Raw genomic sequence first — 72,089 nt, forward strand, 5'->3', positions numbered from 1 at the left:
CATAGGAGCTGTACAATAGCACAAAAACAAATAGCGAAAAGAAACTCAACAATGATCCCACCTAAAGAAGTTTATAGTCTAAAATTTAAGACTAAAGATAGTAGACTGAAGGAAAGATGAAATCATGAAACCAGCTGTCAAGCCACTGTCATAGTATTGTTCACAGAAACCACAGAAATTAAAATGATTGAAGGGGTTAATGGTAGGGCTTTTCAGGTGTTAACAGGTTGCTGTTTCTAAGTAGGAGGCTTCAAATAAGAGACAGCACAAAAATCTTTGATTGAAAAAATAGTATATTACCAATGAGGGTTGGTACCGTAGCCTTGCCAAAGAAAGGGTCAACATCTCATTAAGTATGAGAAATGATAGGCATGGGAAGAGGCCATGAAAGACATGGGGTTTGAAAACAGGAAGCAATTGAGATGATAGTGTGTTCAGTGAAATAGCTGACTTGTCACATGGAAATAGAAAGACAATCTTTGTAGGAGGCTTGTGAAGGTATATGAGAAGGCATTTATCAAGTTACTGATGAGTGGAAAAAAAAGAAGCTGCAGTGGGTGACAAAATAGATAAGAGTTTTATGTGTGTGGATAGAAAGCTGTAATTTTACGTTTTCAGGAAATATCCAGAAGATTTAAATTCTGAACATATGAGTATTTAGAGAGGGAGCTGAGTCAAAGATGATTCATTGGTTACTGACCTGAGTGACTAAAAGGATGGTGACTCACAAAGTTGGGGAAGGTATACAGAAGGGAGGAGAGCAGAACAACTTTAACTGTATTGAATTGAAACTGATGTCTCAAGGAACGGTAAATAAAATAGACTGTTGGCTCAGAGGGGTAATGATCTTACAGGGATGCAGAACGTGGAGTCATCAGACTAGACTGGAGAGAGTGACAGGGTTTGTGTTTGTGGGTAGAGTTGTCCAGGTGTGAGGAGGGGGGGCCCTGACCCAGTCTGGTGGTGCCACTGATGGGCAGCACCGGTCCGAGGGCTGGAGTGCATGTCAAGAGTCTCCTCTGGAGGATATGCTCAAAAGAGCACATCTTACAGAAGATGTAAAGAACAGAGAGGGTTGATCATGGCAGCTAAAGAAATAAAAATGATTGAAACCAAGAGAGTAATGGTATAAGGCGACTGACAGGTTGATGAGCAACAGTGGAATGCAGTATTGAATCTGAGTTTAGCACAAGAGTTTATACGTTGCCTTAATGAGGAATGCAAAGGAAAGAAAACTGAACTGGACAGGAAACAATAAACAAAGAAGCCATTGTTTTTTAAATTTTTGCATATGTCCTGTCTGGACAGGCCCAAGAGCTATCGCACGAGCTATCTCCTGTTTGGTCTGCTCAAAGGCTCAGGGCCCCACTCATAATAGTTCTTTTGGGTCACTCAATAGAGAGGGCTCACAAGCTCACTGTCACCTGGAATATGCATTGTCAAGAATCCCACAAGGCCTAGGAAAACTTGTGTTTCTTTCTTGTGTCCTGGTTTTGGCTGGGACAGAGTTAACTCTCTTCTTAGTAGCTGGTACAGTGCTGTGTTTTGGATTTAGTGTGAGAATACTGTTGAGAACATGCTGATGTTTTAGTTGTTGCTAAGTAGCGCTTATCCTAAAAGTTAAGGATTTTTCAGTTTTCCATGCTCTGCCAGCAAGCAGGTGTACAAGAAGCTGGGAGGGAGCACAGCTGGGACAGCTGACCCGAACCAGCCAAAGGGGTATTCCATACCATGGAACGTCATGCCCAGTATATAAACAGGGGGGAGTTGTCCGGGAGGGGCAGATCGCTGCTCAGGCATCGGTCAGCAGGTGGTGAGCAATTGCATTGTGCATCACTTGTCTTTTCTTGGGTCTAATTTCTCTCTTTTTTTTTGTTATATTCCTTTTCATTACTATTATTATTATATTTTTATTAAGTTATATAGTTATTAAACTGTTCTTATCTCAACCCATGAGTTTTACTTTTTTTCCCGATCCTCCTCCCCATCCCACTGGGAGGGGGAAGGGAAGAGCGGCTGTGTGGTGCTTAGTTGCTGGCTGGGGTTAAACCACGACAGCATACATCGCAAGCATTACACTATGAGTTCTTCCTAAGTCATGCTTATCTTCTTTAGGGGTAGATTCTGTAAGCCTGCTTCAAAGTGAGTAGCACTTTATTCCATAAATAATTGTTCAAGGGAAATATGTGCAGCACAAAAAATGCTTCAGAGACAGTAAGGGCAGAAGGATGTAGATTTTAAGATATTTAGGTCTTAGCCCTGTGAGAAGATTTTGTATTAATGAAACCAAAGACATCTCTGCAGAGTCTCAATGAGTTCAGAACATTCACAGCATGTTTGGAAGCTTCTCCCTTACAGAAATTCTGTTTATCTACTTTTGAGGACTTTTTTTATAAGGAAGTCTCATTGGCCATCCATGACAAGGGAGCTCAGTGAATTTAAAGGATTTAAAAAGAAAGTCATAATCAAAGAATCATAGAATCATTTAGGTTGGAAAAGACCTTTAAGATCATTGAGTCCAACTGTTAATCTAACACTGCCAAGTCCACCACTAAACCATGTCCCTCAGCGCCACATCTACACATCTTTTAAATACCTCCAGGAATGGTGACTCAACCACTTCCCTGGGCAGCCTGTTCCAATGCTTGACAACCCTTTCGATGAAGAATTTTTTCCTAATATCCAATCTAAACCTCCCCTGGCACAACTTGAGGCCGTTTCCTCTCATCCTATCACTTGTTACTTGGGAGAAGAGACCGACACCCACCTCGCTACAACCTCTTTTCGGGTAGTTGTAGAGAGCAATAAGGTCTCCCCTGAGCCTCCTTTTTTCCAGACTAAATGACCCCAGTTCCCTCAGCCGCTCCTCATAAGACTTGTTCTCTAGACCCTTCACCAGCTTCGTTGCTCTTCTTTGGACATGCTCCAGCACCTCAATGTCTTTCTTGTAGTGAGGGGCCCAAAACTGAACACAGGATTCGAGGTGTGGCCTCACCAGTGCCAAGTACAGGGGGACAATCACTTCCCTAGTCCTGCTGGCCACACTATTTCTGATACAAGCCAGGATGCTATTGGCCTTCTTGGCTACCTGGGCACACTGCCGGCTCATATTCAGCTGGCTGCCGACCAACACCCCCAGGTCCTTTTCCGCCGGGCAGCTTTCCAGCCACTCTTCCCCAAGCCTGTAGTGTTGCATGGGGTTGTTGTGACCCAAGTGCAGGACCCGGCACTTAGCCTTGTTGAATCTCATACAATTGGCCTCGGCCTATCGATCCAGCCTGTCCAGATCCCTCTGTAGAGCCTTCCTTCCCTCAAGCAGATCAACACTCCCACCCAACTTGGTGTCATCTGCAAACTTCCTGAGGGTGCACTCGATCCCCTCATCCAGGTCATTGATAAAGATATTAAACAAAACTGGCCCCAATGCTGAGCCCCGGGGAACACCACTTGTGACCGGCCGCCAACTGGATTCAACTCCATTCACCACAGCTCTTTGGGCCCAGCCATCCAGCCAGTTTTTTATCCAGCAAAGAGTGCACCTGTCCAAGCCATGAGCAGCCAGTTTCTCCAGGAGAATGCTGTGGGAAATGGTGTCAAAGGCTTTACTAAAGTCCAGGTAAACAACATCCACAGCCTTTCCCTCGTCCACGAAGCGAGTCACCTTGTCATAGAAGGAGATCAGGTTAGTCGAACAGGACCTGCCTTTCATAAACCCATGCTGACTGGGCCTGATCACCTGGTGGTCCTGTACACGCTGTGTGATGGCACTCAAGATGATTTGCTCCATAACCTTCCCCAGCACTGAGGTCAGACTGACAGGCCTGTAGTTCCCCAGATCCTCCTTCCAGCCCTTCTTGTAGATGGGCGTCACATTTGCTAACATTGCAACTGGGACCTCCCCGGTTAGCCAGGACTGCTGATCAATGATTGAAAGTGGCTTGGTGAGCACTTCCGCCAGGTCCCTCAGTACCCTTGGGTGGATCCCATCTGGCCCCATAGACTTGTGTGTGTCTAAGTGGTGTAGCAGGTCGCTAACCATTTCCCCTTGGATGATGGGGGCTTCATTCTGCTCCCCATCCCTGTCTTCCAGCTCAGGGGGCTGGGTACCCCAAGAACAACTGGTCTTACTTTTAAAGACTCAGGCAAAGAAAGCATTAAGTACCTCAGCCTTTTCCTCATCCTTTGTCACTATGTTTCCCCCCGCATCCAATAAAGGATGGAGAGTCTCCTTAGCCCTCCTTTTGTTGCTAATGTATTTATAGAAACATTTTTTATTGTCTTTTATGGCAGTAGCCAGATTAATTTCTAGTTGGGCTTTGGCCCTTCTAATTTTCTCCCTGCATATCCTCACGACATCCTTGTAGTCCTCCTGAGTGGCCTGCCCCTTCTTCCAAAGGTCATAAACTCTCTTTTTTTTTTTCCTGAGTTCCAGTCTTCTTCCCCGCTAGCTCGTCTTTCAGCACATGGGGACAGCCTGCTCCTGCACCTTTAAGATTTCCTACTTGAAGAATGTCCAGCCTTCCTGGACTCCTTTGCCCTTCAGGACTGCCTCCCAAGGGACTCTGTCAACCAGGCCCCTAAACAGGCCAAAGTCTGCCCTCCAGAAGTCCAAGGTAGCAGTTCTGCTGACCCCTCTCCTTACTTCTTGTCGTGGTTTAACCCCAGCCGGCAACTAAGCACCACGCAGCCGCTCGCTCACTCCCCCCACCCAGTGGGATGGGGGAGAGAATCGAAAAAAAAAAAAAAACCCCAAACCAAAAAACCAAAAACCATAAAAACTCATGAGTTGAGATAAAGACAGTTTAAGAGGACAGAAAAGAAGGAAAATAATGATAATGATAATAATAATAATAATATGACAATAATAATACTAAAGAAATTAGAATATACAAAACAAGTGATGCACAATGCAATTGCTCACCACTCACCAACCGATGCCCAGTTGGTTCCTGACCAGTGATCCGCCCCTCCCAGCCAACTCCCCCCAGTTTATATACTGGGCATGATGTCATATGGTATGGAATATCCCTTTGGCCAGTTTGGGTCAGCTGTCCTGGCGGTGTCCCCTCCCAAGTTCTTGTGCCCCTCCAGCCTTCTTGCTGGCTGGGCATGAGAAGCTGAAAAATCCTTGACTTAGTATAAACACTACTTAGCAACAACTCAAAACATCAGTGTGTTATCAACATTCTGATACTAAATCCAAAACACTGCACTATACCAGCTACTAGGAAGAAAATTAACTCTATCCCAGCTGAAACCAGGACAGTTCTCCAAGAATCGAAAACTCTATCATTTCGTGATCACTATGCCCAAGACGGCCTCCAACCATCACATCACCCACAAGTCCTTCTCTGTTCGCAAACAACAGTTCCAGTGGGGCGCCTTCCCTAGTTGGCTCCCTCACCAACTGTGTCAGGAAGTTATCTATCTTCCACACACTCCAGGAACCTCCTAGACTGTTTCCTCTCCGCTGTATTGTAATTCCAGCAGACATCTGGTAAGTTGAAGTCCCCCATGAGAACAAGGGCTAGCGATCGTGAGACTTCTCCCAGCTGCTTATAGAAGATTTCATCTGCGTCTGCATCCTGGTTGGGTGGTCTATAACAGACTCCCACCATGATATCTGCCTTGTTGGCTTTTCCCCTGATTCTTACCCATAAACACTAGACCCTTTCATCACCATCGTCAAGCTCTAGACAGTCAAAACACTCCCTAACATACAGGGCTACCCCACCGCCTCTCCTTCCTTGCCTATCCCTTCTGAAGAGTTTATAGCCATCCATTGCAGCACTCCAGTTGTGCGAGTCATCCCACCGTGTTTCCGTGATGGCAACTATATCATAGTTTTCCTGCTGCACAACAGCTTCTAACTCCTTTTGTTTGTTGCCCATGCTGCATGCATTGGTGTAGATGCTATTGATCCCGCCACCTTTTTTTGGGGGAGAAGTCCTAATTCCTATGTGACCGTTCTCAGGCGCTTCCATGGTTTCTAACACATCAATAACCCTTGCTTCTTTGCTGCCACATGGATCTCCATCCCCTACCTCCACTGAGATGGCAGACTGAAGGACCTCGCTAGCACACCGTCCCTCAAACATTGGCGTGCCGCCCCCAGGCTTATCTCTAGTGAGCCTGGTTTTATCCCTTTCCCCTTTCAAATCTAGTTTAAAGCTCTTTCAATGAGCCCTGCTAACTCCTGCGCAACGATCCTTTTCCCCCTTTGAGAAAGGTGTACCCCATCTGTCACCAGCAGGCCTGGTGCCGTGTAGACCGACCCATGATCAAAAACCCCAAAACTCTGCTGAAGCCTCTTGATTGCCCTTGGACTTCTTGTTGCAACTTCATCACTGCCTACATGAAAAATCAATAATGGATAATAATCCAAGGGCTGTACCAGGGTAGAAAGTTTTCTCTTCACATCTTTGACGCAGGCCCCAGGGAGGCAGCAGACTTCCCTAAGAAGTCCAGTCTGCATATTGGGCCTTCTGTTCCCTTCAGAAGGGAACCTCGTAAGTTACTCACATTTATCTTGTAGAAATGTTTTGATCTAAATTTTATCTTGCAGACATTTCTGAGATACAGAAATAACATATTCAAGATGGAGATAACTGACTTAGGATTTCCCCCATTCCCAACTGGTGTTTGGAACAAAATACTCCTCTATGAAAAGGGCTTAGATAAAGTCATGATGAGATCCTCAGCCATAGTTTGCGGTGGATATGGCAGTGCTGCATGGCAGGTATACTCTGTAGTCGTGCTGTGGCTCTGCTGTGGTGCTAGGCCAGGGTGTGGGAGCTATTTGAGAGTGCCTCATCTCTGGTTCTATCTGTGTGTTGGGGTTTCCTTCCACAGGGAGCCAGTGCATGCTGGAGGAAGCTGCAAACTGCAATCTCATTCTGACATGCAGTTGGGACGCGGTCTTAATTCATATCTAAAGATCAGGACTGCAGGGTGCATCTGCCTTGCATTATCAATACAACCAGGAACAGTAAGGTTAGCTGGTAGAACAACAGGGGAGGAATTTGCAGCTGTGATGCTGTACTCATCTTCTAAACTGTTTTTTAGGGGGATTCCACTATCATGGTGGTATCCTTATGATCACAGATACTGCAAAGATGAATTCAACAGAGCTATCAAACTTATTTCTATGTTGTCACTTGTTTGCTTCATTCAGACTTTTTGTACCATGGCCATCTATTTTTTATTAACTATGCGGCTCAACACTTTAATTTGGTTTTGGTTCATGCATAATGATTTAAATGGTGGCTATTTTATGTTACTTGCCTCTTTCTTCATGAGACCTAAAGAGAAGTTTTAGAATCAGTTGATTTGGATGAGAGATTTTGAATCCTTATTTCTAAAGTTTCAGAACTGCTAAACTGACTAATTAAAAAGGAACAAAAGAATTTTGATTACAAGGCTGTGCCAGAAACAGCACCCAAAATGAATGTTTTGTGTGAAAGCATGCCTGGCAGTTTAAGCCTGGAGTCACAATAATTGTAACACAATACTATTCATGTGACAGCTTTACAGAGAGGCTATTATGCATGGCTGGCTGGCTGGCATCAGATCCTCCCAGAGCCAATGCTCAAACTAAGCTTGGTAGCCCAAAGAGTGAATACACTGGAAGCAGTTGCATATTAAAAAGGAAGAAGACGATGTGTGTGTGTGTGTGTGTGTGTGTGCACCAAGGTCCAGTTAAGTTCTACCTACAAAATGACATAACAGGTTTGTGTATTTTTTTTTTTAATAAGTTGCTGTCAAGAATCAGCGAATAATAGATAATGTAGAATTGGGAACAGACATGATGAAAATAAGACAGAATATGTCAAGAGACCAAGTAGGTCTTTCAGTTCCTTTGTTCCCCACTATAAGATTGTTTCCTACAGTGTGATTTTGAGCCTATGTAAATGAGTTATAGTTTTCTCTAAAGTGTTTACAAAATTTTGGACCACATTTGCCTGTCAACATGTGTTAGGATCGCCAGAACTTATGCACAAATTGATTTCATGTGTGTTTGTGGGGAGCATTTGTGTGGTGACTTAAAAACCCTCTTCAAAGGAGCTCGCAGCTCTCGCAAGAGCAGCTGACAAGACCTGGGCAGGGCCAGGAGCAACCGCGGCCAAGCCCCCACACCTATAAAAGAAGCCCCTAGGGAGCTCTAATGACCAGGAGTGCTGCGAACAGGACGGGCAGTCAGGGTGTGGCACGTCAGTTCGCACGGAAGGGCATGCAGGAAGGGCACTGTAGCTTTGCCGGCTCGATCAGGGAGCAATGGTATCCACCCATCAGAAGGCTATGTCTGCAACTGATGCAGCTTCCCAGACAGAGCTCTGGTGGGAACATGCTGCTACCCAGGTGTCAGGCTGCAGGGTGTGCCCTACTCCTATACCAGTACCGGACAGCTGTAGGGAGTACACCTGTGGGAAGTGCATCCAGGTAGAGGAACCGTGCAGAGCTCCGTGAGGAGGTGAGTAGGTTGAGGAGTATCAGGGAGTCTGAGAAGGAGATTGACTACTGGAACTGCACCCTACCATCCCTGGGACAGACCTGTCAGGCAAACAGGACACATGATACAGAGGATTCCCCTATCCTCTCTCCACCTGGCAGAACGCAGTGACTTAAGGGATAGGGGGGTATGGCAACAAGCTCCTGCCTGGTACAGCAGGTGCATCTCCTCCATGACTACCTCACCTTCCCAGGTGCTCTTGTATAATAGGTATGAGGCTCTGCAAGTGGAACCAAACAATGATGAGAATGATGCTTCATCTAGGTTGGAGGTGTCACCAAGGTTAAGTCGGCCTATGCCCCGCATCAAAACAACTTCCATAAAGAAAAAAAGATGGGTCACTGTCATAGGAGACTCTCTCCTGAGGGGAACAGAAGGCCCAGTATGCAGACCAGACCCACTTCTTAGGGAAGTTTGCTGCTTTCCTGGGGCCCGGGTCAAAGATGTGAAGAGAAAACTTCCTACCCTGGTACAGCCCTTGGATTATTATCCATTATTGATTTTTCATGTAGGCAGTGATGAAGTTGCAACAAGAAGTCCAAGGGCAATCAAGAGGCTTCAGGGCCTTGGGACGACTGGTTAAAGGATCAGGAGCACAAGTAGTGTTCTCCTCTATCCTTCCCGTTGCAGGGAATGATGAGGGAAGAAACAGGAAGACCCAGCAGATCAATACCTGGCTCTGAGCCTGGTGTCACCGGCAGAATTTTGAGTGTTTTGATGTCCTGGTTTCGGCTGGGACAGAGTTAACTTTCTTTTTAGTAGCTGGTACAGTGCTGTGTTTTGGATTTAGTGTGAGAATGATGTTGATAACACTCTGAGGTTTTAGTTGTTGCTAAGTAGTGCTTATCCTAAAAGTTAAGGATTTTTCAGTTTCCCATGCTCTGCCAGCAAGCAGGTGTGCAAGAAGCTGGGAGGGAGCAGAGCCGGGGCAGCTGACCCGAACTAGCCAAAGGGGTATTCCATACCATGGAACATCATGCCCAGTATATAAACGGGGGGAGCTGGCCGGGCGGCGCGGATCGCGGTTCGGGAACTAACTGAGCATCGGTCAGCGGGTGGTGAGCAATTGATTTGTGCATCACTGGTTTTTTTTTTCCTTCCCCCCCCCCTTCTTTTTGTTGCATTCCTTTTCATTACTATTATTATTATATTTCATTATTACTCTTGTTATTATTATATTTTAGTTTAGTTATTAAACTGTTCTTATCTCAACCCACGAGTTTTACTTTTTTTTCCTTTGCTTTCCTCCTCCTCACCCCACTGGGAGGGGGAGGGGGAAACGGCTGCATGGTGCTGAGTTGCTGACTGGGGTTAAACCACGACAGCCTTTTGGCACCCAACGTGGGGCACGAAGGGTTGAGATAACGACGGATCTGATCAGAGTGTGTTAAAACAAACTTGTTATAAGTATTCATTGTATTGGTTTGATAGTTACTGGTTACAATGTGGGCTCGTTTGCTCTCAAAGTTGGTGTTGTGGTTCTTGAAATTGCGTTATGTAATGCCCTACTTGCAGTATATGCTCCCTGTTGTGCTGTTTATCATCTGTGGGAACCGGGCTAGAGTTATCACATTGTTGTTGTTTGTAACACTGGTTTATGATATGATAGAAGTGCAAGCCGTGAAACTAATCGGGTGTTTGTACTTGGCATTGTTGTCACCTCTGTACTTCGGGAGCTGCCTATGGGAGACTATTAATAATTGTACCCTTTACCTTTTCTCCTCTGGGAGCCAATCTATGGAGGAGAGATCTCCGTACTTCGGGTGCTATCTCCCAGAGAATATTAATAACTGCACTTTCTACCTTTTCTCCTCGGGGAGCCAACCTATTGGGGAGACATCTTCCCACATCTTCCTTTTCTCTGCCAGGTTAATTGCAATAGCATTGGAGGAGTTTGTAAATTTTGAATATCCTTGGGATGCTGAACTTAGTATGGCCCTATTGCTAGGAATCAGCCTGTTCCTGAATGTGATTCAGATCTTGTCTACGGTTAAACAACTATTTAAAAATACCACCCAGAGATCAGCTCCCACGACTGTGGCCACTCAAACTCTGGTGACAGGCACTGCAGCTACTCAAACCCCAGCGACAAGCAGTGTGGCTACTCAAACTCTGGCGACAGCTACTGCAGCTACTCTAATCCCTATGACAAGCACTGTGGCTACTCAAACCCCAGCAACAGGCACTGTGGCTACTCAAACTCTGGCGACAGCTACTGCAGCTACTCTAATCCCTATGACAAGCACTGTGGCTACTCAAACCCCAGCAACAGGCACTGTGGCAACTCAAACCTTGACGATGGATGATGCAGCTGAACTAGAGAATCAACCAGTGCCAATATCAATCGCCCCTATACAGAAGAGGAAATATACAAAAAAATCAGTTCGCTTAGCGAAGGATGAAGGTGAAGCAGGGCCATCACGAGAACAGGAGGAAGAGGCAGAACCAGAGATAATCACCCGGTCACTATCCCCGAGTGAGCTGCGAGATATGTGAAAAGACTTCAGCCGTCATCCAGGCGAGCACATTATCACCTGGCTGCTCCGATGCTGGGATAATGGGGCCAGTAGCTTGGAATTAGAGGGTAAGGAAGCCAAGCAGTTGGGATCCCTTTCTAGGGAAGGGGGCATTGACAAGGCGATTGGGAAAAAGCCACAAACCCTCAGCCTCTGGAGGTGACTTCTGTCAGGCGTGAGGGAAAGGTACCCCTTCAAGGAAGATGTTATATGTCAACCAGGCAAGTGGACCACCATGGAGAAAGGTATCCAGTACCTGAGGGAATTAGCCGTGCGGGAGATGGTTTATTATGACCCAGACGATGGGCAGTTACCCACAGATCCAGATGAAGTCCAATGTGCATGACCCACGTGGCAGAAGTTTGTACGAAGTGCACCATCATCGTATGACAGTGCATTGGCAGTAGTGGACTGGAAAGACGAGGAGGGACCAACAGTAGATGAATTGGCTCGCCGACTTCAGCAATACGAAGAAAGTCTCTCTTCCTCCCTCGTCTCGGCTGTGGAGAAACTGCCAGACATACTAGACGAGAAACTGTCCCAAGAGTTCCAGTGATTTGAGGATAAGTTTGGCCGCCCACCTGTATGGACCAATACCTCAGCTATTATGAGAAGATATTCTTCTGGGCAAGAGAGAAGAGAGAGAAGGTATATACCACGGGGTACCCTGTGGTTTTACCTGCTTGACCATGGAGAGGATATGAGGAAGTGGGATGGAAAACCTACCTCGGTCCTAGATGCACGGGTACAGGAATTGTGAGGAAAAACAAACACAAATGAGGGTTCTTCCAGGAAAATTGCTGCTTCAGCCTCCAGTGAGCACTGTGAGCGGTGTGGCCGACAGAGTGGAAGGGCTGATCTTACTCCTGATCCTATGAAAAGGAATTCTAATCCATTTTTACAAGTGAGTGGAGAATCCTATGACCAGGACTAGAGGGGCCCTGCCTCCAGCCAGGCGGAGGAGAGGGACAACCGGGTTTACTGGACTGTGTGGATCCGATGGCCTGGCACATCAGACCCACAGGAATATAAAGCTCTAGTGGACACCGGTGCACAGTGTACTCTAATGCCATCAAGCTATAAAAGGGTAGAAGCTATTTGTATTTCTGGGGTGACAGGGGGATCCCAACAGCTAACTGTATTGGAGGCTGAAATAAGCCTAACTGGGAATGAGTGGCAAAAACACCCCATTGTGACTGGTCCGGAGGCTCCATGCATCCTTGGCATAGATTATCTCAGGAGGGGGTATTTCAAGGACCCAAAGGGGTATCGGTGGGCTTTTGGTATAGCTGCCTTGGAGACAGAGGAAATTGAACTGTTGTCCACCTTGCCCGGTCTCTCTGAGGACCCTTCAGTTGTGGGGTTGCTGAGCGTCGAAGAACAACAGGTGCCAATTGCTACCACAAGGATGCACCAGCGGCAATATCGCACCAACCGAGACTCCCTGATTCCCATCCATAAGCTGATTCGTCGACTGGAGAGCCAAGGAGTAATCAGCAGGACTCGCTCACCCTTTAACAGCCCCATATGGCCAGTGCAAAAGCCTAATGGGGAGTGGAGACTAACAGTGGACTATCGTGGCCTGAATGAAGTCACACCGCCCCTGAGTGCTGCTGTGCCAGACATGCCAGAACTTCAATATGAACTGGAGTCAAAGGCAGCCAAGTGGTACGCCACAAGTGATATTGCTAATGCATTTTTCTCAATCCCTTTGGCAGCAGAGTGCCGGCCACAGTTTGCTTTCACTTGGAGGGGCGTCCAGTACACTTGGAATCGACTGCCCCAGGGGTGGAAACACAGCCCCACCATTTGCCATGGACTAATCCAGAATGCACTGGAAAAAGGTGAAGCTCCAGAACACCTGCAATACATTGATGACATCATTGTATGGGGCAACACAGCAGAAGAAGTTTTTGAGAAAGGGGAGAAAATAGTCCAAATCCTTCTGAAAGCTGGTTTTGCCATAAAACAGAGTAAGGTGAAGGGACCCGCACAGGAGATTCAATTTTTAGGAATAAAATGGCAAGACGGACGTCGTCACATCCCAATGGATGTGATCAACAAAATAGCAGCTATGTCTCCACCAACCAGTAAACAGGAAACGCAAGCTTTCTTAGGTGTTGTAGGTTTTTGGAGAATGTACATTCCAAATTATAGTATGATTGTAAGCCCTCTCTATCAAGTGACCCAGAAGAAGAACAATTTTAAATGGGGCCCTGAGCAACAACAAGCCTTTGAACAGATTAAACGGGAGATAGTTCATGCAGTAGCCCTTGGGCCGGTCCGGGCAGGACCAGATGTTAAAAATGTGCTCTACACTGCAGCCGGGGAGAATGGCCCTACCTGGAGTCTCTGGCAGAAAGCACCTGGGGAGACCCGAGGTCGACCTCTAGGGTTTTGGAGTCGGGGATATCGAGGATCTGAGGCCCACTATACTCCAACTGAAAAGGAGATATTAGCAGCATATGAAGGAGTTCAAGCTGCTTCAGAAGTGGTTGGTACTGAAACACAGCTCCTCTTGGCACCCCAGCTGCCGGTGCTGGGCTGGATGTTCAAAGGGAAGGTCCCTTCTACACATCATGCAACTGATGCTACATGGAGTAAGTGGGTTGCACTGATCACACAACGAAGTCGAATAGGAAACCCCAGTCGCCCAGGAATCTTGGAAGTGATCACGGACTGGCCAGAAGGCAAAGATTTTGGAATATCAGCAGAGGAGGAGGTAACGCGTGCTGAAGAGGCCCCACTGTATAATAAACTGCCAAAAAATGAGAGGCAATATGCCCTGTTCACTGATGGGTCCTGTCGCATTGTAGGAAAGCATCGGAGGTGGAAGGTGGCTGTATGGAGTCCTATATGACAAGTTGCAGAAACTGCAGAAGGAGAAGGTGAATCGAGTCAGTTTGCAGAGGTGAAAGCCATCCAGCTGGCTTTAGACATTGCTGAACAAGAAAAATGGCCAATACTTTATCTCTATACTGACTCATGGATGGTGGCAAATGCTCTGTGGGGGTGGTTGCAGCAATGGAAGCAGAGTAATTGGCAACGCAGGGGTAAACCCATCTGGGCTGCTGCATTGTGGCAAGATATTGCTGCCCGGCTAGAGAACCTGGTTGTGAAAGTACATCATGTAGATGCCCATGTACCTAAGAGCCGGGCCACTGAAGAAATTCAAAACAATCAACAGGTAGACAAGGCTGCTAGGATTGAAGTAGCTCAGGTAGATCTGGATTGGCAGCATAAGGGTGAATTATTCATGGCTCGGTGGGCCCACGACACCTCAGGCCATCAGGGAAGAGATGCAACATATAGATGGGCTCGTGATCGAGGGGTGGACCTGACCATGGACACTATCGCACAGGTCATCCATGAATGTGAAACATGCACTGCAATCAAGCAAGCCAAGCGGTTAAAGCCTCTTTGGTATGGAGGACAATGGCTGAAATATAAATATGGAGAGGCCTGGCAGATTGACTATATCACACTCCCACAAACCCGCCAAGGCAAGCGCCATGTGCTTACAATGGTGGAAGCAACCACCGGATGGCTGGAAACATATCCCGTGCCCCATGCCACCGCCCGGAACACTATCCTGGGCCTTGAGAAGCAAATCTTATGGCAACATGGAACCCCAGAAAGAATCGAGTCAGACAACAGGACTCATTTCCGGAACAATCTTATAGACACCTGGGCGAAAGAGCATGGCATTGAGTGGGTGTATCACATCCCCTATCATGCACCAGCCTCTGGAAAAATCGAGTGATACAATGGACTGTTAAAGACTACATTGAGAGCAATGGGTGGTGGGACCTTCAAACATTGGGATACACATCTAGCAAAGGCCACCTGGTTAGTCAACACTAGAGGATCTGCCAATCGAGCTGGCCCTGCCCAATCAGAACTTTTACATACTGTAGAAGGGGATAAAGTCCCTGTAGTGCACATAAAAAATATGCTAGGGAAAACAGTTTGGGTTACTCCTGCCTCAGGCAAAGGCAAACCCATTCGTGGGATTGCTTTTGCTCAAGGACCTGGGTGCACTTGGTGGATGATGCGGAAGGATGGGGAAGTCCGATGTGTGCCTGAAGGGGATTTGATTTTAGGTGACAACATCCAATAGATTAAATTGTATGCTATTAATTGCTATATAATCCTGCCAGTGTATGATGTCATCATTATTCTAATTGTTATATGCTATATCAATGGTCTTACAGTAAGAATTACTTAGATTAATGAAGAATGAACTTTGACAAAACTGAGTGAAGTGCAGTAGTGATGGAACCAGGACTGACTGCAGCATGCAACAATCCGACATCACACACACCATCCTCCTGCTGCGTCCAATGTCACCTGCCTGCCACATCACACCGAAGCCCAATCCTGTTCCGCCGACTGAGCGGACTTCACACCATCCCTCCTGCCCAGACAGACTGTTACGATAGATGGAGCTCAAAGTCATGGACTGAATGAACTCAACAGACATTGGATAGAGATGGCCCATAGACCGTGGGAATGATATCTATATGTATATATTAAAAGACAGGAAAGGTGATGGTGATTAATTGGAAATGTATTGGAAAGTGTGGGATCTGGGCATAACGTAAATGGTATAGAATAAGGGGTGGATATTGTCCTGGTTTCGGCTGGGACAGAGTTAACTTTCTTTTTAGTAGCTGGTACAGTGCTGTGTTTTGGATTTAGTGTGAGAATGATGTTGATAACACTCTGAGGTTTTAGTTGTTGCTAAGTAGCGCTTATCTTAAGCCAAGGACTTCTCAGTTTCCCATGCTCTGCCAGCAAGCAGGTGCGCAAGAAGCTGGGAGGGAGCATAGCCGGGGCAGCTGACCTGAACTAGCCAAAGAGGTATTCCATACCATGGAACGTCATGCCCAGTATATAAACAGGGGGGAGCTGGCAGGGCGGCGCGGATCGCAGTTCGGGAACTAACTGAGCATCGGTCAGCGGGTGGTGAGCAATTGATTTGTGCATCACTGGTTTTTTTTTCCTTCCCCCCCCCTTCTTTTTGTTGCATTCCTTTTCATTACTATTATTATTATATTTCATTATTACTCTTGTTATTATTATATTTTAGTTTAGTTATTAAACTGTTCTTATCTCAACCCACGAGTTTTACTTTTTTTTCCTTTCCTTTCCTCCTCCTCACCCCACTGGGAGGGGGAGGGGGAAACGGCTGCGTGGTGCTGAGTTGCTGACTGGGGTTAAACCACGACATTTGATCATGGGTCGGTCTACACAACACCAGGCCTGCTGGCGACAGATGGGGTACACCTTTCTCAAAGGGGGAAAAGGATCTTTGTGCAGGAGTTAGCAGGGCTCATTGAAAGAGCTTTAAACTAGATTTGAAAGGGGAAGGGGATAAAACCAGGCTCACTAGAGATAAGCCTGGGGGCGGCACGCCAATGTTTGAGGGACGGTGTGCTAGCGAGGTCCTTCGGTCCGCTCCACGATGTGCTGAGCACACTGGAGCGCATTTGAAATGTCTCTATACTAATGCGCGCAGCATGAGGAATAAACAAGAGGAACTAGAAGTTTTGGCCCAGTCCCAGAGCTACAACATCATTGGCATAAGCGAAACCTGGTGGGATGAGTCCTGTGACTGATGTGCTATGATGGATGGTTATAGGCTCTTCAGGAGGGAGAGGTAGAGCAGGCAAGGCAGGGGGGTGGTGCTGTATGTAAGTGAGGGGTTGGATTGTATGGCACTTGCAGTTGGCAACAACACAGTTGAGAGCCCCTGGGCAAGCATGAAGGGGAAAGCAAATAAAGCGGATGTTGTGGGAGTCTACTATCGACCACCCAGCCAGGACTTGTCGTCCGATGAATTATTCTACAAGGAATTAAGGGATATCTCTAGATCAGCTGCCCTTTTCCTTATGGGTGATTTTAACTTCCCAGACATCAACTGGGAACATCATACAGTGGACACAAACAGGTCCAGGAAATTCCTGAAGCATGTTGAAGATATAACTTCTTGGTGCAGGTACTAAGGGAGCTGACTAGGAAAGGTGCCCTCCTAGATTTGTTGCTTGTAAACAGAGAGGGACTCGTGGGCAAAGTGGTGAATGGTGGCTGTCTTGGTCACAGTGACCACGAAGTAGTTGAGTTTCAAATTGTTGGAGATAGATCGGAGAAAAACTGCCAGCAAAACTTCAACCCTGGATATGGGGAGAGCAGACTTCGGGCTGCTGAAGGAGCTAGATAGTAAGGTCCCCTGGGAATCTGCTTTTGAAGGTATTGGGGTCCATGAATGTTGGTCACTTTTTAAGAGCCATCTCTTAAGAGCGCGGGAGCAGGCAATTCCAAAGTGTCAGAAGTCAAGCAAACGGGGCAGAAGGCCGGCTTGGCTGAGCAGGGATCTTCTAGAACTTAGGTGGAAAAAGAAAGTGTATGGACTTTGGAAGCAAGGACAGGCAACACAGGAGAACTACAGAGATGCTGTTGGCTGCTGTTCACCACTGTAGGGAGAAAATTTGTGCAGCCAAAGCTCGATTAGAGTTCAAGCTGGCCAGCACTGTGAAGGACAAAAAAAAGGGCTTTTTAAAATATGTTAACAGCAAAAGGAGGATCAGAGATAACATTGGTCCATTGCTTGATGAGGTCGGTCACCTCACAAATAGGGACGTAGACAAAGCAGAGATGTTTAATGCCTTCTTCGCCTCTGTCTTCAGCACCAATGATGGGCCCTGGGACCCCTGGAGCCCTGTGTTGGAAGACTGTGACTAGGGGAATGATAAACTCCCAGCCGACCCTGAACTTGTTCGAGACTTGCTGCTCCAGCTGGATGTGCATAAATCTATGGGGCCTGATGGGTTTCATCCCAGGGTACTGAAAGAGCTGGCTGATGTCATCACAGGACCTCTCTCCATTATTTTTCAATGGTCTTGGGAGTCTGGAGAGGTCCCAGTCAACTGGAAGCTGGCAAATGTTGTCCCAATTTTCAAGAAGGGTAAGAAGACCCTGGTAATTATAGGCCTGTCAGTCTCACTTCAGTGCCTGGTAAAATTATGGAGAAGGTTATTCTGGCAGTTATTGAAAACCACTTGAGAGACAATGCAGTCATTGGTCATAGCCAACATGGGTTCATGAGGGGGAACTCCTGTTTAACTAACTTAATTTCCTTTTATGACAAAGTCACCCATTGTCGGGGTTTAACCCCAGCCAGCAACTAAGCACCACACAGCTGCTTGCTCACTCCCCCAGTGGGATGGGGGAGAGAATCAGAAGAGTAAAAGTGAGAAAACTCGTGGGTTGAGATGAAGACAGTTTAATAGGTAAAGCAAAAGCTGCACAGGCAAGCAAAGCAAAACAAGGAATTCATTCACTACTTCCCATCGGCAGGCAGGTATTCAGCCATCCCCAGGAAAGCAGGGCCATCACTCCGAATGTCCCTCCTTCCTTCTTCTTCCCCCAGCTTTATATGCTGAGCATGATGTCATAAAGTTATGCTTATGAACGAAAGCACTAGAAGTCTAGGAGCAAAAAATACCATCCTAGTCGTGCCAGCCCTGGCTCTGTGGAAGTACATTGTGCTTATAGGGCCTGCACAGATGAGCTGCAGGTATGTGCTAGATTCTCTCTAGCTATTTTACTTACCTACTAAGGTGTAGTAAGGCTGATGGTCTACCAGATGTAACAGGGCTGGTAAATGTGTTTCTTATCCTTTCTGTTCAGACAACCTTCAGCACCATTTTCCTTTTTCTTGGATCCTGTAAAAACTTATCCACAGAGTTGGGAACAGTTGGCCCAGATCAGGCTTGCGAATGAGCATTGTATCCATCATGTCCTTCCTGTGGGGCACCTTTGCAAATAGTGGCCCTACTCTGAGCATGACTTTAATCACAGCCACATCTGTGATTCCCTCTGCAAGAGCAGCTCAGGGACAGGAACAAGCCAGGGAAGTCTTTGAACCTCAGCTGAGTATGGGCTTTGTATGGACTCAGGCACTCTGGCCTCTGGGCATAGCCTGCCCAGGCTATGAAGGAAGAACTCTACCTTCCTAGTAAATTTAGGAAACATATCTGTAAGGGGAGTCTCTGGGCCTCTTAGGTTTTTTATAAGGGGACTGCATCTTCCTATGTTTTTCAATGTTGAGAATGGGATTTCTAAAGAAAATTGCAGAATTTGCACAAGCTCTGTAATTCCATTATTCTGTGTCTTGGTTTCGGCTGGATACCAGATTCTGCACCTGGGACGGAGTAATACCAGGCACAAGATTAAATTGGGAGAGGAGTGGCTGGAGAGCAGCCTTGCAGAAAGGGATCTGGGGGTGCTGGTTGACAGCAGGCTCAATAGGAGTCAGCAGTGTGCCCTGGCAGCCAAGAGGGCAAACTGCATCCTGGGATGCATCTAACACAGTATAACCAGCCACTCAAAAGAGGTGATTATCCCTCTGTATTTAGCATTGGTGTGGCCTCACCTTGAGTGCTGTGTGCAATTCTGGGCCCCACAATTTAAGAAGGATGTTAAGGTCCTTGAATGCATCCAGAGGAAGGCAACAAAGCTGGTGAAAGGGCTGGAAGGCATGTCCTATGAGGAGCGGCTGAGGACTCTGGGTTTGTCTAGTTTGGAGAGAAGGAGGCTGAGGGGTGACCTCATTGCTCTCTACAGCTTCCTGAGGAGGGGAAGTGGAGAGGGAGGGGCTGATCTCTTCTCCCGGAGATGTAGTGACAGGATGCATGGGAATGGTTCAAAGCTGCGCCAGGGGAGGTTTAGACTGGACATTAGGAAGCATTTCTTTACCAAGAGGGTGGTCAAACACTGGAACAGGCTTCCTAGAGAGGTGGTCGATGCCCCATGCCTGTCAGTGGGCCTTTGGACAATGCCCTTAATAACATGCTTTAAGTTTTGGTCAGGCAGTTGGACTAGATGATCATTGTAGGTCCCTTCCAACTGACATATTCTATTCTATTCTATTCTATTCTATTCTATTCTATTCTATTCTATTCTATTCTATTCTATTCTAAATGTCATAACTCCGAATGTCCCCCACTTCCTTCTTCTTCCCCAGCTTTTATTGCTGAGCATGATGTCATACAGTATGGAATATCCCTTCAGTCAATTCGGGTCAGCTGTCCTGGCTGTGTCGCCTCCCAACTTCTTGCCCACCCCCAGCCTACTCGCTGGTGGGGTGGTGTGAGAAGCAGAAAAGGCCTTGACTCTGTGTAAGCACTGCTCAGCAATAACTAAAATATCCCTGTGTTATCAACACTGTTTTCAGCACAAATCTAAAACACAGCACCATAGGGGCTGCTATGAAGAAAATGAATTCTTATCCCAGCCAAAATCAGAACATACTTTTACATTGGTATGTTACAGAACCAATATTCTACTCATATGATGGTTGAGCCTTAGCACTTTAAAGACAGAAGATATCACTGAATAGAAGTGGGTTTCATTAGTTCTGGGAAAGTTGTTTAAAATCTGAACCCACAAAAGAGTGTATTTTTAATTATTGTGTCAGAAGATTTTGTGAGTAGTTGTTGAAAAATAAAACTAAAAACACAGGAAGACAGATACTTCATCACTTTAATTAATCTTGCTGCTGTTAGTAGATTTTTCCATCTCCAGAACCCATTTCATAGAGCCAGGAGAGTTAATCTCTTCTCTGAAACAATATTATTCCTCTGCAACTTTGATGCATTTTTAAGATACATTCCATTCTTTGTTGCTCAACAGCAGTTCATGTCAATTTGCACTATGTATGAATAAAAACAGACAAGATATGTGTTCATGATGAGTGAGCCTCAAAGGATGCAGTGATTTGGATAAACATCCAAATTTGGGATTCTGGTCTGCACCACTAAAATATTTAAGAAATATTAAAAAAATATTTTAGTGACTTTGCAGACTGTCAGCCTTTTTATGCATACCCCACCCTTTTACAACTCCACTTCTATTTTGACAGCGGATCAACTTCAGAAAATAGATTTTGGTTTGGTTTGGTAAAGTAGTGCTGAGATGCAGGGAGGAAATGCTCTTTTTCCCCTGGCAATGAGAGAAGATGTAAGAAGTCTTAGCTTTCCTCCTCTTCTTTTTTGGTAGGAAGTTTTTGGAATGAAGTAGTAATCCACTGCAGTCACCCAAAAAATGTCTAGCGGCATTCAAGACATCTCTGGAAGCTGCATCCTAGGATATACTTGAAGCTTCCTCTTCCTCTCCTGTGGGAGTCTCTTACTATGCTTACAGAAATTACCCTTCTTTCTGTTGTATTGTCTATCTCCAGGGAAATACCAAGGTTTTAGTACATCAAGGTTTTCTAGTAGGCATTATATGTGTGTTTTTCCTCATTGCAGTTTACAACGAGAATAATGGGGAAAAATAAAGAAATTAAAAAGCAAACAGATAAGAAGGCATTATTGGCCTCTCCAGAGATGGCATAAATCTGTTAAAAAATTATCTATCATCTCAGTCATGATATTGCATGTGGTGATTCTTTTGTAAATGTCTAAGACCCAAAACCATATATTTCATGATTCTAATAATGATGCTATACCCATGTGTCCTGGTTTCAGCTGGGATAGAGTGACATATGTAATATATATGTCATCATGCCCAGTATATAAACTGGGGGAGCTGGCTGGGAGGGGGGATCGCGGCTTGGGAACTAACTGGGCATCGGTCAACGAGTGGTGAGCAATTGCATTGTGCACCACTTGCTTTGTATAGTCTAATTCTTTTAGTATTGCTATTGTCATATTATTATTATTATCATTATCATTATTTTTCCTTCCTTTCTGTCCTATTAAACTGTCTTTATCTCAACTCACGAGGTTTTTTTTTCCTGATTCTCTCCCCCATCCCAGGGGTGGGGGGGCAGTGAGCGAGCAGCTGTGTGGTGCTTAGTTGCTGGCTGGGGTCAAACCACGACAGTCCTTTTTGGCGCCCAACATGGGGCACGACAGGTTGAGATAACGACAAATCTGACTGGAATGTGTTAGAACAAATTTGTTATAAACATTCATTATATTAGTTCAATAGTTGCTGGTCACAATGTTGATATATTTGCTCTCAAAGTTGGTGCGCTTGTTCTTAGAGTTGTGTTATGTAATACCTTACTTGCAGTATATGCTCCCTGTTGTGCTGTTTATCACCCGTGGGAACTGGGCCAGAGTTATCATGTTGTTCTACTTTGTAACACTGGCTTATGATACGATAGAATTGCTGGTTGTGGAACTAATCTGGTATTTGTACTCAGCATTGCCGTCACCTCTGTACTTCAGGAGCCATCTATCAGAAACTATTAATAATTACACCTTGTACCTTTTCTCATCAGAGAGCCAAGCCACGGGGGAGACACATTTCTTCATCTTCCCCTTCTCCTCCAGGCACATTACAATAGCTCTTGAGAATTTTGAATATCCTTGGGATGTTCAAACCAGCATGTTCCTGTTGCTATGTCTCCTGAATGTGTTCCAGGTCTTGTTTAAGGTTAAACAACTATTTAAGAATACCACCCAGACATCTGCCCCGAGGCTGGTTAGTCATGGGTGGCAGAGAGGAGGGACAATATTGGGGAAGAGGCCGAGGACGGGGAGGACCTTTGGGAAATTTGGCATGGCCCAGACCCCGTCTAGGAGAAAATCAGTGTGCTTATTGTAAAAAGGATGGCATTGGCTCTATCAGACATAGGGGAAACTTCTAGCAGCTTCTCACAGAAGCCACCCCTGTAGCCCCCCCGCTACCAAAACCTTGCCACGCAAACCCAATACATTGAAACTACTCAAATCGAGTTCTTCTACCAACATGGGCATTATATTGTTGCTGTTAGGCAATCATCATGTATTTTTGAAGTACCTGTTGCTTTATATATCCTCTAACATTTGATTATATGTATCCTAGTATAATGGATCAGTAGCATGGCTCCTTTATCATTTGTATGATACACTTAATATATTATAAATATTTTTTCTTACAGATCACCTTTTCGAAAAGATGGATATTCATTTGAACTCCTTTTCTGGCTTCCCTGTCATACTTCTATACCAATGGGTGAGGACAGCTTTATCTTTGAATCTTGAAGATCAAAATGTGTGTAGCCACTAGGAAAGGTAATATTTTCTTTTAGAAAATACATTGTGCAAATTCTGATTATAATTATAATTATTTTGTATAGTTTACTCAGTGCATTTCGAATAATTTAAAGCTTTTAGTTAAATAATGAACTGGGAATAAAATTTTGCATTGCCACATGGGCAAAATACATTCACTGATAACTAAAAGACCATTTTACACAGTGTTGAAATGCAGTTGCCTTTGTGATAGGGTAGAATGCAAAAAACATTACAGTAGCACCAGCAATATTAGAACCATCCAGAGACAAGTCAATAAAAATAGCTTTTTTTCAATTGTATTGGGTGTATATGGCAAGGGTTTGGTAGCGGGCAGGGACTGCAGGGGGAGCCTATGTGAGAAAAGACCAAGGGCTGTCCTGTGTCAGAAACAGCTGGTTCCAGCTGGCTCCACAATGGACCCACTGCAGGCCACAGCTGAGCCCATCAGTGAAGCTGATGGTGCCTCTGTGAAAACGTATTTAAGAAAGGGTAAAAAACACTGCACAGCAGCTATGAATGAGAGGAGTGAGAAAAATGTGAAAGAAACAACCCTTCAGACACCAAGGTCAGGGAAGAAGGAGGGGGAGGAGGTGCTCCAGGCGCTGGAGCAGAGATTCCCCTGCAGCCTGTGGAGAGGACCACGCTGGAGCAGATTTTCCTGACAGGAACTACAGCCAGTGGAGAACCCATGCTGTGGCAGGGGACAAGTGTGAGGAGGAAGGAGCGGCAGAGAGCAACTGTTATGGACTGACCACAACCCCCCCATTCCCCACCCCCCCTGTGCTTCTCTGAGTTGGGGGAGGGGAGTCAGGACTTCAATAAATTTCTGGAAAAAAATGGTTCTCTGTTGTAGTGGTTTAACCCTGGCTGGCAACTAAGCCCCACACAGCCACTCGCTCACTCCGTCACAGTGGGATGGGGGGCAGAATCGGAAGAGTAAAAGTAAGAAAACTCATGGGTTGAGATAAAAACAGTTTAATAATTAAAAAGAAATTTAATTTAAAAAAAAGTAAGGAAAAAAACAACAGAGAGAGAGGAAAATAAAACCCAAGACAGACAAGTGATGCAAATGAAAATAATTGCTCACCACCAACCAATCGATGCCCAGCCAGTCCCCAAGCAACAGCCCCCTGCCCACCTCCATCCCCAGCTTTATATGCTGAGCATGACGTCATACAGTATGGAATATCCCTTTGGCCAGTTTGGGTCAGCTGTCCCGTCTGTGTCCCCTCCCAACTTCTTGTGCACCCCCAGCCTCCTTGCTGGTGGGGTGGTGTGAGAAGCAGAAAAGGCCTTGACTCTGTGTAAGCACTGCTCAGCAATAACTAAAACATCCTTGTGTTATCAACAGTATTTTCATTACAAATCCAAAACATAGCCCCATACAAGCTACTATGAAGAAATTTAACTCTATCCCAGCCATAACCAGTTAAAAATTAGCCAGTCAAACAAACAAAAAAGTATGAAATTCAATATCTTCTGATTGCTGAATAAATTGTTTCATGGCATAATTGTTCTATTTTCAGTAATTATTAATTATGTGTATTTCTATATTAACGCTCACTTTAGTATCTAAGTACATTGACAGAGCTTTCCACTACCAATGGAGATGTTTTGCTGTGGATACAGCTAGAGTTTTTAAAATAAATTTCTCAAAAAACCCAGTGAGGTTTTTCTATTTTGTATGATAACAGAAGAAACCTAACTTTGTGGCTCTTAACTAGTTCTCTAGTTATCCAGTGATGTTAGTAAAAAATGTGTTGCCACAGGGAAAATGTACTACACATCTCATTGCCTTACTTCTTCAGTTTGCCCCTTGTTCGAGACAAAGCTTTTTTTTTAAATTTAGGTTTACATTACTTGGAAATGAGGGAGGTGATTGTCCCCCTCTACACTGCACTGGTGCGGCCCCACCTCAAGTACTGTGTGCAGCTTTGGGTGCCTCAATATAAGGAGGACATCAAACTATTAGAGTGTGTCCAGAGGAGGGTGACCAAGATGGTGAAAGGTCTCGAGGGCAAGACTTATGAGGAGAGGCTGAGGTCACTTGGCTTGTTCAGCTTGGAGAAGAGAAGGCTGAGGGGTGACCTCATCACAGTCTACAACTTCCTCAAGAGGGGCAGTGGAGGGGGAGGTGCTGATCTCCTCTCTCTGATGACCAGCGATAGGACACGAGGAAATGGAATGAAGCTGCATCCAGGGGAAGTTCAGATTGGACATTAGGAAAAGGTTCTTCACTGAGAGGGTGGTCGGTCACTGGAACAGGCTCCCCAGGGAAGCGGTCATGGCACCAAGTCTGTCAGAGTTCAAGGAGTGTCTGGACGACGCTCTTAGTCATATGGTCTAATGTTAGGTAGTCCTGCAAGGAGCAGGGAGTTGGACTCGATGATCCTTATGGGTCCCTTCCAACTTGAGATATTCTATGATTCTATGATTCTATACTTTTCTTTAAATGTCTAGTAATACCATTTCATCAAATGTATTACACAGCAGAGACATCATTGGCTTCTGCATATATATTTTTCTTAGACTTTCAATCCATGTCTTCTGTTTGCATTTTATAGTTAGTTGGTTCATATTTTACTGTATTTTGCTTATACTTGCACTTTCTGGTGAGTTCTGCTTACATATGACTGTTTTGTTATTTCTTGTACCTTTCTATTGAAGCATTTCCTGATGACTTTTGGTAAATGTCTTATGCCTATGTTTTAAAAGTGGAAATTAAGAAATAGTAGCATTTAGATAGTAGATAGTATAGAGAGTAGACAGCAGACTAGATAATTTGTAATAGCTTTAGATTGAAACTGACTGTACAGCTTTGCTTCCGAGGGCTCATGGACCATATTTTTAGGAGGCTACTCACCTTAGAAAGCAAAGAAGTATCTATCAGAATCACAGTCATATAGTGCTAAGTATGCTATTAACGTGGGCACCTCTGGGTGTCATTGAATGTGCCTAAAAGCTGTGCTTAAATGTGTGACCTGTTATCAGTTTCAGCTACAGCTACTTACCAGAACTCTGTAAAAGACTTAGTGAAATCAGATTGTACTGTAAAAGACTTGCTCAGTAATCTGTCTATTCTCTCTGTCTCTCCCCAGTTATTCAGTTACAGTGCAAGAATCATATCCACGTCTTTTTGATCAAATTTATTGCACCAGTTGTACTGACATCCTAAACTGGTTTAAGAGCACACAACACAGGTGATGTATAATTTTTAATATTCCCAAACTGCTGATACTGTAAAGTTTTGTATAGATTTTGTCTGTTAAAATCAAGCATAATATATAAGATATTTTAGCTATAGGGAATAATCTGTCTAATTGTTATGGTCTGTGTCAACTGGAAAATGCATTTGTCTAGGCAAAGCAATACCACATGTGTTTTATTGGCAGGTCAGGGTGTATCATCCCATGGAATGCTAACAGAAAAATAACAGGTTAGAAAAAAGCATACAATACACTAAATTAAATTCCCCACATCCTGCAAGGTGTATTTGGTCAGAAATATTATATGAGATATCTCTCTGCCTTGCTGCTTGTAATTGTACATTCTGGGGAAAATGTATGTTACTTAAAAAAAAAAAGTATTTGTTAAAGGAAACTCCTTGTGCACTGTAAAAAGAAAACAAGGGGTGAATGATTCAAAACTGGTGACAGCTGTAAAAGGTGTTTTCCTCAGAGGAATATGCCCATAAGTATGAATGATCAGCAGTGGGAAAGGCTCCCTGGGGCACAGCAGCTGGGAGGAAACAGCTCAGTGTGGATAGTATGTAAAAAGCAGATACTGAGTTGAAAGAGAGATTACACTTTGTTTATTTACATACGATGCCATATGTAGGTGTAGTTCTTCACTAGGAGTTCAAACTGGCTTAGATATTGGGAAGATGTGTTTACTGCTTGGTGGAGCATGTTGTCAGCAGCCAGGAGAGTGGGGAAAGGATTTAAGGTCACAGTGAAGAGCAGAGAGGGAGAGAGCATCAGGAGAGCCTGCTTCTGATAATATTGCTTGCTTGTGTCAGAAATAAGCCATACTTTCTGCAATTCCTTGCTGGTTTTATGTGAAGATTTCTCTCCATTCTGTGCATCACTCATCACTTCCCTGCAGGGCTACATTTGGCAAAATGTGGTCACCCCCTTGTCAAGAGATGCCCATGAAGTCAGAGGTCTCCCTTTAGCCCTCCCTTTTTCTACCTTACCCAGCATTTCTCTTGTCTTAACCAACACATCTCTACCCCTGAAGACCTGACTTGTCCCTCATGAGGATAAACCCCGTAAGTCTTTCCATCAGAAATTGATACCTGAAATGATCCAGCAAGCTGGCTAATTTGTGTTGCCAGCTTTTAATCTCTGTGGAGAATCCTTAGTCATCTAAGGCAGTGGTACTCTGGTTTGTGTATTGGTTAAGTAGCTAGAATCCTTAACTTTTTTTACTGTTATTTGACCATCCATGGAAATAAGGCTTGTGATGGAGGATTCATGGAAAATTCCCAGAAGGAACCACTAAGACTGTTGAACTCAACAACAGATAAATTAAGGTCTCTTGCTTTCTTGGATGGTTTTTCCATCCTTTTATTGATACTTGAAGATTTTCTAAAATGTGTAAACATATAAATTGTATCATTTCCAAACCATAAAATGTATGTGACAACCATTGTATTGGATTTGCGTGGCAAGGTTTTGGTAGCAGGGGGGCTACAGGGGTGGCTTCTGTAAGAAGATGCCAGAAGCTTCCCCTATGTCCAATAGAGACAATGCCAGCCGGCTCCAAGACAGACCTGCCGTTGGCCAAGGCAATCAGCAACAGTGGTAGTGCCTCTGTGATAATATATTTAAGAAGGGGGGGGGGGGGGAAATGCGCAGCAGCAATTGCAGCCAGAGAGAGAGTGAGAATATGTGAGAGGAACAACTCTGCAGACACCAAGGTCAGTGAAGAAGGAGAGTGATGAGGTGCTCCAGGCACCAGAGCAGAGATTCCCCTGCAGCCTGTGGAAGAGACCATAGTGGAGTAGGTATTTCCCTGCAGTCTGTGGAGGACCCCATGCTGGAGCAGGTGGATATTTTCTGAAGTATCTGCAGCCCGTGGGGAGCCCATACTGGAGCAGGTTCTTCTGACAGGAACTGTGGCACATGGAGGACCCATGCTAGAGCAGGTTTATCCTGAAGGACTGCAGCCTGTGGGAAGGACCCATGATAGAGCAGGGGAACAGTGTGAGGAGGAAGGAGCAGCAGAGAGGAACTGTTATCAACTGACCACAACCCCCATTCCCTATCCCCCCCTGCACAGTAGTGCAGGGCGGGTGCAGGGAGGAGAAGAGGTAGAGGAGTTGGGAATGAAGGAGTGAAGTTGAGCCTAGGAATAAGGAGGGTGGGAGGAAGGTGCTTTAGTTTTTGTCTTTGTCTTGTTTCTCACCATCCTACTCTATTTTAATTGGCAATAAGATAAATTAATTTTCCCCAAGTCGAGTCTGTTTTGCCCATGACAGTAATTGGTAAGTGATCTCCCTGTCTTTCTCTCAACCCATGAGCTTTTTTATATCATTTTCTCCCCCTGTCCTGTTGAGACAGGGGAATGAGAGAGCATCTGGGTGGGCATCTGGCAGCTGGTCATGGATAACCCACCACAGTCAGTAACAATCAATGAGCACGAAGCAGCATAGAAAGAAATATCTTTAAGAAAAAAAGTATCTGATTACAATTCCTAGATTGCCAGGTCTATTTTCTTAGATTTGTTGCCGAAATGTGTATGCCGAAGTAATGGTTATATCTGTTACGCACCAACCCTTCAGCTGCGAGGATCTCTGTCCACCTGGGAAGCATGGAGTGCAGTGCGAGGAGAGGTGCCCGTGCCAGAACAGAGGAGTCTGTCACCATGTGACCGGGGAGTGTGCCTGCCCACTGGGATGGATGGTAAAAACACTTTATGAAATCAATACAACCCCAAAGACTATCCATATTTGTAGATTTCAGGCAGCATCAGAAAAGGATAGCAAATTAAGATAGCAAATGCACTCTGTAGCCAGGAATAACGGGAAATTTATTTTAGCATACGCTGCTCCTACAAGGGACTGGAATGAAATACTTGCAAAACCATCTGTTAATGAATATTCCCCAGTTCTACACTGCATTTTTAACCATGTCAGATTCTGGGAGACAAAAAACCATGATTCATACTATGAAGATATAACATTCTTTAAAACTTGTCTAGAAGTCATTTACTCATAGATAAAATTTGATATTACAGGGAGGTAGCACAGTTGTGTATTTTTGTGGTGGATTTTGAGCCTGTTTTCAAATGTATAGCATGTATTGCAAAAACCTCAAAGTTATAGTGGGTTAAATGATGGTGACAGAAATAGGACATCAAAACTTTGACATTTTCTTTAGACTTTTTACCCTTTTTTCAGTGGGTAAGGAAAGAAGAATTAATCTCTGAGCTGCAAATGAAACTTGTCACCTGCCTGTAGTCTTCCCTACTTGCCCATTCTGAGTTGGATAATAATGGAGTTGGAAGATGATCACAACCTAAATAATTTTTAAATACATTTGCAGATATTATTTATTAATAACGAAATGTTTTCTATGAAAATGTCCGTTTTGAGTGAAAATCCACTTTATTGAACTTTTAATTAGCTCATGATATATGAGGACTTCTGTGATAGAGATCAGGTTTTCACCAACTAGAGAGCATAGTTATAAAAGGATCAAGTCTCTTTGTGTGTTTGAATAGCACCACTCACCTGAGTACCTAACTCGGATTGTGGAACTTTTACTTTTTACTCAACTTCATGGTAGAAAAACAGAAATGAATTATGATAAGAGACAAGTGTGTGCATGAATTCTTGACTCTCTCTATAGGCCTAAATAAAGCTAATGAAAAATGAAATAGCATATAAACATGATGAAAATTTTATATTAGTGTACATTAACTAATAAATTGCTAATGAGCTCTTTGATTAATTTTCTATTTCAAATAGTTATTTAAGCATAAAACTGTTAGGTTTAAAATTTTCAATTCCATGAACTGTAATTTTATCAGTATATACTTTTTTACTGTGCATGTAAGGATGATATAAAATAGCCAGATATAAATTCTGCAGTATCTTATGTTAGTTCTGATTAAATGCCTCTGAATGTGCTGCTCTTCAACTGACTTCTTAAAAGTCTTAACATATGATTTGCCTCTCATTACACAGGTATAATTAATTCCAAGGATGTAAATAGCATTGCGGAAATTCAAAAACTATGTAAGGGAAGCAAAAATCATACCTGAGCTTTTAAGATGTGCTGTTTTCCAATTAAATTACAAAAAGTTTTTCTTTTTGCAAAAACACCCCATAAAGTCGTATAATTGGGGCATTACAGTAGTTATTGCTTTCTACACCACTATTCACTGGAGGGCATTTCTGGATATCTTGATATATATTACTCCTGATAAAGAAACTGGAAAGAGCTTAAGACCATCTAGTTTTAAATGTCTACCTGTTTACTGTTGCTTAGACAAAATGTTTTTCGTTAGCTTTGGCTTCCAGAATGCAAATCCTAGAAGATCATCTCCCCCAGTGCTGAAACATACCATACTGAAACATCCACGAACATTCAACTGATACAACTGATCCCTTACAATTTCAGTGTCCACAAATGGAAAGTCACTGTTCCTGCAGTCGTGGTCCTCCAACTCAGAGGATTGGGCAGCCCAAGGTCTATCAGTATTATTAAAGACTGAGGCAAAAAAAGCATTGAATGTCTCCGCTTTTTCTTCATCCCTATTTGTCAGGTGACCATCTTGAACAAGTATTGGTCCTATATCCCTTGAGATCATGAATTCCACCAGGGCATGATCACTGCAGCCCAGGCTGTGACCAATATTGACCTCTCCAATTAGTTCCTCAGCGCTGGTGAGCAACAGGTCCAGTAACACATCTCCTCTGATCAGGCTTTCTACCACCTGGATTAAAAAATTATCCTCAGTGCACTCCAAGAATCTCCTGGACTGCTTTCAGCTTGCTGTGCTGCTTTTCTAGCAGATGTTAGGGTGATTGATGTCCCCCAGCAGGACCAGGGCCTGCGAGCAAGATGCTTCCTGTAGTTGAAGTAAGAATGCTTCATCACCATCCTCCCCTTGGTGGGGTGGTCTGTAGTAAACACCAACCATGAGGTTTCCTTTGTTGGCTTTGTCTCTAATTTTCACCCATAAGCTCTCAGCCTGTGCACTGCTGTTTTTCAAAGACAGCTCTGTGCAATCAATTCATTTTTTTACATAGAGGGCAACCCATCCACACCTTTCCTTCCTTTCCTGTCCCTCCTGAACAGTTTATAGCCATCGATTGCAGCACTCCAGTCATGTGATTCTTCCCACCAAGTTTCAGTGATAGCGATCAGATCATAGCTTTCCAGCTGCACAGTGGCTTCCAACTCCTCCTGTTTGTTACCCATGCTGTGTGCATTGGGATAGAGGCACTTCAGTTGGACTGTCGACTGTCTCACCTTTTTGGCGGAACCTTTTTGGAGGGTTGAGGGGCATTCCTCACTACTCTGGTAGGTGCACTCATCCACCCTGTTGCTTGTGAGTACACAAGTGTCATGGCCTTGGACTCCACTCCCCAATTTCATTAGTTCCTGTTACAGAACTTGGGATCATCCCTTATGTATATGTCATCAAAACTGTAATATAAAAGAAGTTCACTGTTCTGGGATCCAGGAAAGGCAGGAGCAGAGATTCAAGTTTACCTTGTTCTTATTTTATTCTCCTGATGTTAGTGATATTTCAATAAACACTTTTGTTCGCAGTGTTTTAAAATATCAGTCCTCTGAGAACCAAAGTTTTAAACTAACTACACATGCCATGACCTAATCAGAGTTCATTATATACAAGTGCTGACAATTTTATTTATGGTTGCAGGCATACACTGTGACAATGTGTGCGCTGAGGGACAGTGGGGTGCAAATTGCTCATTGTCTTGTTACTGCAAAAATGGAGCTTCATGCTCTCCAGATGATGGAATCTGTCAGTGTGTGCCGGGATACAGAGGCACCACTTGTCAGAGAAGTAAGGACAAAATGAATGCTTTAAAAACTCTGTTTCTCCCTCCCTTATTTTGAGTACATATGATATAATATTATAGTACTTTGTTAACTGTACTATAAAACAGTCCTCAATTGGACATTTAATTGTCAAAATGTATGAATATACAGAAATAAGTGCTATTTGAAGTTAACAAATATTTCCAACTAACAGTCCTCTATTGTATAACTTTTATTTACTTTTTGTGGAGTGAAATGGTTATGCATGTGACTACGAGAAACAAATACAGTAGGGGTTTCCATTCTAAGGCCAACATTTCCAAATGTGGTTGACCAATATTATTTTTTTAATACATATTTTGGTAGCTAAATAAAACATGCCTGAGTTCCAGAAGTTAGAAACCTTAGTTTTCCATTGAGTTTTATAGGTATTGTTAGCTTAATTATTGCTTTTATTTAACATTTATTTTGAAGCAACAAAGAATTGCCAGTAGGCTGTCGTGGTTTAACCCCAGTCAGCAACTAAGCACCACGCAGCCGCTTCCCCCTCCCCCTCCCAGTGGGATGGGGAGGAGGAAAGAGAAAAAAAAAAGTAAAACTCATGGGTTGAGATAAGAACAGTTTAATAACTAAAGTAAAATGTAATACTAACAATAGTAATAATGAAATATAATAATAATAATAGTAATGAAAAGGAATATAACAAAAAAAGGAAGGGGGGGAAAGAGAAAAAAACAGTGATGCACAATGCAATTGCTCACCACCCGCTGACCGATGCTCAGTTAGTTCCCAAGTCGCGATCCGCGCCTCCCGGCCAACTCCTCCCTGTTTATATACTGGGCATGACGTTCCATGGTATGGAATACCCCTTTGGCTAGTTCAGGTCAGCTGCCCCAGCTATGCTCCCTCCCAGCTTCTTGCACACCTGCTTGCTGGCAGAGCATGGGAAACTGAAAAGTCCTTGGCTTAAGATAAGCGCTACTTAGCAACAACTAAAACCTCAGAGTGTTATCAACATCATTCTCACACTAAATCCAAAACACAGCACTGTACCAGCTACTAAGAAGAGAGTTAACTCTGTCCCAGCCGAAACCAGGACAATATCCACCCCTTATTCTATACCATTTACGTTATGCCCAGATCCCACACTTTCTGATACATTTCCAATTAATCACCATCACTTTTCCTGTCTTTTAATATATACACACAGATATCATTCCCGCGGTCTATGGGTCATCTCTATCCAATGTCTGTTGAGTTCATTCAGTGCATGACTTTGGGCTCCATCTGTCATAACAGTCTGTCTGGGCAGGAGTCCGCTCAGTCGGCAGAACAGAATTGGGCTTCGGTGTGATGTGGCAGGCAGGTGACATTGGACGCAGCAGGAGGATGGTGTGTGTGATGTCGGATTGTTGCATGCTGCAGTCAGTCCTGGTTCCATCACTACAGCGCTTCACTCAGTTTTGTCAAAGTTCATTCTTCATTAATCTAAGTGATTCTTACTGTAATACCATTAATATAGCACATAACAATTATAATAATGATGACATACAGTGGCAGGATTATATAGCAATTAATATCATACAATTTAATCTATTGGATGTTGTCACCTAAAATCGAATCCCCTTGAGGCACACATCAGACTGCCTCATCCTTCCGCATCACCCACCAAGTGCACCCAGGTCCTTGAGCAAAAGCAATCCCACGAATGGGTTTGCCTTTGCCTGAGGCAGGAGTAACCCAAACTGTTTTTCCTAGCATATTTCTTATGTGCACTACAGGGACTTTATCCCCTTCTACAGTATGTAAAAGTTCTGATTGGGCAGGGCCAGCTCGATTGACAGATCCTCTAGTGTTGACTAACCAGGTGGCCTTTGCTAGATGTGTATCCCAATGTTTGAAGGTCCCACCACCCATTGCTCTCAATGTAGTCTTTAACAGTCCATTGTATCACTCGATTTTCCCGGAGGCTGGTGCATGATAGGGGATGTGATACACCCACTCAATGCCATGCTCTTTGGCCCAGGTGTCTATGAGATTGTTCCGGAAATGAGTCCTGTTGTCTGACTCAATTCTTTCTGGGGTGCCGTGTCGCCATAAGATTTGCTTCTCAAGGCCCAGGATAGTGTTCCGGGCAGTGGCATGGGGCACGGGATATGTTTCCAGCCATCCGGTGGTTGCTTCCACCATTGTAAGCACATGGCGCTTGCCTTGGCGGGTTTGTGGGAGTGTGATATAGTCAATCTGCCAGGCCTCTCCATATTTATATTTCAGCCATTGTCCCCCATACCAAAGAGGCTTTAACCGCTTGGCTTGTTTAATTGCAACACATGTTTCACATTCATGGATAACCTGTGTGATAGTGTCCATGGTCAGGTCCACCCCTCGATCACGAGCCCATCTATAGGTTACATCTCTTCCCTGATGGCCTGAGGTGTTGTGGGCCCACCAAGCCATGAATAATTCACCCTTATGTTGCCAAAGGGATTGAAAAAAATGCATTAGCGATATCAATTGTGGCATACCACTTAGCTGCTTTTGACTCCAGTTCATATTGAAGTTCTAGCATGTCTGGCACAGCAGCACTCAGCGGTGGCGTGACTTCATTCAGGCCACGATAGTCTACTGTTAGCCTCCACTCCCCATTAGGCTTTTGCACTGGCCATATGGGGCTGTTAAAGGGTGAGCGAGTCCTGCTGATCACTCCTTGGCTCTCCAGTCGACGAATCAGCTCATGGATGGGAATCAGGGAGTCTCGGTTGGTGCGATATTGCCGCCGGTGCACCCTTGTGGTTGCGACTGGCACCTGTTGTTCTTCGACCCTCAGCAACCCCACAACAGAACTGTCCTCCGAGAGACCAGGCAAGGTGGACAGCTGCTCAGTTTCCTCCATCTCCAAGGCAGCTATACCAAAGGCCCACCGATACACCTTTGGGTCCTTGAAATACCCTCTCCTGAGATAATCTATGCCAAGGATGCACGAGGCCTCTGGGCCAGTCACAATGGGGTGTTTCTGCCACTCATTCCCAGTTAGGCTTATTTCAGCCTCCAATACAGTTAGCTGTTGGGATCCCCCTGTCACCCCAGAAATACAAATAGGTTCTACCCCTTTATAGCTTGATGGCATTAGAGTACACTGTGCACCGGTGTCCACTAGAGCCTTATACTCCTGTGGGTCTGATGTGCCAGGCCATTGAATCCACACAGTCCAGTAAACCTGGTTGTCCCCTTCCTCCGCCTGGCTGGAGGCAGGGCCCCTCTAGTCCCGGTCATAGGATTCTCCACTCTCTTTTTGTAAAAATGGATTAGAATTCCTTCTCATAGGATCGGGAGTAAGATCAGCCCTTCCACTCTGTCTGCCACACCGCTCACAGTGCTCACTGGAGGCTGGAGCAGCAATTTTCCTGGAAGAACCTTCATTTGTGATTGTTTTTCCTTGCAATTCACGTACCCGTGCATCTAGGACCGAGGTAGGTTTTCCATCCCACTTCATCATATCCTCTCCATGGTCAAGCAGGTAAGACCACAGGATACCCCGTGAGGTGTACCTTCTATCTCCTCTCTCTTGAGCAGAGGGACGCTTATTCCTAATAGCTGAGATATTGGTCCATGCAGGTGGGAGGCAGAACTTATCCTCAAATCGCTGGAACTCTCAGGACCATTTCTCAGCTATTATGTCTGGCAGTTTCTCCACAGCCGAGATGAGGGAGGAAGAGAGACTTTCTTCGTATTGCCGAAGTCGGCGAGCCAATTCATCTACTGTTGGTCCCTCTTCATCTTTCCAGTCCATTACTGCCAATGCATTGGCATACGACGATGGTGCGCTTCGTACAAACTTCTGCCACATGGGTCATGCACATTGGACTTCATCTGGATCTGTGGGTAACTGCCCATCGTCTGGGTCATAATAAACCATCTCCCGCACGGCTAATTCCCTCAGGTACTGGATACCTCTCTCCATGGTGGTCCGCTTGCCTGGTTGACATATAACATCTTCCTTGAAGGGGTACCTTTCCCTCATGCCCGATAGAAGTCGCCTCCAGAGGCTGAGGGCTTGTGTCTTTTTTCCAATTGCCTTGTCAATGCCCCCTTCCCTAGAAAGGGATCCCAGCTGCTTGGCTTCCTTACCCTCTAATTCCAAGCTACTGGCCCCATTATCCCAGCATCGGAGCAGCCAGGTGATAATGTGCTCGCCTGGACGATGTCTGAAATCTTTTCTCATATCTCGCAGCTCACTTGGGGATAGGGATCGAGTGATTATCTCCGGTTCTGCCTCTTCCTCCTGGTCTCGTGATGACCCTGGTTCACCTTCATCCTTCGCCAAGCGAGCTGTCTTTTTTGAGTATTTCTTCTTCTGTACAGGGGCAACTGATACCGACATGGGTTGGTTCTCTGGTTCAGCTGCAGTGTCTGTCATGGGGGTTGGAGGGGCTGCAGTTCCTGTCACGGGGGTTGGAGTAGCTGCAGTGTCTGTTGCTGGGGTTGGAGTGGTTGCAGTGCCTGTCCTTTTGTTGTCAGATCCGGAGACCTTCGCTTCCCCTTGAATAGTGTTAAACAGGGCTCAGTAGGCATGAGCCAGGCCCCAGCACATTGCAGTGATTTGTGTCTCCCGGGAATTGTTGGGGTGACAGCATACTTTTTCCAAATGTTCTCCTAGTTTTTCAGGATTCGGCACTTGTTCAAGGGTGAAGTTCCAAAACACTGGAGGTGCCCGCCATCCTAGGCATTTGCCCATGCTACCCCACACACCCTGCCACTCATAACTCTCCAGCCTTGGGGCAGATCTCTGGGTGATCCTCTTAAATAGTTGTTTAACCCTGAACAAGACCTGAACCACATTCAGGAACATGCTAGTTGCTAGCAATAGGACCATGTTAGTTTCAACATTCCAAGGATATTCAAAATTTTCAAAATTCTGAAACGCTACTGTAATTAGCCTGGAGGAGGAGGGGAAGGTGAAGGAAGGTGTCTCCCCCATAGATTGGCTCTCCGAGGAGAAAAGGTAAAGGGTGTAATTATTAATAGTTTCCGCTAGATAGCTCCTGAAGTACGGAGATGATGGCAATGCTGAGTACAAATACCGGATTAGTCCCATGACCGATAATTTTATCGTACCATAAACCAGTGTTACATAGTACAGCAAAGCGAAAACCTTAATCCACCTCACTTTATGGGTGATAAGCAGCAGCACAGGGACTACATATGGCAAGTGAGGTGATACATAACACAACTCTAAGAACGAGCGCCACAACTCTAAGAGCCAATAAACCAACATTGTGACCAGCGACTACTAAACTAATACAATACAACAAATAACAAATTAATTTTAACACGCTCTGGTCAGATCTGTTGTTATCTCAACCCTTTACGCCCCGCGTTGGGCGCCAAAAAGGACTGTCGTGGTTTAACCCCAGTCAGCAACTAAGCACCACGCAGCCTCTTCCCCCTCCCCCTCCCAGTGGGGTGAGGAGGAGGAAAGGAAAAAAAAAAGTAAAACTCGTGGGTTGAGATAAGAACAGTTTAATAACTAAAGTAAAATATAATACTAACAATAGTAATAATGAAATATAATAATAATAATAGTAATGAAAAGGAATACAACAAAAAAAGGAAGGGGGGGGAAAGAAGAAAAAAAACAGTGATGCACAATGCAATTGCTCACCACCTGCTGACCAATGCCCAGTTAGTTCCCGAGCCGCGATCCGCACCTCCTGGCCAACTCCCCCCTGTTTATATACTGGGCATGACGTTCCATGGTATGGAATACCCCTTTGGCTAGTTCAGGTCAGCTGCCCCAGCTATGCTCCCTCCCAGCTTCTTGCACACCTGCTTGCTGGCAGAGCATGGGAAACTGAAAAGTCCTTGGCTTAAGATAAGCGCTACTTAGCAACAACTAAAACATCAGTGTGTTATCATCAACATTATTCTCACACTAAATCCAAAACACAGCACTGTACCAGCTACTAAGAAGAGAGTTAACTCTGTCCCAGCCAAAACCAGGACAAGGCTCAGGCCTCAAAGTAAATCAAGGGTATCATAGATGCATATACTTGGATTTGAAAAATTTGTCTCTGTAAAATTTAAATGTTACAAGGAGAAGAGAGATACAGATGAACTGAGGCAAATCATACTAGCAACAGAGGTAAAAATAAGGTGATGTACAAAATATCTACCTATCCAAGAAGATTTGTCAGTTTGCTAGCTGCCTAGCTGTTCTCAGTTTGCATTGTTGAAGCCGTGAGGTAAAGTTATTGAGTGGAGAAATGTGAGTCCTCTGCACTTGAAGGGTACCCCTATTTTCAGAGGATGTCTCCCAGAAACAAGGTCAAGAAGCAGGTGGAGTAAGGCCAAGGAGAGATGCTACTAGGACCTGCAAAAGAGGCAGAAAAGGAAGGAGGAGCCATGAAATTATCATCAAAAGGTAGAAGGAGAACCAGAGGAGAATGAAGTCATAACAGTCCAGGAAAGGCAGGATTTCAAGATGAAAAATGTGGTTGCCTCTGGTGCTAAGTGCCACGTTACTGTAACATTAGTATTCCTTAAGCATTTCTAAGTGCAGTAATTATTCTCACTATCTAATCTCTAAATGCTTTATGGCTAATCAATTAATCCAAAAGTAGACTAAAAGTAAAATTTCCTCATGTCTCAAGATGATCTGCTCCATAACCTTCCCCGGCACTGAGGTCAGACTGACAGGCCTGTAGTTCCCCAGATCCTCCTTCCGGCCCTTCTTGTAGATGGGTGTCACATTTGCTAACCTCCAGGCAACTGGGACCTCCCCGGTTAGCCAGGACTGCTGATCAATGATTGAAAGTGGCTTGGTGAGCACTTCTGCCAGGTCCCTCAGTACCCTTGGGTGGATCCCATCCGGCCCCATAGACTTGTGTGTGTCTAAGTGGTGTAGCAGGTCGCTAACCATTTCCCCTTGGATGATGGGGGCTTCATTCTGCTCCCCATCCCTGTCTTCCAGCTCAGGGGGCTGGGTACCCCAAGAACAACTGGTCTTACTATTAAAGACTCAGGCAAAGAAGGCATTAAGTACCTCAGCCTTTTCCTCATCCTTTGTCACTATGTTTCCCCCTGCATCCAATAAAGGATGGAGAGTCTCCTTAGCCCTCCTTTTGTTGCTAATGTATTTATAGAAACATTTTTTATTGTCTTTTATGGCAGTAGCCAGATTAAGTTCTAGTTGGGCTTTGGCCCTTCTAATTTTCTCCCTGCATATCCTCACGACATCCTTGTAGTCCTCCTGAGTGGCCTGCCCCTTCTTCCAAAGGTCATAAACTCTCTTTTTTTTTTTCCTGAGTTCCAGCCAAAGCTCTCTGTTCAGCCAGGCCAGTCTTCTTCCCTGCCAGCTCATCTTTCGGCACATAGGGATGGCTCCTGCGCCTTTAAGATTGCCTTCTTGAAGAATGTTCAGCCTTCCTGGACTCCTTTGCCCTTCAGGACTGCCTCCCAAGGGACTCTGTCAACCAGGCTCCTGAACAGGCCAAAGTCTGCCCTCCTGAAGTCCAAGGTAGCAGTTCTGCTGACCCCCCTCCTTACTTCTCTGAGAATCGAAAACTCCATCATTTCACGATCGCTGTGCCCAAGACGGCCTCCAACCATCACATCACCCACAAGTCCTTCTCTGTTCACAAACAACAGGTCCAGTGGGGTGCCTTCCCTAGTTGGCTCCCTCACCAACTGTGTCAGGAAGTTATCTATCTTCCACACACTCCAGGAACCTCCTAGACTGTTTCCTCTCCGCTGTATTGTATTTCCAGCAGACATAGTCCTTAAGTATGAAAAATCCCCTTTTAAATCATCAATGTATTCTTACATGTACAATGAGTAATTTAAATGTGTTTACCAGAATTCATAATGCATTACTTAATATTATACTAAGTAATATTTTTCTGGATCCAAATATCAGTTGCTTGTTCTTAAAATAAAGAAGATACAATCTTGTGCTAATTACTAAAGAATTCTAATACTGATAACTTGTTCTCAGTATGTCCCACTGGCAGATTTGGCAAAAACTGCATTGGAATCTGCACCTGCACATGTAATCCTAGTGACATATCTTGCCAGTGTTACCCTGGTTGGATTGGTAGTGACTGCTCTCATCGTAAGTATCAGATTTTTTCCCTTTATTTTTAAAGCAATTAAGCACGGTTCAGCTATTTAAATTGTCTACTTATTGGTAAAGAAATACTTTCTAAGTGAAAGGACAAGAGGCAGTACTCACAGGTTGCAACAAGGACAATTCTAATCAGACATAAGAAAAAAATTCCTTATGGTGAGAGTGGTCAAGCACTGCAAACATCCAGAAAGGCTGCCTCATTGCTCAGGACAATCTTATAAATGACAGAGGCATTTTTTTACAAATGAGGAACTGAGGCACTGAAATATTGTGGAGGGTTTTTTGTTTGTGTTTTACTACAATCACGTAGAGAGTTACTGGCAAGGCTAAGAACAAAGCCAAGATTGCCAAGATTTTCTGAGTCCCAAGCTAGTGCTCTGGCTTCAAGACCATACTTATTCTTGTTAAACATTTGAACTTTGTCACTATGACTTTTTATAAGTACTTATAACTTTTTAATAGATTTTTCTCCTTCTTCCTTTTAAAAATGTTTCACAAATATACAAATTGAGAGCAGCCCTGCAGAGAAGGACTTGGAGGTGTTGGTTGACAAGAAGCTCAACATGACCCGGCAATGTGCACTTGCAGCCCAGAAAGCCAGCCGTATCCTGGGCTGCATCAAAAGAAGCATCACCAGCAGGTCAAGGGAGGTGATTCTCCCCCTCTACTCCACTCTGGTGAGACCCCACCTGGAGTACTGTGTTCAGCTCTGGGGCTCCCAACATAAGACAGACATGGACCTGCTTGAGCGAGTCCAGAGGAGGGCCATGAAGATGATCAGAGGGCTGGAGCACCTCTCCTATGAAGACAGGCTGAGAGAGTTGGGGTTGTTCAGTCTGGAGAAGAGAAGGCTCCGGGGAGACCTTATAGCAGCCTTCCAGTACCTAAAGGGGGCCTACAAGAAAGCTGGAGAGGGACTTTTTACAAGGGCATGTATTGATAGGACAAGGGGTAATGGCTTTAAACTGAAAGTGGGTAGGTTTAGATTAGATGTAAGGAAGTTCTTTACTGTGAGGGTGGTTCTATGATTTTAGTGTCATTCTACCCCACTCAATTTGCATGTGGTCTTCCTATGCTAAAATCATAGAATCATAGAATGTTTTGGGTTGGAAGGGACCTTAAAGATCATCTAGTTCCAACCCCCTTGCCATGGGCAGGGACACCTTCCACTAGACCAGTTTGCTCAAAGCCCCATCCAGTCTGACCTTGAACACTTCCAGGGATGGGGCATCCACAACTTCTCTGGGCAACCTGTTCCAGTGTCTCACCACCCTCACAGTAAAGAATTTCTTCCTGATATCTAATCTAAATCTACCCTCTTTCAGTTTAAAACCGTTACCCCTCGTGTCATCTGCAAACTTGCTGAGTGTGCACTCAGTCCCACTGTCCATGTCTCCAACAAAGATGTTAAATAATATTGGTCCCAATACGGACCCCTGAGGGACACCACTCGTCACTGGTCTCCACTTGGACATCGAACCATTGACCGCAACTCTTTGAGTGCAACCATTCAGCCAATTCCTTATCCACCGAGTGGTCCACCCGTCAAATCCATGTCTCTCCAATTTAGAGACAAGGATGTTGTGTGGGACAGTATCAAATGCTTTGCACAAGTCCAGGTAGATGATGTCACTTTTTGTTACTGACTTAAAAAGGAGAAGAGTTGGGCAAGAATATTCTTATGTTTCATAGAGTTATTTTGTTAAATAATTAGGCATTCTCCTGATACCTTGCTGGGTCTACCCAAATTAGTAATGACAGGAAACAAATATGTGAAGCAAAGGTCTCAGAGGAAGCATAGCCAATTCCATAAGGTACCAAAATCCACATTGTAAGACGTGTGCAAAAATTTCAGTCAACCCATTTTTATGAATAAAAGTAGCTGTATCAGACCCTGATACATCAAAATTCAAAAGACATCATGCTGGGGTTTCCAGGGAGGTGCATCTCCTAATAACATGCCTCATTATTTTATACCATTCACGGTTTGACTTGTCCAGGTTAACTGGCTCTGTACCAGTGCAATGTAACATTCTTGGTTGACTGCTAATTTCAAATAATAAATAACATTAATAAAAATTATTATAAGCCACAACTAAAGTGGAAACAACAAAAAATAAACTCACTAAAAAATTTTTTTCAGTAAAATGTAATATATTTCTTAATAAAGTGAAATTTGGGCAAAGGCAACACTTTGCAAAAACACAGCCCATGCATATATGAAGCATTTTGCTTATGCAAACAGTTAGAAGATTCAAGAGTTTTTATTGCTCTTAGGTCTCTGAACAATCAAATCAGTATACAATCATGAGGAGTTATCAGTCTTTTTAAACTTATACAGAAATAGGGATCAGGCTTCAGTGTCTGGCCTGTTTCTCCTCTCCTATAAAACACTCATTTTGTACTTCCACAAAACTGGTTTTAAATTACACAACTCTTTACTAAAGAAACAAATAAAAACCTGAAGATGTGAGTACCCTCTGCACTTAGTGATATTCTGACATGAAGAAAATTTTCTTTTGCTGTGTCTGAATAATAATTAGGATTTGGGGATCACTTCACTACTGTAATGGTAGAAAATTAATTCACCATGACATTTTCAAAGCAATCAATAAAATTGTATCTCATAACATGTTTAGACATTATTTTGATTGAAAAAAATCTCCACTTTATTTATAATTACTTGTTTGTTAGAAATATATTGCTCGATGGACCTATGGAAACAATTGAGTTAATCAGAAGCCTTAGGTCAAGAAACTGTACCTTAATCAAGTTATATGCACCACACTAACATTGGAAATACAGGGAGTAACCTTAATATTGGGTCAGGCTGCAAGATGTTTCAACCTTCTCTGTTCTGCTTCACATTTGAAGCTTAAAATGCTTATCCCCTTGACTATGGACAATTGAACTGTCTTTAGATGAAAAAATCAGTCAAAAAAGGAAACTTATGGCTCTGTCATCTGATCTATGAGAAAGCTGGTATGAGATAGCAGTGTCCTAGTTACCAAATATCAAATATGTGCCACTGGTTTCTTTCACGTTGTCGTGGTTTAACCCCAGCCGGCAACTAAGCACCACACAGCTGCTCGCTCACTCCCTCCACCCAGTGGGATGGGGGAGAGAATCAGAAGGGGAAAAGTGTGAAAACTTGTGGGTTGAGATGAAGACAGTTTAATAGGTAAAGCAAAAGCTGCACAGGCAAGCAAAGCAAAACAAGGAATTCATTCACTACTTCCCATAGGCAGGCAGGTGTTCAGCCACCTCCAGGAAAGCAGGGCTCCATCACATGTAAAGGTTACTTGGGAAGACAAACGCCATCACTCCGAACGTCCCCACCTTCCTTCTTCTTCCCCCAGCTTTATATGCTGAGCATGACGTCATATGGTATGGAATATCCCTGTGGTCAGTTGGGGTCAGCTGTCCTGGCTGTGTCCCCTCCCAACTTCTTGTGCACCCCCAGCCTCCTCGCTGGCAGGGCAATATGAGAAGCTGAAAAGACCTTGACTTAGTGTAAGCACTGCTCAGCAATAACAAAAACATCCCTGTATTATCAACACTGTTTCCAGGACAAATCCAAAACATAGCCCCATAGTAGCTACTATGAAGAAAATTAACTCTATCCCAGCCAAAACCAGCACACACGTTTAATCTTTTTCAGCGCTTTTTATCTAGAGTAAGATGAATTCTTAGTTTTAAAAAAATCTGGGTTTGACTGTTGGCTCAGAATGGAGCATCCCAAAATATGTGTTTAAAAAAAACAATAAAAACAACAAACCCCAAACTAAGCAGTACTCGTCAATGTAAGCAGCTCTACATTCACGAGTATCAAAGATCTTTGTCATTTGAGATTAATTAATTGATTTGGATTGTTTTAACATGCATACACAGAATGAATGACACTGGCATTCAGATGCTACTGCTATGCAAATAGCTTCTAGCTTAGCTGTGGCTGTGATCTACTGAGGCACAGTCCCTGTGGATGTTGCAAAGTAATTGTGTTGTACATCTCTTATCTGTAAATTGAAACATCCCAGGAGCAATTGTAACAACAGCTCTAGCTCAGCACATGTAATTCAAACACCTATATAGAAGCTATTTTATCTGGAACTGAGAAGTGGAACTTCATTGGGTTGTTATTTTATCATTTGTTTGGGAATTTTCTTTATGTAATTAATACATTAAATTACTGACATTTCCAAAACCTTTTCATTAACAGAGAAATATCAGCAGTGCAGTGACTGGGAATAAGTATATGGTACTCATTATATGCTGGGTAACAGTTCATGTGAACTTTGAGAGAAAAATTTGTTAGAGAGAGATACTGATAGAAAGTTGGCTTCTTGTTATCATTATCATTAACAGTTATATTCATGGCATCTTTTTGGTTTATCTTCAGTCCAGGCACCCCCACTGTCTGTAATCCTAACCCTAACCCTAACCATGATCTTTGAACTCAAAAAAAACCACTGCTAACTGTTTTGCATTTAGTGTTCAGCCAAACAATGTCACAGTGACATGAAATAACATATATATTATAGGAACATATGGATGCAACTCTGGAAGGTATTCACTATACTGATTCTGCTGTCAGCTATCATGGTTATTTTGCTTCCTGCTGATGAATAATGATCTCTTTCCAGTGAAATGTCTTCTTCATAATAAAAAGGCATCTTTGTGAGGAGCTGAGATAAAATGTTATTATTTTTACTATTTTATGCTTCAACATCAGCTGTGCAGAAAATATGTCCAAAGATCCATTAATCACTAAACAGGCTCTCTGTTCTGGTTCACAAAGTGTCCTCTTTCTGCTCCTTCAAATATCTTCTTAAAACCCATTTCTTCTATCAGCCACTCTTCATAGAATCATAGAATATCTCAAGTTGGAAGGGACCCATAGGGATCATCGAGTCCAACTCCCTGCTCCTTGCAGGACTACCTAACATTAGACCATATGACTAAGAGCGTCGTCCAGACACTCCTTGAACTCTGACAGACTTGGTGCCATGACCGCTTCCCTGGGGAGCCTGTTCCAGTGACCGACCACCCTCTCAGTGAAGAACCTTTTCCTAATGTCCAATCTGAACTTCCCCTGGATGCAGCTTCATTCCATTTCCTCGTGTCCTATCGCTGGTCATCAGAGAGAGGAGATCAGCACCTCCCCCTCCACTGCCCCTCTTGAGGAAGTTGTAGACTGTGATGAGGTCACCCCTCAGCCTTCTCTTCTCCAAGCTGAACAAGCCAAGTGACCTCAGCCTCTCCTCATAAGTCTTGCCCTCGAGACCTTTCACCATCTTGGTCACCCTCCTCTGGACACACTCTGTTTGATGTCCTCCTTATATTGAGGCACCCAAAGCTGCACACAGTACTTGAGGTGGGGCCGCACCAGTGCAGTGTAGAGTGGGACAATCACCTCCCTTGCCCAGCTAGCTATGCTGTGCTTGATGCACCCCAGGATACAGTTCCACAGGGCTGCTCTCCAGCCTCTCATCCCCCAATTTGTATGTATAACCAGGATTACCCCATCCCAGGTGCAGAATCTGGCACTGGAATTTGAGTAACTTTGGAGACCTGACATTCTAGTGTAAAACTGGCACTTTATTCACATTTTGTCCATTTCTTCACTGTTTTCTACACTTTTAATCTGTGCTTTTCTAATTTCACTTCCTTAGTGGCAGCAAGATTACAGGTGAATGAAAATCACTTCTGAATATAATTTCCTACTCCCTTTGCATGTATGTGTGTGCTCAACACACACACACACACACACACACACAGAGGTCTTACTATGAAAATCTTTTTAGTAGAGATCTACCACTAATAACATATTGCCATCTGCTGGCCATTCACAAAAAACATGTCATTTGACAAAAGCAAATGCTAGCATATATGATGCTATAAATCTGTAACACCAACACATTTCAGAAGCACTATTTTTGTCTTATTTTGTGCAGAAGGCCCTCAAGGTACCTATGGGTATGGATGCCAACAGATATGCGACTGCCTGAACAACTCAATTTGTGACCATATCACAGGAACATGTTACTGGAGCCCAGGTTGGAAAGGGGCCAGGTGTGAGCAAGGTAAAGCCTAATTGCAATAAAATTATTGTAATTGTGTTTTGTAAAACCAGGATTGATCCATTAGATGTCATCTCTGTATTGGTCATTAATTTCATCTGATATGGCATGTCTGTTTAAATAGGTTTTTTAATTAAATTATAAACATTCTGTAGATTTTTACATATTAGATGCCACAGGGATAGTTTATTGGTGCAAAGGCCTCAAGTGTCAACTGCGTGAAATCTTTTACAGTGCAGTGCTGCCCAAAATTGCTGATAGAGCATGTGCTTTATCTGCTCTGTATTTTTTGCCTAGAGAATGGTCTTCTTCAGCTCCATGAAATATCTCTTTCTATAAAGGAAATTAATGTCTTTCCTTAAGGCTTGTTTTTACATTGGTTTCTGACATAGTTCTATTTCTGCATTATTAAATACAGTTTAAATTAGCAAAAAATTTAGAAATTAAATACTGTCCTCTGCTCCTAATACATAAACCTCTGCATGAACTTATGACATATATTTTCATTTCTTCTTGTATTTCAGCTGGTATAATTATAGTGGGAAACTTGAACAGTTTAAGCCATGCCAGTACTGCCATCTCTGCTGATTCTTACCAGATAGGGGCTATAGCAGGCATCATCATTCTTGTCCCAGTTGTGCTTTTCCTGCGAGTGCTGTTCATCATTTACAGACACAGGCAGAAAGGGAAAGAAACAAATATGTCTGCAGTGACCTCTGCTATGAGGGTCATCAATGCAGATTACACCATTTCAGGTAAGTGCAGGTCTATGCAGGAATTTTAGAACAGAGGAGTTTTTTTCTTCCACCATTTGTGCTTTTAACTGAGCCTGTTCAGCAATAGCTAAAACACCAGGTGTGTTATCAACATTGCTTTGGTCACAAATCCAAAACACTGCTGTGAAGAAAATAAACTCTATCCCAGCCAAAACCAGTATATATATTTAAATGTATGCAAAACTTTTAGAATTTTGTTTTTGAAGAAACTCTGGACCAAATTTTGAAATCAATGCAGTACTTTTAAGAACATATCTTAAAAAGGAGATGGCACATAATTTTAAGTTGTTCATTGACCTTTCTCTTTCTTTTCAGAAACCATTCCTCATAGTAATGGTGGAAATGGTAATAGTTGCTACTTCTGTTTGCCAAGAGACAGAGCACTGTCCTTAGGAAGAAAAATTCCCCATGTGGTGAAAGTCACTCTGTCTTGCTTTATGCTATCTTTTGTTGTTTTTTCATCCTTTCCCATTCTCATGCATTCCAAAAAGTCTAGATTGCACTGACCACATCTCTGACCAGTAAAAAGCTTGTAAGGGATTTTTCAGTGCCAGTATAATTTAGAGCATTATTTCATCACCTTTATTTCTGATCCATATCAGTATCAGATTCTAGGAATCAGAATGATAGTTTGTAGCCATTATTTTTTCTCCTCATCCCAGATCTTCTGCTAACCTCAATTCAAGCTCAGATCTGGTTTTTACAAAAAAGTTTCAGTCATAATACTATTCAACTCTACATTTCCTTAGTCAGAGTATTTGTACCAACATTCAAAACTACTAAGAGATATTGACTGTGGTTAATCCATTGCAATAAAACTTGGAGTAACAGCGAGATTCCAGAAGATTGAATGAATGCTGATATTATGTCTGTTTTCCAAAAGAGCAAATGACTTGGGTAACTCTAGGCTGGTGACCCTGGCATTAGTCCAGGCAAAAACAATAAAACAGCTGACATGAGATCTAATTAATAAAGATTTATGGGGTGGGAATATAATTTGTGCCAGTTGTTTTATTGAAAATAGATCTTCACAAATAACATAATTTTGTTCTTGGACACTATGAGTTTTGTTGTTAAACATATTGTATAGATATAATGGTTTAAGGCCTTTGTAAGGCTTCTACCATAGTACCACACTACATTCTGATTTAAAAAATAGCACTCCACGGTATCAATCAAAGCTATTTGAATTGATTAGCAACCAGATAAGTGTCAGATCTCCAAAGGCAATTATCATTCATTGCTGATTGCTGATGTTTATATTGGGGTTTATATTGAGATAAATCTGTCACTAACAGACAATTGCAAAGCTATAGACCTAGGCACAAGGAGTTTAGGCTATTCTTACACATCAAGGCACTGGAATGGAGTGACCTTGGACAACACAATAGGAATGATTAACCTTGAGAGCAAAGTACCAAGAATTGGAGTGAACTTTCCATACCCTGAGATTTTTATGTCAAGATGGGATGCCTTTCTGGTAGATCCAGACAAAATATGTTTTAATCAAGCAGCAATTAGCCTCATTGAAGAGTAATTGGGCAAAATGTAATGGCCTGTGACATATATGAGTTCAAACTGCATAATTTAATAGTCCTTTATGACCTTAAATACCTTCTTTGCTCAGGAAGCTACTGTTTGAAAGTATGCAAGCACACAGTAACAATACTTTTGTAACCCTGTACTGGGCAGTCTCATAGTGCTTATAAGAACATTCCTCTGCTAAAGTAGAAATTAATCCCAAAGCAATTTTTAAAGGCTTAGAAGCTGTTATCTAATCATTTAACTTTGATTTTAAAACTGCTCTATGTTTTTGATATCATCATTTTTCTCAAGTGCTTTTGGAATTGATAGGGTATATTTGGGAAAATCTCTGAAAGGTGAGCTTATTTTCCGATGCATTTAAATGAAATGATGTAGACATTTAATTTCCTCTTCTAAATTAACTTTGGTTTCTGTGTGAAGAGAATATAAAATAATTTTGGACTAAATTATACCTAGCCACTCAATCAATACATGAAATTTGTTTGTTTGCTTTTTTCCTTTTGAGGGGAGAGGGTGTTTTTAAAAAAACAAGCCTTTCTAAGTCACTTATGTGTCCCATACATCAACCATTCCTGTACAACCTGAGTCACAAAATGGTTCTATTCTAGTCAGCAGAAGGGGGATGGCCTCTGACTTCAGGATGCATGTTGCCTCTGATGAAAGGTTTTAAAAGAGAGCCAATTCCTCTTGCAACTGGTGTGGCCAATGTAGGACAGCGCCACCACAAGCCTGCAGTGTTTCACCGAGCTCACTGCAGGCCTTTAGAAAAGTATATCAAAGTATGAATATATAGAGAGGAGTGAAAAGCTTAGGAAATTCAGGGAAATGATAACATTTTGATATTTTGAGTTATCTGGTTTTATTATAAGACTATATTGGACCATACTGGTGTGCATCACTATTTTTGTTAGATGATTACAATATGCCAAGGGTGACTACAATGTCTAGATATCCAAACAGTAAAAAAAGTGTAGCTAAATATAAATGAATAATAAGTTAAATATGTACACAAGAGCAGCTGGTTTGTCACCTTTTGTATAATACGGGACAATTAAGCTGAAGGAGCGAATTATTATATATTGCTACCTAACATTCCTTGGTTTTGGAGGATTAGGGGAAGCCTAATTTAAAATACCTTCAAGGACTCACAAAGTTATGAGCACCTATCCACTGACAGGTTTCCCAAAGTCAGTCTCAAGCTGGACATTCAGAATCAGGAACCAGCTGAGAAAGTCTCAGCTTTAAAGCTGAAATAGCACAACATACCACAAATATGGTCTCAAAATTACAGAAGGTCTATATAATGACAGAGTTTTTTAGAAATTAAAATACATTTTGCTCTGTTTAGTAGCAATGTCCATATTTATGTAGCATGCTTGAGAGTAATGTGTTTTTCTTTTTTTTCAGATCTAGTGAAGAACTCAGAATACAATTTAAGTAATTGCTCATTAAGTAGTTCTGAAAACCTACACGCTACTATAAAAGACCCACCAGCTCTTGTACCAAAAAATTCAGAATGTGGATATGTTGAAATGAAGTCACCAGCACATAGGGATTCCCCATATGCTGAGATTGCCAACTCTGCTTCCACCAATAACAATGCTTATGAAGTTCGTAAGTACACATTGTACTTTTAGATTGTGACATTGTACTTTTAGATTGTGAAGGTTAAGGACAAAGAGCACAAGACTTCTTTTGAATGAGTTTAGTCAGACACATAAAAAAAAGAAAAAATGTTGATGCTTTTAGATTCTAGTTCCTGCTTGAAAGCTATAACAACAAACTCATTCTTTTGAGATAAGTGGGGTAATCCATAAGAAGATAGTTTGAAATACTTTCAGCTCTGTTCTGTAACCAAAAGGTACCTCAAAATTTCCCTAGCCTTGTTTAAGACTTTCTTTAAACAAGTTTAACATTTAACTGCAGCGTAATTCAGCTCTGAATTAGGCTGTTAAATACTTAACACAGCTGGGCTAAGTGTATTTGAGGGACAGAAGAGCTCAGTTTCCTCTCCTTGATCAGAAAAATACCAGCATCTTCACCCACAAAAGTGATATTTTATTGATATGAGTCCTATGTAATTACTGCATTATTGAGAAAACTTTGGGGTTCTTGTGGAACAGTAGTTATCCTAATGATCTCTGGACTGAAATAATATGCATGTCACATATAGGATATCATTTTCTATTTCTGTCCCCAATTAGAGATTCCTCTAAAATCCATCAAGATCCCCATTGTGTTGCTAAGGGTTTTTTGTAAGATCATGGTTAAAAGCCCCAAATTTGGGCTACTGTAGCCAGAATTTTGACTTTTTAGTTTGCCCACACACAAAGAACAGATGCTGCTCTGCTTGGTTCTGTCATTAAATATACTCATAGCAGCACCCTGATACAAGCTCACAGGTGTTATTCAGTATAGTCAAGACACTTTAACATCAACTTTTGTTTAAACACCTTCATTTCAGGACTCAGCATGACAAGGAATCTTTATATTTAAGCAGAAGGGAGAATATTTTGCAATGATGTGAACTGAAATTAAATACATTTGCCTTCTGTTTGCCATTTCTAGTATTCAGTGTGTTCTCTTTTATCACAGAACCTACAGTGAGTGTTGTCCAGGGAGCGTTCAGCAGCAGTCAACATTTCAACCAGGGTCTTTACGAACTTCCAAAAAACAGCCACATTCCATGTCATTATGATTTGCTACCAGTTCGAGATGATAGTCCTATGTCCTCTACAAAGGAGGTCGGCAGCAAATGACCCCGAAAGCTGATGTGTACAGTGCACAGTGGGACGCTCAAGGAGAAAAGTGGCATCATTATGCTCCTTCCTCTAGTTTATCATCATATTTGGCTCCTAATCTGTCCAGTAGAGAGGAATCTTAACATGAGGTTTGTATTGTGTATACAAGTGACAGATGGACATGATGCCACACAGGGGAGATTCTGATCAACTTTTTTTGGCGGCAGTCAATTTTATAGAGACAGATATGCAATTCATATACTGTCTTAAAAATATTAGTTTGCAGATCAGTTCTGGTAACAGCTCCCATTTCAGCTACTTTAAATATGGACTTCATGTTTGTCATGTTTCAGAGTAGAAATACTCCCAGGACAATGCAATTTGCCACATGCCACTTCATACAGTTGATCTCATTCACTAGTTATGTAGAAGAAAAACTGCCTTGCCAAATTTTACCTTCCATTCTGATCTTTAGTCAAGACATATTAAGAAACAAAATCTGATGGGGTATAAGTAAGCACAATACTGCAGTTGCTTGGGAAATCCACAATCACACTTCTATGTCCATTACTGGTGGTGGGAATACCTTGCTTAAATAGTTTTGAAGATGATAAAAGCATTGCATACATCAATATTGTGGGATTCGCAGGGAGAGTTGCGAGCGGCCTTGAACAATTAGACATAGCCTTGAAAGACATAGAATAAGGGAGTAAATAAGTGATAAAACAGGTGCGCAGAAAAGAAGCTGAAGACTGAAATAACTTGGAACACAGATATGAGACCGAAGCCAGAAGATGTGTGTCTTGCTCGATAGCACCAATCAGAAGCTTAGCCGTGGCGCATGAACAGAAAGTATTAACTAATCATGGAACAAGCCTGAGCGCGTGGACAGCTAATGAATCTATATAAGCACAAATTTGTAAACAATAAAGGTCTTTGGTTTTACCCGCACCAGAGTCCGTGAACCATCCCTACAAATGGCGCCCAACGTGGGGCATGAAACTACAGCGTGGAACGTACATTGGTAGGGACTCCAGTTGGACGAATACATCAGCGGAGGAGCTGAACGACCCGGGTCTCAATCACCAAATAAAGGTGAGCAACTGGAGCTTTTTTTTTTTTTTTAAAATGGGGGCACACATGTCTGTAGAAGAAGCGTCCATTTTACGGCTGTTATTGCAATTGTTAGCTAAGCGGGGAATCAAATATGAGGAACGGACTATGAAAATGTTGTTAGTGTGGCTTAAAACGCACGGAGCTCCCACTCAGTTGCATGAAGTATTTGATGTAGATAATTGGGAGAAAGCCGGCACGCTAATCTGGGAAGCAGCCTCACGAGGTGACCTTACAGCAGCTCAAATTATGACCACTTGGCGTGTAGTGACAGATAATTTACGGCAGATTAAGGCAGATAAAAAAGCTGCCGCTGCCGCCACGAGTGCTATAGCTCCCCAGACCCCCCCCGAAGAAATGACAGCGAGCGTAGGGGCAGAAAAAACTGCTTCCACTGTCAGACCTAAATCCCAAGATTTACAGGCTGCCTCAGTACCTCCGGAGGGTGAGCAGTGTAAGCTTGTGGATGCATCTGGACAATTGCCCGGTTTTACGCCAGCATCTGTAGCAATCCCTCCCACCCTGCCGAAAGAAATGACATCGGACGGCATGGACTTTGATCCTAAAGATCGGTGGGCAAGGCTAAGGGAGGAGGCGATTAAGACAGGAGACCTTGAGGCAGTGAGTTGGTCCTTTCCTGTCCTGGTGCGGGATCAAGGACCAAATGAGTGGCAACTGTTCCATTGGGACTTAATCAAGGAGTTACAGAAAACCGTTGTGACCTATGGACTTTCTGCCCCCTTTTCGCAGAGTCTGTTAGAAAATGTTTTTACAGGACAGTTGCTTACTCCTTATGATATATGCCAATTAGCCACCATGATTTTAACACCAACTCAGAAACTGTTATTTACACAACGGTGGCAGGATCTGTGTGCCCAGGAAGCACTTGTGAATTTAGAAAAGCAACCGAATGATCCATTACATGGAGCAGGCTTACCCCAGCTGCTAGGGCGGCCGCCGTTAGACGATCCGCAATTACAGGCACGACTTGACCTCGCGATTTTGCGTTTGACTGCCCGATTAGCTTATCAAGCCATGGTTAAAGTACCAGAGACAGGGAAAACAGAAAAATCATTCTCCCGCAAAAAAAGAAAAAAAAAAAAATTTACCCGTATTATGCAACAAACGAACGAGCCTTACATGCAATTTATTGATCACTTGAGAGACGCTCTCGATAAGCAGATTGATAACGCCGAGGCAAAGGAAGCCCTATTACTTAAGCTAGCGGTTGAAAACGCTAATGATGTAGACTGTAAACGAGTATTACAAACCCTACCACAAGGGGCCGGTATCATACAGATGATCGAGGTCTGCAATAGCGTTGGCTCTATCTCGCACCAAACTGAAGCCCTTGCTGGGGCCTTTGCGGCAGCAGTGAATGTCCGACAACTAGCCCATGGAATACCCCAGTGTTTGTCATTAAAAAGAAAAATGGGAAGTGGCGTCTGCTACATGATCTGCGACGAATCAATGCAGTAATCGAAGACATGGGTTCACTGCAACCGGGTATGCCATCTCCCGCAATGATCCCCGCGAATTGGAATATTATTATCATCGATTTAAAGGATTGTTTTTTTTACCATACCCTTAGCAGCAGAAGATACATCTAGATTTGCCTTTTCAGTACCCATGGAGAACTGTAAGGAACCTATGCAAAGATATCATTGGACAGTACTGCCACAGGGAATGAAAAATTCACCCACCATTTGCCAGCAATATGTTGCCACTGCACTGACGCCAATTCGACAGCAGTACCCACAGTTAGTGTGCTCAAAACCATGTTGTTAAAACAAAAAGGGGGAACCGTTGGAGACTCCCCGCAGACACGCTTAGCAAAAGCGATGTATGTGTTGAATCATCTGTCCTTTGCCCCTCATACTGAGACACCGGTGATGCTCTGCCATCTTCACTCTTTAGGGGAGGTATCACAGCAAACATTACGAGATAAAAATGTACCTGTCATGGTGAAATCCCTACTAAATGGTAAATGGGAAGGTCCATTTACATTAATAACATGGGGGAGAGGGTATGCTTGTGTTTTGACAGATCACGGGCCCCGCTGGGTTCCAGCTTGGTGTGTACGGCCAGCGCTCACAAAGCTGCCGGTGCCAGGCAAACAACAGACAACCGCAAAAGACCCTGAAGGGCCTGCCGAGACATCAGAAGACATTTTGAGTGACAGCGCAAACTGTTTTGATGGGAAATGACTTGCTTGAGACAGTAAGGAGTGGTGTATCAGGCCTCGCTAGGCCGCAGGTGTCTATATGTCTAGTCTGTAAGCGCTGCTGTGGATATATTACTGTACATTGTATATTTTTGTAGAAAGTATTTGATTTATTTTAATGGTAATCAGCACATTTATCTGAATCATACTTTAGCACCATTGTGTATTCGTTGTAAGAGAATCAATAGTATACGTAAGATCTATTCAATCCATTATTTTTGTTGTTATACAGACCGGTATATAAAATGGAGAGGATAATGACCTTTTTAAGTTTGATTGGGTGTATACAAGCAATATGGGTGCCCCCACAACCAAAGACGAATGTGTGGGTCACGTTAGCGAATCTAACAAACAGGACAAGATTTTATTTGCCTGTCTATTGTATCTCCAGGGAACCCTTTTTCAACATGTCTTGTCGGAGTCCCGGCAGATACCTGGCCCAACACTATCCAGTCCCAGCATTTGTGCTCCAGTTTCAACGCCTGTGTCGACAACTGGGACGGGTGGAGTGCTCATTTACCCCAATTACCACAGGAGCCGCAAGAACTTGGACTCCTGGGTTCAGTTAAAATGGACAGCTGTTTGTATTTTAATTATTCAGGGCGCAATCGAATGACAGCGCAAAATATCAACTCGTCTCTGTCCATATATAGAAATAATACAGCCTGGTGCAACTATACTAGCCCGAATATTTCCAAATCTAGCAACGCGCCTCTGGCGCTTCCCTCAGGGGTCTTTTTTATCTGTGGCGATCGCGCATGGGGAGGAATACCATCTCATATAAAAGGAGGGCCTTGCAGTTTGGGGAGGCTCACTTTGCTAACACCAAATACATCAATAATTTTTAATCACCGGCGCTCCAAGCGATCGACCCACGCCTTTAAGGCAGAGTGCAGGGATGATGTGGAATTTTGGAACAGTGAAAAGATAATTATGGCTTCTATAGCTGTGCCAGGGGTGGCAGCCTCGCAGGCCTTAGCCACACTAAATAAGTTGGGATGTTGGCTAGCCAAGCAGACTAATGCTACTTCTCAAGCCTTGAGTAGTTTGCTTTTAGATGTTGATTCTGTAAGAAAGACATGCAACTTTGCAAAATCGCGCAGCAATTGGTTTTTTGCTTTTAGCACAGGAGCACGGGTGTGAAGACCTTGACGGTATGTGTTGTATGAATCTCTCTGATCACTCGGAATCTATTCACCGTAGCATTCAACAATTGAAAGAGGGAGTTAAAAAGCTACAAGTTGATGATGGATGGGGTTGGATAGAAAATCTTTTTAGTAACTGGGGAATTAATGATTGGCTTAAAGGTTTGATAAAGATTGGGCTAATTTTATTATGTGCTATTTGTGGCCTTCCTTCTCATTATTCCGTGTTTGCTATCCTGTCTGCAAAGGGCCCTGCAGAGGATGATAAACACTGCATTTTGGGTAAAAAAACAAAAAGGGGGAATTGTGGGATTTGCAGGGAGTGTTGTGAGCAGCCTTGAACAATTAGACATAGCCTTGAAAGACATAGAATGAGGGAGTAAATAAGTGATAAAGCAGGTGCGCAGAAAAGAAGCTGAAGACTGAAATAACTTGGAACACAGATAAGAGACCGAAGCCAGAAGATGTGTGTCTTGCTCGACAGCACCAATCAGAAGCTTAGCCGTGGCGCATGAACAGAAAGTATTAACTAATCATGGAACAAGCCTGAGCGCGTGGACAGCTAATGAATCTATATAAGCACAAATTTGTAAACAATAAAGGTCTTTGGTTTTACCCGCACCAGAGTCCATGAACCATCCCTACATCAATATTATATGATTCTTCAAGATCACTGGGTACTCCAGACCCAGAACCATTCCTCAACAAATCTTTTGCTATATTTCAACTCCATATGTTGCAGTTCTGACCACTATTTCTGCCATAGACAACTAATAGTATACAACATATCGGTAATTACTTCATAAAATATGTAATTTAAATAAGTTTATTTTTGTCTGCATGGCCTGAGTGTGTAAGGAATGAACAAAGGTGATGAATGCTGCACGTCTGAAGTGCAAGGAAAAGTTTCAATTTTATAAACAAGTAGTAATATGGACTGTAATATAAGATAAAAATAGTAAAATATTCTGGTTTTTTTCTTAGAAATTACTAAGCAATCTGTGCATACTTGCTAAAAAAAGGCACCTTTTCTTTTTTTATAGTTGATGTAGGGAAAAATATGCTTAAGTTGTTTTTTTGCATTGCTAATAATGTGACACAGCATTAATTTGAATCTCCATTTTTAAAATCTGCATCTATGTTTCTAGTGACCTAGCCTATATTTTCAAAAATATTCTACTGTGGGTCCTGGTTTTTTTGCATTTTTGCCAAATGTCTTTTATTTTGTCTGGCTAAGGAGTCCTCTGGGTGGAGGGAGAGGATTAAAATAAGGATTAATGTCATACTAATGTCTATCAGAGGCAAATACATGATAGTTTAAATTGATGGAACTAATTACTTGGAAAAAAAGACAACTGCAGGGTGTTTTTGTTGAGGATAATAACAAGAAAGCAAAAGAAAAGTAAAATGCCCTTTTTAATGTTTATCTCATTCTGTTCACTATATGGATGCAGCCCATTCTTCCAAAAGGCTACTTTCTCTCTCCTAAATAGTTGCAACCTGTGCAATTCAGTGGAAATGAATGAATTTGCCAAGGCATTGTGGCAGGTGCACCTGCCCCAATAAAGGCCGAAACTTCTCGACCGCTGGAAGGAAAGAGTTAAACTAGAAGATGCGGTTTGGGGGTCGAGCAGGCCAGCTGCCTGGTGACTGGAGTCATGTACACAGAGTGCCCCAAGTCACATACCCCAGCTACCCGAGCCCGCCAAAAACACCTCAACCAGTGAAACCCCTCAGTTAAGAGAAGTTTTCAGACCGCTGACCATATATGACCATGAGCCCCGATCTGACCTAGGGTATAAATGGAGCCCCGCCAAGGGCAAATTGAACCAGTCCTCCTTGGAACAGCGGGTCTGCAGTCGGGGACCCTCCCCGTGGGTCGGGATGCCGCCCACAGAAACTCCTGCAGGTTGAGTGCCTCGCCTTATCGGTGAGTGATTGCGCATTTTGAGTCATCATTCTAAGCTTAGATTTGGTTATAGTTCATGTAGTGATAGTTCCCAACTGACTTCCTGAACGTGTAAATAAGTTGCGTTTGTTGCAGTGTTTATGACCTAATATTCCTGTTTAATCTGGCTGTTATATCTCAATACACCATAACATTCCTGTTCAATTTGACCATTACATTCTGATATCATTAAAGAAAATTTACTTTTAAAATACATCGCTATCTGTCTAGTGTTTCTGTGACAGGCATCCATCCCTTGAAGCAAAATTGTGCTCCAAAAATAGCAGCCTAAAAATATAATGGTTGATTTACATTGGCCATTCTCTTTCAATAGGAAGTTACCTTTAGAAACCTAAAAATTATAATCAAAACTCTGGCAGTATTATTTCCAACTGCTGATGTCAGTGATGCTATCTGCTAAGGTGATGTAGCACTAGTCCAGCAGCCTTTTCCGCCCTGCCCAGGTGGTAATTCTGCAGCTTATCGTGAGTAGCTTTTCTCACAGATTGGTGCATCCTTGATTGATGTGGAAAGGATATGGGCAGTTGCATCATATGGCGTATAATGAGAAGTATAAAGTCCTATTAGTCCTCTCTTTTTTGGTGTAGACATGACATTTTGGCACTTCAGAAATGTGATAGACTATATGATGTGAAGGGGAGTTAATATGTCAAGAGTTTGGTGCATGTGTTCTCCAACTCAGCACAGAAAGTGCCATGACATTTGGGGGGGTGTGTTGTGGTGTTTGGGGTTTTTTTTTATATCTGAAAGTCTGGATTGCAATAGAGTCTGAGACAAAGAATTTTCAATATTGTGATGGCATTGATATATTCCTAAGAAAATCACAATCAGTTGCCTTTCGAATTCTAACTGCATCACAAATGATCAACTAGAAGAAAAGCTGAAAAAACTTTTTGGATTGAAAAAGAACCCCAGAGCTGAAATGGAAATGCAATGTACTTTGCATTTATTTGTTGTCATTAAAGTGATGGTAAATGAGAGCACTGCATCTGAAGACATCATTGTGGGTGTGCTCAAGCCTGAGAACATATGAGCCTACCCGAAATGCCCCTTGACATTTGTTGTTCTGGTTGGACATAAGCACTGGTTGTTTTGCAATTCCTTGGGCATTTCTTGCACATCCTTGGAAATGATATTTGATCAACATTGGACTTTGCAAGCATAAAAATTAACTACAAGGTTTCAAAAGCCAGCCACCATTTAATCCCTCCTGTGCTGGTTTTGGCTGGGATAGAGCTAATTTTCTTCATAGTAGCTAGTATGAGGATGAGGCTATGTTTTGGATTTGTGCTGAAAATAGTGTTGATAATGCAGGGATGTTTTAGTTATTGCTAAGCAGTGCTTATACAGTGTCAAGGCCTTTTCTGCTTCTCACACCACCCCACCAGCAAGTAGGCTGGGGGTGCACAAGAAGTTGGGAGGGGACACAGCCAGGACAGCTGACCGAAACTGGCCAAAGGGATATTCCATACCATATGACATCGTGCTCAGCAATAAAAGCTAAGAGAAAGGAGGAGGGGGGGCATTCGTTATTAAGGCTTTTGTCTTCTGAAGCAACTGCTATGCATACTGAGGCTCTACTTCCCAGGCAGTAGCTGGACATCGCCTGCTGATGGAACGTAGAGAATAATTTTTTATTTTTTGTTTCCTTTGCTTCAAGGGGTAGACCTGACCATTGACGCCATTGTACAGATTATCCATGAATGCCAAACATGAGCCATAATCAAACAAGCCAAGTGGCTAAAGCCCCCCCGGCCTGCTGGCCTTTGGAGGGGGGGACATTGGAGACACAGCCTTGATGCTGTGCGAGCATCTGCTCAGCAGTAGGAAAAAATTTGGTGTGTTATCAACACCATTCTAGCTACCAATACAAAGCACAGTACTATGAGGGCTGCTATGGGGAAAGTTAACTCCATCCCAGCCAGACCCAATACACACTGTTAGCCTCCACTCTCTGTTAGATTTTTACACTGACCATATGGGAGTATTAAAGGGTGAGCGAGTCTTGCTGATCACTCCTTGGTTCTCCAGTCGCCGGATCAGCTTATGGATGGGAACCAGGGAGTCTCAGTTGGTGCAATATTGTCACCAGTGCACTGTCATGGTAGCAATTGGCACCTGCTGTTCTTTAAGCCGCAGCAACCCCACAACAGAAGCATCCTCTGAGAGACCAGGCAAGCTAGACAGCTGTTTAATTTTCTCCAGACTCAAGGCAGCTAGACCAAAAGCCCACCGGTACCCTTTTAGATCCTTGAAACACTCTCTCCTGAGGTAGTCTATGCCAAGGATACATGGAGTCTCCGGACCAGTCACAATACGTTTCTTTTGCCACTCATTCCCAGTTAGGCTTACCTCAGCTTCCAACACAGACAGTTCTTGGGATCCTCCCATCACTCCAGAAACCCTTTGTAACCTGATGGTATTAGGGTACTGTCCTGGTTTTGGCTGGGACAGAGTTAACTCTCTTCTTAGTAGCTAGTACAGTGCTGTGTTTTGGATTTAGTATGAGAATAATGTTGATATAACACACTGATGTTTTAGTTGTTGCTAAGTAGCGCTTATCTTAAGCCAAGGACTTTTCAGTCTCCCATGCTCTGCCAGCAAGCAGGTGTGCAAGAAGCTGGGAGGGAGCATAGCCGGGGCAGCTGACCTGAACTAGCCAAAGGGGTATTCCATACCATGGAACGTCATGCCCAGTATATAAACAGGGGGGAGTTGGCCGGGAGGTGTGGATTGTGGCTTGGGAACTAACTGGGCATCGGTCAGCGGGTGGTGAGCACTGGTTTTTTTCTCTTTCCCCCCCCCTTCCTTTTTTTGTTATATTCCTTTTCATTACTATTATTTTATTTACTATTTACTATCATTATTTCATTACTATTATTATTATTATATTTCATTACTATTATTATTATATTATATTTCATTATTACTATTGTTAGTATTATATTTTACTTTAGTTATTAAACTGTTCTTATCTCAACCCACGAGTTTTACTTTTTTTTTTTCCTTTCCTCCTCCTCACCCCACTGGGAGGGGGGAGGGGGAAGCGGCTGCGTGGTGCTTAGTTGCTGACTGGGGTTAAACCATGACAGGTACACTGTGCACTGGTGTCCACCAGAGCTTTATACTCCCGTGGGACTGATGTGCCAGGCCATCGAACCCACACAGTCCAGTAAACCCGGTTGTCCCTTTCCTCTGCCTGTCCGGATGCATGGCCCCTTTATTCTTGGTCAGAGTATTCATTACTTGATTTTTGTAACTGCAAACCGGAAGTCCCTTCATCATTCTGCCAAACAGAAACTGGAGCAGTAAAAGAGAAAAAGAAAACAACAAAGAGGAAAAAAAAACCCAACCCCAAGAAAAAAACCCACAGTTGCTCACTACCAACCAACCAATGCCTAGCCAGTCTCCGAGCAACAGCAGCTCCCACCAACGTCCCCCTTGCCCCCCCCCCCCCGCCCAGTTTTTATTGCTGAGTGTGACGTCATATGGTATGGAATATCCCTTTGGCCATTTGGGGTCAGCTGTCCCGGCTGTGTCCCCTCCCAACTTCTTGTGCACCCCCAGCCTACTCGCTAGTGGGGTGGTGAGAGAAGCAGAAAAGGCCTTGACTCTGTGTAAGCACTGCTCAGCAATAACGAAAACATCCCTGTATTATCAACACTGTTTTCAGCACAAATCCAAAACATAGCCCCATACAAGCTACTATGAAAAAATGATCTCTGTCCCAGCCAAAACCAGTACAATAACATATTCTCAAGTGATATATTCAGCCAAATACTCATGAGAACAGGTAATTTTCTGATAATTTTTGCCTATTGCATATGTTCTAAATATACACATAACCAAAGTCATACTTTCTATATGGGGATAAAATTCCTGCTGTGTAGTCAGTGTAATATCTGAATCTATCGTCTGAGATGTATTTGCAGTACATCTAGGTCACATAAAAGACTTGTGAATTAAATTCAGTGAATAATCATTGATAGATGCTCAGAAAACTGATTGCTTGTAGGGGTAATACATTCTTGTAAAATGTTATCCTATATCATTTGAGAGGAAAAAAAGCACATGGGCCTTGCATTAGTAATCCTATCTACTGTACATGTGTTAGGGAGGCTTGCTTTGGAGTACACTGCTGTCAACCTAGCAGAAACTCACAACTCAACCCTCATGACTGTCACATAGCCCTTTTTGTAGATCCCAGTATGCTCTTTAAAGAACTTAAATACTTCTCAACATGCATACTTTGTTCTGGTGGGAACTTAATGAACCAATCGATGTAATAATTTTAGCAAATATCATCTATACAGAGAATTGGTTTCACTACAGATATGAATGGAAAGAGACTGCTTTTATCTCTATATGTTCACATTACAGCAGTGAGAAATATAGCACTGAAAACTGAGATAGCTATCTCCTAGAAACTTGTTTATCAGTTTAATAAAGTGCAAAATTCTGCACAAATAGCTGATTTTAAAGTATGTAGTGAGCATAAACTTTAACTTTTAAATAATGTAGCCATATTAATTCTGGTCACTTAGAAGCATAATGAACCTCAAGGCTCTTTACTTTATCAAAGATTTTTTTAATCACAACATACTGTTACACATAAAATTTGTCCTCATCTTGTCCAAAGAAGTCCCATTAATTTTATTGGAGATACACATGCAGATTACAGGGAAAATCAGATTCCATTGTATTAATATTTTCTGCTGAGACAATCTGCAAAGTCAAGTTAATGTTTAAGTGAAGTCATAATAAAAAATTAAGTGGGGAATGTTTTGTTTAAAATGTATTGGATTTTCAAATTACTGTGACTAAATTTGGATTTTATTAGGTATGTTTCCAAATAACAATCCTTATACTGCAGCTGTAAAGTACAGACTGAAGAATACAGAGCTAATTTTGACAAAAAAGCTTCATATTAAAGATTGTATATATAGTAGTTTAAATGACTGAAAATGAATGGGTGCATGTTTATTAATTACTGTACAGAAAATCTTGTCATTTTTGGTACACTTATACTAGTGCTAGAGCACTGGACCTAACTCTTCTATTTTCAGTTTTTTAGCTCACAAGACTTCACTTTGATATGACTGAATTGTAATATATTTTTAAAAAGAAAATCTATCAAGTATGTCTGGCTTTTTTTTCTTAGCTGTGTCACCCAACACTATGGAGACAGACAGGTTCTTTTGGGGATCCTGGGCAGAATGATGATGGCACTAAGTTGTAGTTACAATTAAAGCTTTTTTTTAACAGAATTTTATGATCAGCATAGCATAGAATTTTATGATCAGAGTAGCACAGCATTTTTTAAGCAGCATCAGTGTAGCACAATTTTATAAGTAGTGTAGCACAGAATTTTATAGCACAGCTTAGCTTATGGTTCCTAATCACCTGGACCCTCTGCAGATCGGGTCAAATCTTAATACTTGGCTTGCAGTATCAATATAACAATCATAATCTAGACTCGAAAACACGTAAAAGAATACGAGTCACTCAATCCTCGGAGGAAGCAGATGACGGTGGAGGCGACCCTGGCCACTGGGAGATCACGGATTTTTATTTTTATTTTTATTGCTTTGTTTTTCAACTCAGAGGATTGGGCAGCCCAAGGTCTATCAGTATTATTAAAGACTGAGGCAAAAAAAGCATTGAATGTCTCCGCTTTTTCTTCATCCCTATTTGTCAGGTGACCATCTTGAACAAGTATTGGTCCTATATCCCTTGAGATCATGAATTCCACCAGGGCATGATCACTGCAGCCCAGGCTGTGACCAATATTGACCTCTCCAATTAGTTCCTCAGCGCTGGTGAGCAACAGGTCCAGTAACACATCTCCTCTGATCAGGCTTTCTACCACCTGGATTAAAAAATTATCCTCAGTGCACTCCAAGAATCTCCTGGACTGCTTTCAGCTTGCTGTGCTGCTTTTCTAGCAGATGTTAGGGTGATTGATGTCCCCCAGCAGGACCAGGGCCTGCGAGCAAGATGCTTCCTGTAGTTGAAGTAAGAACACTTCCTCTACAGGCTCCCCTTGATCGGGCAGCCTGTAGTAAACACCAAACACGAGGTTTCCTTTGTTGGCTTGACCCCTAATTTTCATCCCTAAACTCTCAGCCTGTGCACTGCTGTTTTTCAAAGACAGCTCTGTGCAATCAATTCATTTTTTTTACATAGAGGGCAACCCATCCACACCTTTCCTTCCTTTCCTGTCCCTCCTGAACAGTTTATAGCCATCGATTGCAGCACTCCAGTCGTGTGATTCATCCCACCAAGTTTCAGTGATAGCGATCAGATCATAGCTTTCCAGCTGCACAGTGGCTTCCAACTCCTCCTGTTTGTTACCCATGCTGTGTGCATTGGGATAGAGGCACTTCAGTTAGACTGTCAACTGTCTCACCTTTTTGGAGGAATAAGCCCTAATTAATTCCTTTGAGGCATTTCACAGGTGTTTCCCTATTGGTTCCTAATACATCAGCAGCCCCTGGCTCTTCTCTGTTACTCAAAACTCCATCCCCTTCCCCTGCTGAGTCTAGTTTAAAGCTCTCCTTATCAGTCTGGCCAGCTTGTTGGTGAAGACCCTCTTGCCCCACTTGGTCAGGTGAATCCCATCAGCTCCCAACAGACCCAGCTTCTCAAAGGTAGATCCATAATCATAGAAGCCAAAACCTTGAGTATGGCACCAGCCACGCAGCCAGGCATTCACCTGTTCAATTCATCTCCTCCTTCCTGAACCCCTTCCTCTGACTGGGAGGATAGAGGAGAACACCACATGTGCTCCTGATCCTTTTAACATTGCTCCAAGGGACATATAGTCTCTTTTGATGGTTCTAAGTTGCATTGTCACAGTATCATTGGACCCTACATGGAATAGTAGGAGCAGATGATAATCTGTGGGGTTTACCAGGCTTGGCATCTTCTCAGTAACGTCACGAATGCAAGCTCCTGGTAGGCAGCAGACTTCTCTAGAGAAATTGTCTGGACAGCAAATGGATTCTTTGGTGCCTCTCAGTAGGCAATCGCCAATTAGTAATACTTTACTTGCTTTTCTGGTGGCACGGTTCTAATGCAGGTGGGTGGTTGGATCAACTTTGCATGGTCGGCTTCTCCCGGATCCTGTCCATTACACACGTGCTCTTCAATCTCCAACCCCAGAGCAACGTGTCACTCAGCCTGGGACAGCGTACAATATCATGCATTGATCTCCTGCTCACATTCCTGGATACTGTTCTGCTTGTTGAGCTCTTCTTGTAACATAGTTACTTGTCCAAGGAGATCTTCCAGTTGGGCACACTTGCAGCTATGACATCCACCACTGCTTTCAGGTGCTAGGGGGACTTCCAGATACTGGAGCTCCATGCAGCCTGAGGTCTGGACAGCTATATCAATCCTTGGGAGGTCGGTTTCGGTGGAGATGTCAGCATAGACAGACTGCAGTGTTTCCATTCGGGTTACAGACACAGTCTTGCAGTTGCGGCAGGTAGACACCATTTTCTTTCAGCAAGTCACCTCGAAGTCCCAGGACCGGCCTCTTCCAGAGCACCGGCTAAAGGGTGCTTGACCCTCCCTAATATGGGGGGAAGCTGCAACAAAGGCTCCAGGCACCCTGGGTCAAGGGCAGCTGATCATGCTCGTTAGAAGCTGCTAGAGCTTCCTTGGGCCCACACCCTTGTGGCTCCCCTTACCTCATCCTTGTCTGACAGCAGCAGGTACCCTCAAGTTCCTCAGAGGGTTCCCAGGCGTTCCCCAATGATCTTGGACCTTGTCCCCAGAAGGTCCAGAAGCTCCCAAAGCAGAACCCAGAGACTGCTGCGCTAACTGCTGCCTCTGTTGGCTGCACTCTCTTATGTGGGTTACATCACAGATTACTTTTAAGAATCTAACTATGAAGAGAAAGGAAATGGATGCTCTAGTCCTACTGAGACTCTTAAACAGAGTGAGCTACCTTCAGTGGGATAGGCAACAACAGAAAAGGAAATGCCTCAAACATATTTGCATGTATTTTCTGAAAATGACAGGATCCTCTAATATTTGAGAGAGTTAAATTACCTTATTAGCATCTTAAATTTTTGATCAGCTTTTACACTGTAAATCAGCCAAAGCATAACTGACTTCAGCAGCCTTTCAAGGGTAACTTTTTCACACAGATCAATTGCACTTGCACAATTGTCCTCTTCAGTACAGCCTCTAGCTCTTCCCTTCTCATCAACAGTATTTATCAATGGAAGGAAAATTTCATTTCTATTCATGTTACTCTTCCCTTAAATCCCTACCATGGCAATGATAATGGTGTGTAGGATTTTGTTCCACATAAGCATCATTTTAAAATGAAAAATGGAAAAAATACACAGACTGGATACAAAGTTTTTTTCTAGCAGTAGGTTTATTTTATTGCCATGGAGTCGGAATGACTGATGTATGCTCCATGCAACATGTAAAGATCAAAAGTGTTCCATCCTTCAAATTTCTACTGTCACAATTTTGTGAAACCATCAGCATTAATGGCTGGCAATGCAAAAGTTATGCTACTGTTTTCTGAAGAATGCAAGCAATTTCTGTGCTCTACTATGGTTAAGGTCTGCTTCGTTCATAGGATTACATGGAATGGCTCAGTATGTGGCTTACATTATGTCAAGATTTATTTCATTATTCATTTCAATATTTTCAAGTTTAATTTGGATCCTAAGAACTGTGATGTCTTTGTTGGCATAACAGAAGGGAAATCTTTTTGTCTTGCAAAATGTGAGTATAGGGAGCTACACTGTTGAGTTTAATACATACTAGCCTTATGAAGTTACTGCACTGATTTAGTCATATGGGTTATTTCAAAGTATGTGCACAAATCATAACTAGAGGTAGTTTGTAGAGGAGTATTAAAGACTATTAAAATAAATGGTAAATTTGTCAGTAACTTCAGAAAAATAAAAACATGGTTTATATAGCTACATTAATAGTTAGCTTATAAAATGTGTCCTCAGTACAAGCTTCAGGATGCAATCTCAGGGGCCATGAAGTGGTTTCGCTACTATTTTCTATTATGCAATTGAATGCATGAAGGACATATTTTGTCATTGTTTGAAGTGATCTGTACTGGTTGCTTCCAGATACCATATAACACTAGATGGTTGATTGGAATTTTCTGGTACAATAATTCCTGTAGCCTTGATAGTTAGGGAAATTACTATGCAAACTAAAGGACATACCTTTCTGAAGCAGGTCCTATTTGAATATCTCTCTTTGGGAAACTTCTTTCCTCTTTTTTTTTTTTTACAAAGAAGAACTTTGTATCTTTGAGCTTCCTACCTTTAGCTCTCCTAAAATTCTCAATTGGGAAACTCTCCTTCATGGTTTGGTGAAATTGCTTATTTACATTGAGATACATTCTTGTGCTAGATTTGAGGGAAGGGGACATCAAATTAACTGAACCTGTAACTGAGTTGTACTGATCCAAATATAAATTTATTTGCAAGCAAAATATCCAGGGATCATACATCAACTAAAAGCCAGCCAAGCACAAAACCCATGACTGATATCTCTTCCATATATGAAATGTCCCAGAGTTAACACTGGCACTGGAGTAACAGAGACAAGAGAGAGAGAGGGGTCTGTGCCTAATATGTTCTTCTACTTACACTTGGAATACTAAAGCAAAGAAGTTAAAAATGAGTAGCAAAAATTGCCTGGAAAGTAAGGTATTACCAACTGTGATCTAGAAAAGCACTTTCTTCTTTTCTTCAAAATAAAATTAAAACCTGCATTTCATTTTCCACAGCCCCTTTTTAATATTTTCCTCTCTAATCTTTTCCCCTTTTTTATCTATAACATTGATGATCATGACTGGGGACAGGTAGGAGCTGCAAACTGTGGCTTGCAGACACAGCAACATCATGCTACACAGGTTGGCCAAAAAAAAAAAAAAAAAGTTTAGTGAGTTGCATATTTGCAGGATAGGGTATGCAGCTTAGCACTTTGACTCCCCCTCCTTCTCCCTGTTCCCCCCCCTCTTCTGTCTACCTACTTGTCCTGGTTTCGGCTGGAATAAAGTTAATTTTCTTCCTAGTAGCTGGTATAGTGCTGTGTTTTGGATTTAGGATGAGAATAATGTTGATGATAGCACACTGATGTTTTAGTTGTTGCTAAGCAGTGTTTATACTAAGTCAAGGACTTTTCTGCTTCTCATACGGCCCTGCCAGCGGAGGCTGGGAGTGCACAAGAAGCTGGGAGGGGACACAGCAAGGACAGCTGACCCAAACTAGTCAAAGGGGTATTCCATACCATATGATGTCATGCCCAGTATATAAATTGTGGGGAGTTGGCCAGGGGACACCACAGCTTGGGGATTGGCTGGGCATCGGTCAGCGGGTGGTGAGCAACTGTATTGTGCATCACTTGTTTTGTATATTCTAATTATTTTAGTATTATTATTGTCATTTTATTACTATTATTATTATTATTTTCCCTTCCTTTTCTGTCCTATTAAACTGTCTTTATCTCAACCCACGAGTTTTACTTTTATTTTTCCCGATTGTCTCCTCCATCCCACTGGCGGGGGGGGTAGTGAGCGAGCGGCTGTGTGGTGCTTAATTGCTGGCTGGTGTTAAACCACAACAGAAGGAAATTATGTAAACAGATGTATCTATAGGTATGTATAAAGCTCACGTGTAATTCTACTTACTTTAGACAAAAGTCTGCACATATGTGGTTAATGATGGCTAAGCACAGCTGTTGTAGGAATTATGCGGATGCCACCTAGACCATGGTAGGAATTATGTGGACACCACCTCAACAGGGCTTGTCCCTAGGTTCCACTTTAATAAAAAAATCCAAGAGAGTTCCTTCTTCTACTATGTTTAATATGCAATAGTAGTTACAGTTCAAGCTGGGTGCCTCCAAAGAGGGACCCCGCCTGTCGATTGTTACAGGATTTTATAGTCTCTATAGGTCGCCTGATTTCCTGATGGCACTTCTGCTCATCCAATCCTGTTCGCAGAGTCTGGGGTCTTCTCTTCTTCTGATTTGCTCTCGCAGTCTCCAGGCACCCTTTTTGTTTGTGTCTTGAGACATTTCCTTATCTTTGTTACAGAATATCCTGTAGTTAAAGTTTTACTTATACTTCCTTACCTACCGGTTACATTTCCATAGATAAAAACAAAGGTTAAAGTACAATTCATGTGGCCTAAGGCTTCATTTACTTTAGTCACTACTGCTAAGCTCTGGCACAAATTAGTCTCTCACTACAGTGTCCTCTCTTTGTTTTTATTAACATATCTGCATTATTTATATTATATAGATGCCAAATATCGATAGCCTCTAATCCGTTTACGTATTTGAGTACAACATATACTACAACATTGCAAACACGCCGAAGTGGCATTATTGACTATTTCCCACCTACTGGTCCCATTTTGTATTGATATAGTGCAATTACATCTCTCCATCCATCCCAAAATCTCTCCTTTGCCAGTGTTGCTCTGAATACATAATGGGTAACTATTAGCCGGGGTACCATATCCCAAAGGAGCAGCATGTGCCCAAAGGGCGGGCTTCCAATATTTGCCCTGGGACACCTTGATATAGGTATTGTTCTCTCCATACCATAACTTATTACAATTATGGCAAGACGTAGCTAGGTACTGCTGTGTCATATTCCACGGCTCCATTTCCCAATTCACTTGAGGTTCCCCTATGGTGCTGTTGTAGAGCAAAGCACAAATCCAACAATTTGTATGGTTGGTTAAGGAAATTAAGCTTTTCAATGATTTGGTAGGGGGATGGGGCATTCCAGTGCCATAGCACCTCCCTCCACCAAGGAGCATCAGCCATGCCCCAAGCCAAAACAATTTGGTTGTCTGATTTGCCAGCTGGCATGAGCAGCCTCAACGGTTACCTGTTGATGCTATTGGCACAAACAGCACCAACTAATATGGCCTGCTGCTCCTTTCCAAGTTATACTTCCCCAGCTCCACCCTTGCGGGTTATTTTCCCAATTTCCCCTAAAACATTGGGTACACCATTGAGGATTACATGGTCCACAATTTTTACATATCCATCCCTGTTGGTAAAACCTTAGTTCCTCTCCCCTTGGAGCAGATCCAGGAAGGAAGCCACTCCTGTAAGGGTGATGAATACACCAAGAGGGACAAAACCCTTTGTTCACAATCCCTGATGGTCTGCTTGGCCAGGCGTCTGGAGACTCTCGAGTCCAGGTAGCTCTAGAAAGGAAACAAGAGGAACACGAATTCAGAATTCCTTCGTACTCCAGGAATTTAAATGGTTTCAGTCTCCAGAGTAGCGGTCGTGGTTGAGTTCCTCATTGCCCGTTGTTGATCTAATGGATAGTTCATGGGTAGCTGCTTAACGTGAGAATGGTGAACCCAAGTTTCTTTCCCTGCAACTTTCACAGCAAAGTAAGAACTTAATAAGACAGTATATGGCCCCTCCCACCTGGGTTCCAATTTAGACTTACGGTAAAAAACCTTTATTAAGACTTTATCTCCTGGCTGTAAATTATGTACCTGTATCTCTGGAGCAGTAGGTTGACACCACTGAGTGAGATCCCTTTTAACTTTGAAATTTTCTTGTAATTTTAAAACGTACTGTGTTAAGCACTCATCTCCATTCAAGAGGCCGGGGATATAAGTCCCCAGTATAGTTAAGTAAGTGCCTTGTGATAGCCCTATGGGTTGCCTTGGGGCATTCCAGATGTCCCACAAGGCTATATTTAATGCTTCTGGCTATTTTAATCCTGTGTGCGTGCAGATTTTTGTAGGGATGGTTCACGGACTCTGGTGCGGGTAAAACCAAAGACCTTTATTGTTTACAAATTTGTGCTTATATAGATTCATTAGCTGTCCACGCGCTCAGGCTTGTTCCATGATTAGTTAATACTTTCTGTTCACGCGCCACGGCTAAGCTTCTGATTGGTGCTATCGAGCAAGACACACATCTTCTGGCTTCGGTCTCATATCTGTGTTCCAAGTTATTTCAGTCTTCAGCTTCTTTTCTGCGCACCTGCTTTATCACTTATTTACTCCCTCATTCTATGTCTTTCAAGGCTATGTCTAATTGTTCAAGGCCGCTTGCAACACTCCCTGCGAATCCCACAGATTTTAGCTATTTTTCCTTTAATAGTTCAGTTCATCTTCTTTACCTGTCCAGATGCTTGAGGGTGGTAAGGGGTGTGTAATCATCTTTCTATTCCCAAGCTCCTGTAAATTTGATTGATTATGTCTGCTGTAAAATGTGGTCCTCTATATCTGACTCAATAGATTTGGGTACTCCATATCTAGGGATAATTTCTTTAAGGAGAGCCTTTATTACTCCTCCAGTGTCTGCCTTTCTTGTTGGGAAAGCTTCTACCCACCCTGATAACTGATCTACTATTACTAACAAGTGCTTATATCCATTTACCGCAGGCATGTCGGCATAGTCTATCTGTAGCCTCTGGAACAGGAAAAAGGCCTATGGTTGACTTCCTAGTTCTCATGATGGCTTTGTGTCTGAGAATTTTTGGCAAGTGGGATAGGTATTGATAATTCTTTTGGCAGCCGCATAGACACCTGATGCAGCCCATACTTGCTGTATTTGATTAACCACCACTTCTATTCCTCCATGAGCTTTATCATGGAACCATCTAGTTATAGTCATCAGGTATCTTTTTGGTAGAATAGGTTTTCCCCCTATTGTCCATATCCCATCTTCATTTTCTACTGCTTCCAATTTTTTTTCCACTGTTCCTTTTCTTCACTTGTCACCTCAGATCGGTATAATTTTTCAGGATGATTGATTGACATCCAGCCACGAGCTCCTATCCATATTAACCACCATAATCTTCATCGCAGGTTGGCTGGACAGTGAACTACAGCAATCTCCTTGGGAAGCTGGATTGCATCTAATAGGTCCTGAATTTCTGTTCCGTTGGCCACAGCTTTTCCTGAGGAGGTGAGAAACCCCTGTTCCTTCCACAGCATGCCTATTGCATGACATACTCCAAAGGCATACCTTGAATCTGTATAGATGGTTATTTGCTTTCTGCTCCCCAGGCAAGCCACTCAGGCCAATGCAATCAACTCCGTCCCTTGAGTGCTTATTGTTGCTGGAAAGGGTCCAGCATCTATAACCTCCCATTGGTCAGTAATTGCATAACCAGTCTTTCGTTGTCCTTGTAAATAGTAGGGCGATCCGTCTGTAAACAAAACAAGATCTGGGTTTTGTAAGGGGAGGTCTGTAAGATCTACTCACGGTTT

This window comes from Gymnogyps californianus, unplaced genomic scaffold (genome assembly GCF_018139145.2).
Source record: "Gymnogyps californianus isolate 813 unplaced genomic scaffold, ASM1813914v2 HiC_scaffold_130, whole genome shotgun sequence".
Lineage (NCBI taxonomy): Eukaryota > Metazoa > Chordata > Aves > Accipitriformes > Cathartidae > Gymnogyps > Gymnogyps californianus.